The sequence below is a fragment of the Toxorhynchites rutilus genome, chromosome 2 (assembly GCF_029784135.1).
Source record: "Toxorhynchites rutilus septentrionalis strain SRP chromosome 2, ASM2978413v1, whole genome shotgun sequence".
Lineage (NCBI taxonomy): Eukaryota > Metazoa > Arthropoda > Insecta > Diptera > Culicidae > Toxorhynchites > Toxorhynchites rutilus.
This window is the reverse complement of record NC_073745.1, coordinates 7,222,629-7,294,717: the sequence shown is the minus strand read 5'-3', so window position 1 is coordinate 7,294,717 and position 72,089 is coordinate 7,222,629. Positions and strand designations below refer to the sequence as shown.

The 72,089-nt window shown below is 39.4% G+C and overlaps 3 protein-coding genes, 1 long non-coding RNA gene and 1 pseudogene across 5 annotated transcripts; 4 read left to right on the top strand and 1 right to left on the bottom strand.

Annotated features, from left to right (window-relative positions):
- Nucleotides 1–9,497: 9,497 nt before the first annotated feature.
- Nucleotides 9,498–9,626, top strand: LOC129772132 (U4 spliceosomal RNA; annotated as a pseudogene).
- Nucleotides 9,627–16,753: 7,127 nt separating this feature from the next.
- Nucleotides 16,754–17,849, bottom strand: LOC129770500 (uncharacterized). Its single transcript, XM_055773385.1, has 2 exons — nucleotides 17,383–17,849; nucleotides 16,754–17,316 (listed from the first exon to the last, which is right to left on the bottom strand). The coding sequence occupies exons 1-2, from the start codon at nucleotides 17,778–17,780 to the stop codon at nucleotides 16,905–16,907; spliced, it is 810 nt and encodes a 269-aa protein (XP_055629360.1). The 5' UTR covers nucleotides 17,781–17,849; the 3' UTR covers nucleotides 16,754–16,904.
- An 11,380-nt stretch (nucleotides 17,850–29,229) lies between these two features.
- LOC129770498 (3'-5' RNA helicase YTHDC2-like) lies at nucleotides 29,230–47,113 on the top strand. 2 transcript variants are annotated; one of them, XM_055773381.1, is made up of 7 exons: nucleotides 29,230–29,393; nucleotides 29,500–29,702; nucleotides 29,980–31,131; nucleotides 31,189–32,351; nucleotides 45,177–46,295; nucleotides 46,358–46,500; nucleotides 46,572–47,113. In XM_055773381.1, exons 2-7 carry the CDS (start codon nucleotides 29,507–29,509, stop codon nucleotides 46,675–46,677), a joined length of 3,879 nt encoding a protein of 1,292 aa, XP_055629356.1. In that variant the 5' UTR covers nucleotides 29,230–29,393; nucleotides 29,500–29,506; the 3' UTR covers nucleotides 46,678–47,113. The 2 variants fall into 2 exon arrangements, with proteins under 2 accessions (XP_055629356.1, XP_055629358.1); XM_055773383.1 differs by having other exon boundaries at nucleotides 29,230–29,397.
- Nucleotides 47,114–47,366: 253 nt separating this feature from the next.
- Nucleotides 47,367–68,037, top strand: LOC129770506 (nucleoside diphosphate kinase 6). The gene is made up of 3 exons (XM_055773390.1): nucleotides 47,367–47,788; nucleotides 47,843–48,003; nucleotides 67,729–68,037. The coding sequence occupies exons 1-3, from the start codon at nucleotides 47,583–47,585 to the stop codon at nucleotides 67,803–67,805; spliced, it is 444 nt and encodes a 147-aa protein (XP_055629365.1). The 5' UTR covers nucleotides 47,367–47,582; the 3' UTR covers nucleotides 67,806–68,037.
- On the top strand, nucleotides 52,656–60,140 carry LOC129770507 (uncharacterized). Its single transcript, XR_008742128.1, has 2 exons — nucleotides 52,656–53,767; nucleotides 59,972–60,140. It is a non-coding gene; the product is annotated as an uncharacterized LOC129770507 (long non-coding RNA).
- Nucleotides 68,038–72,089: the final 4,052 nt, after the last annotated feature.

Here is a 72,089-nt window from a genome sequence, read left to right as displayed (position 1 = left end):
ACCCATTGGTGATCGGAAATTTTGAGCAGCTGATCGAGCTAAATTTTCACTCCGGATTCATGAGTTCATATCATGAATTCATCTCCATGCAGGTTGATCCTTCTTCGTATATTCCCAACCGTGTTTGTTTCCTTGACTACATCAATTCCTCTGTGCATTTTGATCTGTCCATGAAGCAAGATATCCATGAATATTCAGATTACCAACGATCGAGGATCGCCAACGATCTTCGATGAAAAGTATGGGGGTATCAATTGTGATAATATGTACTTTACTGATGGGTCCACTATAAACGAGTCCACAGGATTTGGAGTGTTCAACGAATTTTTTAGCACCTCACACAGTCTTCAGAATCCTTGCTCAGTGTATATTGCTGAATTGGCAGCAATTCATTGGGCGCTGGACAGCGTCGCCTCACGACCTGTTGAACACTATTACATTGTAACGGATAGTCTTAGCTCTGTCGAAGCTATCCGTTCAGTGAGGCCGGAAAAGCACTCGCCGTACTTCCTTGAGAGAATACGAGAAATTTTGAGTGCTTTATCCAGACGCTGTTATGTCATTACCTTTATCTGGGTCCCTTCACATTGCTCCATTCCGGGTAATGAGAGGGCTGACTCATTAGCAAAGGTAGGTGCAATTGAAGGCGATATTTATCAGCGTCAAATCGCCTTCAATGAATTTTATTCTTTAGTCCGCAAAAATACCATCGCTAACTGGCAACGCAAGTGGAATGAAGATGAATTGGGCCGGTGGTTTCACTCGATTATCCCTAAGGTTAGCCTCAAACCGTGGTTCAAAAGTCTAGACTTGAGTCGGGACTTTATTCGCACCTTCTCCCGACTCATGTCCAATCACTGTTCGTTAGACGCGTTACTCTTTCGTTTCAATCTGGCCGGTAGCAATCTCTGCATTTGTGGCCGAGATTACCACGACATCGAACACGTTGTTTGGGCGTGTGAGGTGTATCTTGTTGCCAGATCGAATTTAGAAAACTCCCTTCGGGCTAGAGGAAGGCAGCCCAATGTGCCGGTGAGAGATGTGTTGGCTCGTTTAGACCTTGATTACATGTCCCATATATATGTTTTCCTTAAAGCTATAGATCTTCGTGTGTGATTGTCCCTACATCCTTATACCCTCCTTTCCTTCCTTTGCGGGTAATTCGTCCCCTTGCTATAAATAGTAGAATAAGTTGAAATGTAAATACACTATAGATATACGAATAGATTTAAGAAATGAGTGTTCATCAACATTGTTACAATTTCCTTATATCCCATCCTTCTCCTAAAAATATGTCACCCTCCTAAACTCGAGTACACCGCGAGTAATCGGTTTTCCACCTTACTAACCATAGATCTAAGAAAATTGTTTATGTATATAGTTTTAAAATTATATTTAAGAATTCGGCTCCTTTAAACTTAAGTAACTGAGCCTGTAAAAATAAACGAATTAATAATAATAATAATAACTTTATTTCATAAAAACGTGACCTGTTTTCTGATTTGGTACCCTTAATGGAAGACGTAGTCCTACGTTAAAAATATAAGATTGGTGGCGATATACATACATCCTAGACACATTACTTGTATGATGTGTATAACTGGCATATGCATATAAAATTGGAGGCCATATACATGTATATGGGGTATATGATGTAACATAAACGACAATTATACGATTTAAGTTTTTCTAAGATGTATGTATATCGCCTCCACGTTTACATGTATGAGCTGGCAGGCGCTTCATATACATGCAATTCATATTAGTCATACTTGTATGTTTGTGAATATAATCCTCAAAATACAATCATTACACTTAACCTTCGTTTCAAACAACTTATAAGCAACCAAATCACGCAATAAACATCAAGAATTGCTGGGAATCTGTTATCAACATTTGTTCAAATTTAAAAAGGTGCTTAACTTCAATTTTGTTGACATCTTTTATGCATTCAATTAAATTGTACGATACATCATTTATAAACATAAACATTCCCACCTTTCATCCTTCATTAAACACCTCGTAGTAGAAATCTGTCAGTATGCATACACTCTCCTACGAAACATAGTGGAAAAAAATATATTCGTCGATGTAAACAAGCGGTGAAAAAGGAGACACTTTTCGACGAGTGATTTGTATGAAGTTCCACTGCCGTGAGTGTACCCAATATTGCTGCGGTTCACTGACATTTTGGTTCTATCAATTACTGTTGTTCACAACTCGGTCCGTTTATATAGTCGAATAGTGGCTAACTTCAAACTCCCTGTTAAATGTAATCACCTCCATGTGAAACCGAAATATGAAAATCGCTCATGCAGTTAAAAATAAAGCACTATTATTTTTACTATCTCCGTGTTTTCGACGATTTCAATCCTCGCAAATGATATGTAGCAGCCGGGTGACGTCTTTAGAGAACCCCCATTGAACTGACAGGAGCCAACATATCGGGTATCCCACTGACATTTTCCCTTTGTTTTCATATGAATTGGGTATCCCACTGACAGTTCTGCTTGAGATTTTGCTAACGATCCTAGTATCAATCATAGCACCCGGCTGATATGTAGGTAAACAAATGACGCCATTTTTTTTTTTTGGTTTTGGGTAGCATATATTCAATTGATGTCTAACCCCTGCTTGATTTGAGAGTGTATGGATTTCTAGCTGTCTTGACGCAAGATCTTTAATGAAGAATGAGAAGATGGGAAGGTTTATATAAACATGTTTATAATTACATAAGTTTATTCAAATATTAATATTGACCTTATTTAACTATTCAGTGCAATTTTATCAAAATTTGAAAGAGAAATAAAAAAAGGAATGTTTTTTTTCAATATTTTTATGAGACGTCTATTAAAAATCCATGATTACCTTTGCTCTAATATTTACCACCCATTATTTGTTAAATTTTCCTGCTTTTCGTTATTTGACCTATCATTTTGACAATTCATTTTGAGAGGTTTAAAATTGCGACAAGATAGAAATTTGGTGTGAAAAAGCGAATTGTGGAAAATTAAGTCGCAAATTCTCTAAACTTTATAATTAAAGTTTGTATGTAGTATTTAATTTTTGAGTTTGTTTGAATGACAGATTGAATTGGATTCATAGCAGAATAAGATTTCATTTGATATTACGATTTTTGAAATCGACTCAATGGTTGTAAAATTATGACGTTTTGGAAGAAATCTTACTTATTTAATCAGCAAAAGGCCCCAGTGGCATGTGCTGTACAGAAAAGTCGTCTCCATTCACATGAATTTTATTTTTCTTCCAATTGTTAACTTTCAAACTTATTTCAAGGATCAACATATCATATCTTTCCATTAATTCGCAAACATGCCTAGTAGTAACTTAAAAAAAACAAACTCATATCCGACAAAAAGAGTCTTCGATCGCATATTTTTTATATATTTTTCACAGTTTTATAGTAGTTTTATAACGCTTTTTTATTTGGAGTGCCTTTTAATTGGCAGTTCGCCAGTTCGAGGAAGCGCCAATCAAGAAGCAATCATCCGTCATAATTGTATCAGTTTTACTCAGTTTTACTCAGTTTTTCAATGCCATTTTTATTGAAGGGTCTTTGAATGTTATACTCAAAAAATGAAGGCTCAGTATAAAAGTATTTAGTTTTGCAGTTTGTTTGACAAATGTATTCGTTTGATAATATTTATTAATATATATACATATATAAATTGGATTATATCACATCCACTATTCAAGGAAGTTAATGATATTTTCTACCATCAATCCAAATGCAGTAATCTTAATTATTATTATGGCCGCATTAAAAGACATGAAAAACAACAAGAAAAACGCGAACTTTGAAACTTGTGAACTATTGCAGTATTATTGCAGCCATTCCATGCCAAACTGATATAGTGGTTTTCAGATTTTCGTGAAAATTGGTAGCTTGTTTTCGTTATGGTAAAATATTGAACCTGTATTATTTTTTTGTTGGGTCCCAGCAAACATTAAGTCGTATGAATAGCTCTAATTGGAGGCGATATACATACAACCACGACTCATTTGTATGATATTTTTTTTTTTTTTTTCAAAATATATTTTTTATTAAGGCACATGTGGCGTTAGCCTGACGGGGCCGGGAGTCCAATATTTTGACAATTTTTGTCTTACAACTATGTTAGTAATATGTAACCGATTACTCGCGGTTGGCTCGAGGTTAGTATTACAAGTGTTCTCATAATTGGTATGTTGCAGTCTTCGATGCTCTATACGTGTGCCCGACACGGGCTACTTCCTATTGGGATGCAGCTGACCATTAATCAGCAACGCTTCCTAGTCTGTACCCCATATCTAGCGTGGTGCGTCTTTCTCGACTCGAGGAATCCAGGATAGAATGGTCACTAGCCGGCGCAATCATCAGTTCGTGTAGAGTTGTCATGAGCGGTACAACCTTTGGCTCTTGTTGAATGATCAGTGGACTGCACAACCTTCGGCCCGTGCATCTGTAAAGAGTGTGTGTATGTATTGCCGCGACTATGTAAAAGTTTATCGATCGGATAGGAGGGATATGAAACGGGGACACAACGAAGGAAACATCATTAAACGTTGACATCGGCGTTTCTGAGGAACAGGTATAGATGAAGCAGAAGATCAGGATCCCGGCTACCTAAGATATCCCGGACGGGGATATCCGATTTTCTGCCTTGTGCTCTCAGTGCTCTAGAGAGCTGAGAGCGAGCAGCATGGAACCGGATACACGACCAGACAGCATGCTCGATGTCGTGGTAGCCATCGCCACAATCACAAAGATTGTTTGCTGCGAGCCCAATGCGATAGAGATGCGCGTTTAGGTTGTACTGATTGGACATAAGCCGAGATATCACGCGAATGAAATCACGACCGACATTCAATCCCTTAAACCAAGCATTCGTCGAAACCTTAGGGATAATCGTGTGTAACCAACGACCGAACTCATCTTCACTCCACATGCGCTGCCAACTAACGAGTGTGTCCTGACGAGGAATGTGAAAAAATTCGTTATAAGCAATTTGCCTTTCAAAAAGTGTGCCTTCTGAAGCGCCCACCTTAGCTAGCGAGTCCGCTTTCTCATTCCCCGGAATCGAGCAATGAGAGGGAACCCATGCTAAGGTAATCTTGAATAATTTTTCGACCAAAACACTCAATAGATGTCTTATTCTTGTTAGGAAATAAGATGAGCGTTTATCAACCTTCATTGAGCGGATTGCCTCTATTGAGCTGAGACTGTCTGAAAAAATAAAATAATGGTCGATGGGCAGTGTTTCAATGATCCCTAGAGCATAGTATATCGCACCCATTTCTGCGACATACACGGAACAAGGATCTTTGAGTTTGAAAGAGGCACTGGAATTTTCATTGAAGATGCCGAAGCCAGTGGACCCGTTTATGTATGAACCGTCAGTAAAGAACATTTTATCAGATCCAACTTTCCCATATTTTTCCGAAAATATCGACGGAATAACATTGGAGCGTAGGTGATCTGGTATTCCATGGATTTTTTGTCGCATGGACAGATCAAAAATGACAGAGGAATTGCAAAAGTATGGGAAGCAAACTTGGTTGGAGATGCCCGGTGAAGGCTGGCACTTCATGACATAAAACTTGACTGAGGAGTCAGTTGGAGTAGATTTTCGAAGTTATCAATCACCAATGGATTCATGATCTTGCAACGGATGAGAAATCTGTAGGATAATTATGTGAACCGAAGAGTAAGCGGGGGTACTCCTGCCAAAACTTCGAGACTCATCGTATGTGTCGAATGCAAACACCCCATGGCTATACGCAAGCAACGATATTGTATCCTCTCCAGCTTGAGAATATGAATCCTGGCAGCTGATCGGAAGCAAAAACTGCCATATTCTAACACTGATAATATCGTTGTTTTGTACAACTGAATGAGGTCTCCTGGATGGGCGCCCCACCATGTCCCGGTTATTGTTTGGAGAAAATTGATTCTTTGCTGGCATTTCTGTTTCAAATACGCAATGTGTCTCCCCCAGGTACATTTAGAATCAAAATATACACCCAGGTATTTGAAAAACATAGAGTGTTGGATCGTTTTGCCGGATAGGTAAAGCTGGAATTGGGCGGGTTCGTGCTTCCTAGAAAAAACGACCATTTCAGTTTTCTCCGTAGAGAATTCGATACCCAGCTTGAGGGCCCACGTGAACAGATTGTTCAGGGTATCTTGCAACGACTTTTGCAGAGCGACGGGATTAGTACCCATGATGGAAATAACTCCATCGTCTGCAAGTTGTCTCAGCGTGCAGTCTCTAGTGAGACAATCATCCATATCATTGACGTAAAAACTGTACAAGAGGGGGCTTAGGCAGGAGCCTTGCGGTAGGCCCATAAAACTGTAACGAGAAGATTTCAAGCTGCCATGATTGAAAAACATGTGCTTTTCTGACAGTAAATTGTACAGGAAATTATTCAGAATTGGCGAAAGTCCACGATTATGAAGCTTCTCTGAGAGAATTTCCATGGAAACTGAATCAAATGCCCCTTTGATATCGAGAAAAACGGAAGCCATTTGATCTTTACGAGCAAATGCGATTTGGATTTCAGAAGATAGCAGCGCGAGACAATCGTTCGTCCCTTTACCTCGGCGGAAGCCAAACTGCGTATTTGACAGCAAATTGTTCGCTTCAACCCACTTGTCCAAACGAAGTAGAATCATTTTCTCTAACAATTTACGAATACAGGATAACATTGCAATCGGCCTATACGAGTTGTGATCGCAAGCCGGCTTGTTGGGTTTTCGTATGGCTATCACTCTCACTTGTCTCCAGTCATGCGGGACAATATTCAGCTCCAGAAACTTGTTGAACAAGTTCAGCAAACGCTGTTTTGCCAAGTCGGGAAGATTCTTCAACAAGTTGAATTTAATCTTGTCCGACCCCGGAGCTGAATTGTTACATGAGAGGAGGGCAATTGAGAATTCCACCATCGAAAAATTCTCATAATCGCATTGGAGCGGAATATCGCGTACGACGCTTTGTGCAGGAACAGAATCGGGACAAACCTTCCTTGCAAATTTGAAAATCCAACGGTCAGAGTATTCCTCACTTTCATTGGTATGGTTCCAGCCACGCATTCTCCTAGCCGTATTCCAAAGAGTACTCATAGCGGTCTCCCTTGACAAACCATTGACGAATTTCCGCCAATATCCACGCTTTTTTGCTTTAATCAGACCTTTTAGTTTGGCTTCTAGATCTTGGTACTTTCGAAACCATTCCACTGATCCAGTTTTCCTGAATTTTTTGAAAGCGGATGATTTTTCAAGGTAGACCTTTGAACACTCCTTGTCCCACCAAAGTGATGGAGGACGACGTCGGAAAGTGGTAGCCGGTACACGTTTCTTTTGAGCTTGAAGTGCGCTATCGTAAATCAAACTTGATATAAAATTATACTCTTCAAGGGGAGGAAGTTCATGCATCGAAATGATTGCTTCAGATATTAATTCTGCAAATTTTCTCCAGTCAATATTCTTCGTGAGGTCATACGCAATATCGACTGACTCACTAGATTTTGATTCATTGGCGATCGATAAAATTATTGGTAGGTGATCACTACCGTGGGGATCTTGGATTACCTTCCATGTGCAATCCAGGGATAATGAAGAAGAGCAGAGAGATATGTCTAGCATGCTTGCCCGTGCAGGAGGGTTGGCTATCCTAGTTGCTTCCCCAGTATTTAAAACTGTCATGTTGAAGTTGTCGCACAGATCATAAATCAACGTGGCACGGTTGTCATCGTAGAGTGACCCCCATGCTGTTCCATGGGAGTTGAAGTCACCTAAGATTAACCGCGGCTCCGGCAATGCCTCGATAATATCAAAGAACTGATGGCGGCCTACAGTAGTCCTGGGAGGAATATATATCGAAGCAATGCAGAGTTCTTTGCCATTGATTTGTATCTGGCAAGCGACAACTTCAATGCCTGTAATCGATGGGATAGTGACTCTATAGAAGGAGTGACGTTTTTTGATCCCCAATAGTACGCCACCAAACGAGTCGTTACGATCTAGGCGAATAATGTTGAAATCGTGAAAATTCAGCTCGTCGGCTGAACAAAGCCATGTTTCACAGAGAGAAAATACATCACAGTTAGAACTGTGAACTAAAAATTTAAATTGGTCTAGTTTAGGGATGATGCTTCTGCAATTCCACTGTATGACAGTGGTCAAATCCTTGACCTCTTGCGCTGAATTAGGCATCGAGGGAAATGAACGCTGCTAAAAAACCACATTTTTCTTTCAAAAATGTTCTCACAACCGGAAGCAAACATAATACTATGCTTTTAAGAGGATCATTTATATTTAAAGCATTTAAAATGTTATCCACAAGGTCTGAAAGCGCAAGCAGGCCAGGTAGTGGCTGTTGCTTCGACCGCGAAAATGGAACAGACGTGTTCATTGTTGTTCCGGGAAGTGCTGAGGACCCCTGGTTGGTAGCATGACCACGTAAACCGGGAGGTACTTGCTTCGGCCTATTCTCAGCACGTTCAGTTCGAGGCTTCATTCCAACTTGGGAAGTTTCGGTATTCTTTCTGGGGAGTGATGGAAAAGAAATAATTTTTCTTTTCCTGATGGCACCCTGCGATGTACCGGAACATCCGGCATTGGGAGCGTCAGCAACAGGCTCGTCGTTCTGCAGAATGGAGTAGGGATTGTCCTGTGTCGTTGGCACGGAACTCTTAAGCATTTCTGCAAAAGTCCGCTTGGAACGTTCCTTTAAGGAACGCTTGAGTTTTTCCCCTCGTTGTTTGTACACCGGGCATTGAATAAGATCATGAGGAGTCCCGCCGCAATGAAGACACTTGTGCTCTTTCGCGCAAGGATTCTCATCATGGCTCTCTCCACAATCTGCGCAACGTTTTTTATTGCAACAATAGGCGGCCGTGTGACCGAGTTGCATACATTTGTTGCATTTCATTACCCGGGGTACAAACAATCGAACAGGTAAACGAAGTGCCCCTATTGCAACGTAATTTGGAAGGGCGGAACCCTCAAAAGTCACACGAAAAGAGTTTGTCCGATTGAGAATTCTTTTGTCATTTTTATGTGACACAGATTTCAGTCGATCGCATGCAAGAATCTTCACAGTTTTTAGTGTGGAGTTCTTGAAGCGACCGACACCATCGATTATCTCTTTTCGGGTCAAACCCTTTTCGGTTATTACGCCGTCTATTTCGACGTTGCAACAGGGTACGTATACACGATACTCAATCGCAAAGAGGTCGCAGCGCGTTATTTTGTTCGCTTGGGTCCTGCTTGAGACGACAACTCGTAGTTTGTCTGGCCCCATCCGTGTAATTTCGGTAACGTCAGAAAAATGTTGAGTTAGTTCCTTCGAGATACGAATGACATTGAGAGGTTTGGATTTTCGTCTAAAGTACACAATGTGTCGCCGCACGGATCATGCCTTTAGAGCGTGATTCATGGCGAGAACGATAGAGCGGATGCTTAGATCGCGCTCTATCCTAAATACACAGAATAGCTTGCGCAGTGGCTTTATCGTAACTAATGAGGTTTTTCCGAAGTGCGATTATTGCTAGCTGAAAACCTAAATATCATAAAACTCCTCCGGCCAGCGATAACCCGCCGGGAAGGAGAACAAAACAAAAATAAGCAAAACGACGTAATGTGTTTACGATCAGAGCCTATCTCCGATCGTAAATACCGAAGGACGGGAGAAATCCCAAAAAGAGAGCACTATGGGTGCTATAAACGGAGCCTATCTCCGAGCTAGGACAATAAGTAATAAAACGGAGAGGAAAAGATAACACGCCTGCGAGCGTGTTAATAATCATCCCTCGTTCGCCCGTCTGGCTTAGAATAAATAATTGTAATTTTCTCTCTCTTATGCTACGCCCTTCTGGGGTAGATAAGAAGGCAATGTCTGTATATAAGAGAAAACTTGAACAGAATAAACGCACTCTCAACTGGACACTCTCAACCATACCACGGACGTAGGAGCGTCGTGGCGAAGTACCGAACCCCTCTTTTTTGTCATAAACGTATCACAACCCTGGACATCATCGCCGGCAGATCCCAGCGCAACAAGCGCTGGTAAGTATTGAACACCCCTCCTCCAAAGATCCGAAATTCCAACCACCCTTCCTCTCCCTTTTCCTTCCCTTGGCTCCGCCCGGCCAAACTCCCAAGTGACGCGGTACTACCGGATCGCACCAGTAGGCGCATACTCGTTATGCGCTCTACGTGATCTGGCCTACCACATAGCGTCCAGTAAAGGGCTTTCCCTTCGTGTCATCAGCACGATCTCGAACTGCAGCCACATTTGGTGGCTCCAGAGAGGATCTTTCCTCCAGCGTAATCAGCACGATACCCTGCAGCCACACAATGAATGGGCCTTTGGAGCCTTCAGGGTATTCTTTAGGACGAAAATCCTGTTTCTCGTCGATTTCCTCATCTTCGGAACTATCAACTTCGTAAACAGAATTTTCTACCTCAATTTCTGCTTCATCCTCCTGCTCTTCAGGAGGAGGTTCGGTATCAGAAATATTCAATTGCGTCAACGGGGGGTCCTTTCCGCCCTCAGCCATATTAGAAAAATCGGCCAACTGTTCGATATGAACAGAATATAATAATTATCAAAATGAATAAGTAAAAAAAAATATATTATAAGGTTATGCTGCGGATAATATTTATATTAATTTATTTTATTTATATAAAATTCTAAAATGAAAAAAAGGTCCAATAAAATTTCAACGGTAATGTAACCAAGAAAAAATAGACACCCCTAATGCCAACGTTTGCCGATTTGGTAAACACACAGATGAACAATGGTGTAAATCGAGCACAGATGGTAGAAGGAATGATAGGAGGACAAAAGAAAAATAAACTTATACTTGCCGCTGCTGTGTGGCGTGTGTGATAAATCTGTCTGAATTGTATCCTCTGCGTCTCGGTCGCGCACCACTTTGAGCTTCGCTCTACTCGCAAGCGCAACCGATGAAAAAAAAACACAGTCTGATTCGCTGTGGAAAAAAACACCTTTGTTGGATCGTTTCGAAAACCTATCCGATCTACTTGCGAGTTATCGAACGAATGAATTGTATGATATATGATGCATATAACTAGCATATACACGCAAAAGTGGAGGCGATATACGTATATGCCATATTTTGTACGTATATAAAGCTGTATATAACGATGTGTGATGGTTTTTGGACTGATATGCGAATTGATCCGACAATGTTACCACTCAATCCATCGATGACATGGAAAATCGTGTTTTTGAATTTTATGCGAGTTTAGATATACATGATTGATATTTTGATTGATATTTTATGCGATTGTGATTTGATAAGAATTTATATGTAACTTATCATGTACAAAGTTATACGATTTAATGTTTGCTGTGGTGATTCGATTTTTTTCACTTTTTCCCAAAAATGACTTTTATCAAAAACTCATAACTTTTGAACCACTAAGCCTATTCAGATTATCGATACATCAAATTGCTAGTTAATGAGATAGTCTTTTTTGGAAAAAATATCAAACTTGCAAGAAATTTGAATATTTTTTTTTTGTAATTCTTGATTGTATCCGTGTTTATAGTTTACATGGTTTCGGGACCAACGGCGCTATATTTTTCTATATTTTTTCTTGAAAACTGAGGATTTTTAACTCAAAATTAGAAATGTTCTTTTTTTCTTTTTTGAGTTATAATTTTTTTAAATTAACCGATAGTTCGGAATATTAATTTCTTCCCCTTTTTCCTATTCTCAAAACTTCATAACATTCGAACTGCTAGAGCGATTCAGATGATAGATATATCAAATTAAAGCCGAGAATTTTTTGGAAAAATATTGCACTTGCGAAAAAAATAATTTTGTTTTCGTGATTAATAATTGTATCTGTTTTTTATAAATAAAAAAAAATTTTTGCAAGTGTGAAATTATTGACTTGAATTAACTATGTTGATTATCTGAATCGGTTCAGTAGATCAAAAGTTATGAATTTTTGAAAAACGTAATTTTTGAAAAAAAAAGGAGAAACATGATTTTTTGAACCATCGGTTAAATTTGAAAAATCATAATTTAAAAACGAAGAAGAACACATTTTTGGATATGTTATCTAAAAAATCCTCAGCTTTCGAGAAAAAATAAAAAAAAATGTAGCGCCCTTGAATGAAAACTATAAAGAACAATTACGAAGAATAATTGGCATGGAATATATACAGTATATAGTTTGGTGTTAATTTCCCCGGCAGCTAAAAAGCTGATTACTAAAAACTAATTGACGTTGACGTTTCATTACCTTGTACATTCTAGATACAATACCAACAGAGGGTATTTAAAAAAATGGCTTTTTACGGGGTGTGTTCGAAACTGAAAAAAGAGAAATTAATTCAGAAATCATATTTTTATGTTGTTTTTAAGCACACATACATTATTTAGTCGTATAATTATTGTATCATTCAATTTATTCCGTTGAGAATGCTTTAAAATATTTCAACTGATGCTCTTACCACATTTTAATTTTCTTATTCAATGTTCAGTTTCTATGGCGAAGCTTCATTCGTAAATTACACATTTGTCATCATTGGTGGAATACGACCATAAATGTTGTTATGAATAGCACAGCAAGTTATGATTTCAATACATATGGGTTTATTTTGATAATGCATTATACTTAAGCCGATAAAAATGCATTATAATATTTGTCCACAGCGTTTCAGCGTGTATATGTATATTTTATTCAATTTTCAGTTCATAATTTCTATCCCATTCGCCGTGTTTATCATGATGATGCTAACATTATATACGAACCTCCCACCTTATATATGATGTCTCCCACCCTCTTAGAGACATCTTAACAATATGTTAAATTTTTAGAGCATACACCATCTGTCAATTTTTTCATTGTTTACATTTTCTTGCCACAAATCGTTGCCACTTTTTTCTCTCAAGTTCCACTTCTCTTCTCTGATACAACACTATTTTATCTCAGACGATGTTGTTTCGATGCGGCAACGTCAATAAACGATTCGGCTCTCTGAGATGAGTTACTTTGTGAGTGTTCTCGAATGTTGTTTAGACCAGGGATGCCAGGTGTTTGACCAATGGTACGATATGAAAAATTGTTCCGAATTAAATCAAACTAAAATTTAAAAAACAACTCATTTTTGAAACTATGTTCAACAGACCAAATCGTGTTTTATTCGTAATGTTAAACAGTATATTTTTCCAACATAGCAGAAGTTCCAATTTTTTCGTTCTTTCTGTTGTTGAAAAATACCAAAATATACGATAGTACTACAGAATTTCTATGAACTTCTATGAACATTCAAATTGTAGTGATACTCTATGGCAAGTTTTTTAGCTAGTTTTTTTTTGTATTTTTCCAATTCGTTTGTAGGAGTTTTACGGAGCCTCTATTTCAATCTTTCATTGTTAGATCGAAATCGTCCTTTACTTCATTGAACACACGAAGACACGGGTTGAAGGATGACCATGACTATTTAGAAGAATTCGATTACAATTACTCGCGGTGTACTCGAGGTTAGAGAGGAAACAATTTTGGTGGGACTGGTCAGGTTCGAGATATGGAAATGGAATATCATTGTCTCAACCGAGATTTTCCACACGCACTATTTTTTTTTCTTTTTTTTCTTGAGTACATTTTCCATTACGACCGGTTATTTGACCTATTGTGGAGGGCCCCTGTTTGTTTTTAACCTTATCAAGGTATCATATCGCTATTGTTTGGACTTCTTTCCATTTGCTGATTGTGGACATGATCCTAATAAGGTATTATTGCATTATGGGGGGGAGCTATCTAAACATCTGAGGGCATTAAACCTTCATCAAAGAGATTGTGCCTTCTATGAAAAAGTGCTTCGCAATTACATAATAAATGTTCCGAGCTTTCACTTTCTATAGTGTTAAAATGGAACCTTCCTGGGCGCCCAAGGACTCCGCCTTCTCATCACCAGGAATTGAGCGATGAGAGGGGACCCATACAAAGGTTATCTTATAAGGTCTTTCGATCAGTGAGGCAGCAATAAACGGAACAAAGTTCCTCCAGCTTACGCATAGAGCAACATAGCGGTTCAAACAATGGCAGACAAATATTTGACGATATATCGTATTAAAAAATTCTTATAAACCGTGATTGTATACTAATTTTGTTTTTTTTTTCAAAATTTTCAAGTACAAGTGTGTTCGTGACTCAATATTTCACCAGTATTTTGACAGAAAGTTCCAAAAATCAGTTCTGTAGATGTATTATTCCTGCCAGAAGCTCTGAACTCATGTTAGTCGTTGAGTGCATACAGTCGAGGGCTTTACGCAGACAACGAAATTGAATTGGTTCCTATTTTTGAAGGTGACTTTCATCGACTGAGAGTAATCAGAAAAAGCCGTACTCTAGAATAGACAGAATAGTTCCTCACCACGTACCGCTAATCAAACGGGGAAAGTTGGTTTTAGAATATTTGAATCTCTTAGGCGGCGGTGACACTGGATGCAAAAAAGTGGTCGTACGAATTGTATGCAATAGTGAAAGTAAACAACCACATTGGGTTGTATTGGTGTGGTTACATTGCTTCCCCCTTGCTTTGTTCGAATTCGCCAGCTTCTATCGAACAAAATTTCTTTTTGTCTTCGTACAATCAAATTTTCGTGCATACTCCAAACCAATGTCTCCTTGCCCTTACGGAATCCACACGGTCATCTGCATGTTGTTTTAGCGTGAATTATTCTGCCAAAAAACTGTCAATATCTTTCACATTAAAATTATAAAGAAGAGGGCTCAGACATGAGCCTGGAGACAGACTCATATAACTATTTCTGGCAGTTGTCAGTTGCCCAAGGGTCAAGTTCATTCGCTTTTCTGACAACAAATTGTACAATTGTAGAAAAAGTTTTTAAAAATTCTAAGAAGTCTACACCTTTGCAGATTCTCTGACATAATCTTTATGGAAACCGAATCAAAAGATTCCTTTATATCCAGGAATACTAAAGCCAGTTGCTCTTTATGCGCAAAGGCCAGTTAAATATCTGTGTAAAACGAGCGCTGGATAATCGTTGTTCGTTAGCTCTTGCGAAACCCAAATTGTGAATTTGATAGCAAATTATTTGTCTTGACTCATTGATTTTCTCCAACAATTTTCTAATGCACGAAAGCATAGCAATCAGACGGTCAGACTTTTGAATTTTTATTACTTTGATCTATCAGGCGGGACAATTGTTTTCTGGTAAGGAATTGAAAAAGTTAGTTTTGAAAGAAAATTTTTGGTAAATGTTTAGTATTTTAACAACAAGACACAATTGTTTTGTACAGCTTAATGACGTCACCTGTTTGAAAAAAATTAATGCTCTACTGGCATCTCGATTTAAGCAATACAACAAGTCTTCCATTTTAATCAAAATACACACCCAGGTGGATGAATATCACAGTGTACCATTATTTTACCAAATAGGTGAGGCGCTACCTAGAAAGAAAACGACCCCTTGATTTTTCAATAGATAATTCAACACATCGCTTGAGAGCCCAAACAGGTTGTTCAGAGTATCTTGAAAGCATCGCTGCAGAATATCGGGGTAAGTACCCGTGACGGGAATAACTTTATCATATGCAAATTGCCTCAACCTACAATCTTTTAACAGTCATTCATATTCTTCACCTCTGGATAATCCATTAACAAATTCCCCGCAAAATATCCACGCTTAGAACATGTGTTTATTTCTTTCGATAATCAACTGTCACATTTGATTTATAGTAAAAAAAAAGCTTGAAAATTTCCTATAAATCAAGACGAGTCTATGGTACTAGGTGAGGCCGTTTCGTCACTAACTTGGTTAGGGGAGCGGTATATGAAAACAGCACGGAAGAAAGTAGAAGGGGAATTATTTGCTTGTAGCGTGAAAGAGACAGACTGATCACGAGCGAGCTTCGGCAATAGCGTATTGTGTTTTGTTTACAAACAAAACACAGTAGACTTCCAAGATGGCTGAAGAGTGGTTTTAGCAAGTTGGCCCACCTTAGTATATACTTCTAGGCGCCTTGCTATAAATACCAGGGGTACGACTAAAACGTCAAATCCCTCATATTGCCAGTGTACCCAATATTGCTGCGGTTTACTGACATTTTGGTTCAATCAATTACTGTTGTTTACAACTCGGTCCGGTTATATAGTTGAATAGTGGCTAACTTTAAACTCCATGTTAAATGTGAACACCTCCATGTGAAACCGAAATATGAAAATCGCTCATGCAGTTAGAATAAAGCAGCGCATTTTTCGATTTCAATCCTCGTAAATGATATGTTGATAAACAAATGACGCCATATTGATTTTGATTTTGGGTAGCCTATATTCAATTGATGTCTAACCCCTGATAAATACCTTCTTCGCAGCAAGGCGCCTAGAAGTATATACTAAGGTGGGCCAACTTGCTAAAACCACTCTTCAGCCATCTTGTAAGTCTACTGTGTTTTGTTTGTAAACAAAACACAATACGCTTGTGCCCAAGCTCGCTCGTGATCAATCTGTCTCTTTCACGCTACAAGGAAATAATTCCCCTTCTACTTTCTTCCGTGCTGTTTTCATATACCGCTCCCCTAACCAACTTAGTGACGAAACGGCCTCACCTAGTACCATAGACCCGTCTTGCTTCGCAGTAGATGGTTTCACATCTGGCATCCCTGACACAGGCCGTCTGCTCGCAAAAATGTGTTACATGAGTGCCCTCGAGTACTTTCAGTAAACATTTATTTTCTCTCTTCAATCGTTTCAATGGTTGCAAATGTTTACAACAATCAAATCGCGCGTTCTTTCTCAAACTAAATGAAATATTGTATTGAAAGCTTAAATTCTCCAGCAATGAGATGCTACGAATAAATATGTATTTCTTTCGATACTGTTCATTATATCCTATGCGGCTTTAACCGTTATTTTTGGATTCCATTCCTCGAGCATCGATATAACAAGTTCCCACATGAGATTTTTCTTGGGATCATCCACCAGAACCAATTTTAAACTTGGTAACCGGTAAAGACAGTTGAATCCTTTATCGGTTACAGCGGTGCCCTTCAAATTCAAAATTTCTAACGAGGGAAATTCCGATCCAGAGACCCGATCCAAACACCAGTCATCAAATCTGGACACATTTTCAAACGATAGATACTTAAGATGTTGTAAGCGACGAATATTCTCCAAGCCATCGTAGTACAGATCCATGTTGTCGCATTTGATTTCCTCCAAAATGAAGTTCGGGTCCGCATTCTTTGGTAAGTCATAATTATCCTCATCATCCATTTTAACCCATTCCTTTCTACCGCGAAACCTGTTCGAATGGAAAAGAACAAAACAGATAAACGAATGCGTTGGTAGAACCATGGCCCATTTTTACCTCACGGATCCCTGTCTGTGCACGATAAAATGTGCCGCCGCTAAATCATTCCCCAGCATAGCGTGTCTTTCGGGGATATACTTTTGCATGTAGGCATTCGTGGTTTCCTTACGTCTAGTCCACCAACGCTTGAGCCCACCTGGGGAGAGATCAATTGGCTGTTGCATCGATTCAACCAATTCTGAATTCCTATTGCTTGTTGCGAATAGCTTGAAGACGCTGTAAAATTCGTCCGGTCTTTCGGAATATGGAGTTCGCCAGTTTAGCTTTGCTTTGTCGGCTTCAATTTTCTCCTTCAAACGGTCCAATTTTGGATTCTGGGTCTCATCTTGATTGAGCCGTAACACAGATGTAAACAAGGACCGTTGTGGGACATGAATTTGCCGTAATTTTATCATTATTGTGAGATTGGATAACTAATGAGAAGAAAAATATTATTTGTTTTGAGAACTTCCTGGTTGACAGGTGCGACATACCGAATGAGTGCGAAACAAAACAAAAGTAAATCAGAGAACTCACGCAATGTCATATAATGTGTCACGATTTGTGTAAATAGTGGGAATGTTGAACAATTGCAAATCAATCCGCGTTGACGGCATTGAGCTTCGTATTACCAAGGCGGTATAATAAGGTGGAACGTTATGTCAGAACTGCTGTTCAGCCATTACTTGAGTTCGAATTGACAGCGGCCAAACGAACGACTAGAGTTTTCCGAGAAAGAGGATAACAAATGGCATGCAATGAGGAGTGCATGCCGCTATGTGTTTGCTGCGCATAAATGTTGGTTTTGTTTACGCTGTTGGCATCATTGTAGTGTTTCGGTGACTGCTGCAAGTTATTGTCTGCATTGCTGTTCTACGGGACGTGAGGGTTGTTGCCGTTGCTGCTGGGATTGGAAACTCAGCGATTGTGGGAGCTTTGCTAGTGGGTATATAAAAGAGGTGGCTCTTAATAACCGGTGGGCTTGTGCCGTACTGCTTTAGCTGGAGACTCGCCTGATCGTTCGGGTTGTGAGACACATCAGCTAGTTCGATTGAAACCAGCCCAGCGTAGGTATATGTTGGTGGGGACCGCTATGTAGCATAAAGATTTGATCTACTTTGTTTATAAACAAAAAAGCCGCTGTCATTTTTTATCCCCTCTCGCATCATCCATGCCTTATCATCATACTGTCGAAAACGAACAACCTGTCAATTCCAGCTCCTTGGTATTACGAAATGGGGGAATACCCAGCAAACATTAAGGCAAGGCGCAAATTGAGACGCATATAGCGCGAGTAACTTGGCGCGATATAGCGCCTGTTTTTGTGGCTAATGAAAACAGATAGAACGACGCAAATTAGCCAGATGACGCGAGATGGTGGAGCGCTCGTGAGACACGACTCGCGCGACGCTGTGGCTGAACCACAGTTTCTCGTGCTGGTTATGCCGGTTGTGGTAGTTGTGTTGGTGAACAATCATATAGCGCCGTGGGTTTGACACTGTATGGCTGTACTGGTCGGGTGATTGTGTTAGTAAATAAATATATCGCGCAACTCTGTGTTAATCAGTCATTGTATGCGAGTGACATGTTATTTACACCAAACTGCGACTCAATATGCGCTCCACCACGCTACGTTTGTGGCACGTATGAGTCGTGTTGGTAGTTTCGCGTTCTCTTACGAGCGCTATACGCTTCTCAATTTGCGCCTAGCCTAAATCGTATAATTTTGCACGTGCCAAGTCTTACAAGAAATCCGAATAAATCATAATCGCATATAATATCAATCAAAGTATGTATCGTGTATATTTGAAATCGCATAAAATGTAAAAACTTGATTTTATATACCATTATCAAATTAAGTCGCAATTCGGTATAATAAACATCAGTTTTATGATGTACATTGTCGTAAAATATATTTAATCCGCATCATATGCGTATATTACGCTGATGCAGTTTGTGTGTCGTATAAGCGTATAATTTAAATCGATTCAGTACTGTAGTAAATCGTGTTGCATGCTGAAGAAAATCATGAAACAGTAAATCATATTAGATCCTAATAAAGAACACATTACATCATATTGAAATGTCAATGATGCACTCGAAAGTTTTAACCGCTGTTGAATTAAATTTCAGATAGCCGCGCGAGATAGCTGGTGGATGATAATCCAGACGACCGGAGTTCGAACCCACATCGGAGCAGTTTTCACCAAACATCAATCTGTGGCATTTTAAACATTCATATTCCACTCCCAACACAAGTCAATCAAACAATTATTATTTCTACGAACATAAATACTCATATATAAAAATGGCGATTCGTGAGGTTGTAATAAACATTTCACGAAAATATTTTGCGCCATTTGTTTTTTTCTATATCTGTAATAAATCGTATATAAGTATGGCAAAAGTTGTATTTGGTGCTTTGACAATTCATGAATATATTCATATTAGATCGCAATTCAATTCCAACATAATCGCTATTATAGCCGGTCAAAGTTGCATATTCATCCAAACAAATTCGGTAAGCATTTGCCATGTATGTATATGGCCTCCACTTTTGCATGCATATGCCAGTTAGGCGCATTATATGCCAACCAAATTTTAGGGCATATGATGTTATATATACGCTTGTTATGCGATTTAATGTTTGCTGCGTCAGGAAAAGCAACAGGCGCATCACACCACGTTTCGCGCCAATGAACGAGTTGATAGCTAAAACTAATAATCAGCATTTTTAGGCTATAAAAGAGTTAGCGCCATGTGGCTCACACCCTTTTTCGCGTGTAGATCGGTGCAGTGAGGTTTAAGTATTTGACTTTAAGAAAAGTGAATAATAAAGTGTTTTTTAAAAACTCGTTTGTTCAAAGAACAAACATAACTGGCGCAGTCGGTAGGATAAGTATCGAAGTGAACTAAAAGAGACCCAGCGACAGGAACCGAGAAAAGCCACGTCATCCAACAGGGGATTAATCACCAGGAACGACGCTTCATCGAGGAACGACAGCTAAGGCCCGCTTCGATCTTGTGAACACATGTGGAAAATAATAACGTAAGTCATTTTTATCCTTTTACTGTGGAAAAATTGCAAAAGCAAGAAAATGCCTAGCAACCGATCAAGTGAAATTGAGCAGCTCCAAGCTACTGTGGCTGAGCTCCAAGAAATGCTGCTTAGCAGTGGAAGACAGTTTGACAATTATAGACTGCCTGACCCGATTCGAAACATGTCTGAATTCACAGGCATCAAAAAGGAATTACCTGCCTGGCTTGAAGAGCTAGAAGAAATATACCAAATGTACTTAGTGAAGGGAGACAACAACGCTCCCGACACGATACCCAGCCACTATATGAGGGCTATTAAAAATAAAATAAAAAGTGATGCGCGCACCGTTCTATGCGCAAACGGAAATCCTAATACCATACCTGGCATAAAACGGGTTCTGTCGGAAATTTATGGCGATCAGAAAGATCTAGCCACAAACTTGTCTCACCTATTTCACATGAAACGAGGTGATAGAAATAACCATAAATTTTATACGGATGTAAAAGAATTATCCACAAAAATCAAGATGAACCTATCGCTTAATCCACTGCAAACAAATGATCTGATTGAAATACTAATAGTTACCAAATATTTAGACAACATAGGCGAGCCACTCGCATCCATAATAAGACAATCCAAACCTACCACATTAGAAGATGCATACCAATCGGTATGCATCAACCAAAACGCTGAGGTGCGAAATCGCCCATCATACAGTAAATTCCCACGACAAAAAGACAACTACAAAGACAAACCGAACAGCAACGGCGAAGCGAAATCCAATCCCCCTCGCTTCAAACCCGCGGCAAAACCATTTCATAAGAACAAAGCCGAAGTTCACAATAACGAAGTGAACGACGACACCGACAACGACAAAGACAATGACGATGACGATGACACTGCAAGCGAAACAGGAGACGAAATAAATTTTCAAACCGTTCGTGTAGCAAACATGCCAACATGAACTTTATTCCATACCTGCGCCTGTCCACCACGAAGGGATATTTAAATTTCCTAGTGGATACTGGCGCTAATAAATCATACATCAACCCTGAGCACGTTAATATATCGACAAAAATTAAACGACCAGCCGTTATAAATAACAAGAACGGAAAGTTTCTTATAGATCGCGTGGTAAACACAAATTTGCTCCCGGAAGTATCCGATGAAAAACTTCCGTACTATGTCTTCAGATTTCATGATTTCTTTGACGGCCTTATAGGCTATGAAAATTTAGCTGCCATGGGTGCGGTAATCGACACCTCCAGAGCATTTGTTACATTTAGTAATCGTAGATACACGGTGTCAAAATATTTCCCCACTTCTATCAATTTCCACGGCACCGATGAAAACCTATTCGAAATCTGCACCACAACGAACGGCTCATTTTTAATTGATAAGGAAATCAGTTTGAATCCTAACGTAATTTTAAAACCAGGCGTTTATGAAGCAAATAATTATAAAGCTTTCGTGCATCTAACCAAGAAAGGTGAACAAGGCCACACGGCACTTCAGCCATTCCCTAGTGACGCTTTCGAACTAGAAATCAATCATCAGAAGGTAAATCCTCGTTTGAATTTCCCATCAGAACACCTGAATAACGAAGAGAAAAATGCTTTGATCAAAACACTCAGATCATTCAAAGACGTATTCTTTGCGGATGATGAAAAGCTAACCTTTACACACGAGGTAAAGCATTCTATTAATACAACGGATGAAAAACCCATCCATCAAAAAACATATAAATACCCTTACCACCTCCGTAAGGAAGTTTCAACCCAAATTACAAAAATGTTGGAAAACGGTATAATTAGAGAATCCTCTTCACAATGGACCTCCCCCATCTGGGTCGTACCGAAAAAACTCGACAACTCTGGGAAACGAAAATATCGCATTGTTGTCGATTATAGAAAATTGAATGAAAAAACCCCGGCGGATCGATATCCGATTCCTGAGGTGAGCGAAATCTTAGACCGACTAGGAAAAGCTCAGTATTTTACAGTGCTCGACTTAGCTAGTGGTTTCCACCAGATTGAAGTCGACCCTAAAGACATCCCGAAAACCGCTTTCAATATTGATAATGGCAAGTACGAGTTTCTTCGTATGCCATTTGGACTGAAAAACGCGCCTGCGACTTTTCAGCGTCTTATGGATACAGTGTTGAGAAAACATTTAGGGATCCGATGTTTCGTCTATATGGACGACATCATCATTTACAGTACTAATCTTCAAAGTCATTTAGAGGACATCAAAAAAGTTCTCCAAACCCTTAGGGATGCGAACTTGAAAATTCAATGTGACAAATCCGACTTCCTTCGAAAGGAAGTAGCTTTCCTAGGACATGTCGTCACAATAGACGGGGTAAAACCCAATCCTAATAAGATAGAGGCTATAAAGTCTTGGCCTCTACCAAAAACCTCCAAAGAATTAAAATCGTTCCTCGGAACTATAAGTTATTATAGACGATTCATTCCTAAATTCGCCCATATTGCAAAACCCATGACTTCAAAACTCAGAGGTAAAAATAAAATCATCGATATTGATCATGATTACGAGAGAGCATTTGAAGAGCTAAAAACAATCATGACAACAGAAACACTTTTGGCTTACCCTAACTTCGATAATCCGTTTATTCTTACAACGGACGCATCAAATGTTGCCATTGGGGCAGTTCTAGCTCAATTACATGACGGAAAGGAACGGCCTATTGCATACCTATCCAGGACATTGAGCAGAGCTGAAGAAAAGTATTCAGCCACGGCGAAAGAGCTTTTGGCCATTTATTTTGCTGCCAAAACCTTTAGACCGTACCTTTATGGTAGAGAGTTCACGATTTATACGGATCACGAACCTCTTACAAAGGAATTAAAGTTAACAGATTCCACGGGAAGAGTTACAAGACAAAGGCTCTACTTGGAACAATTTGATTTTAAAATAATTTATAAGAAGGGCAAGCAAAACGTTGTTGCTGATGGCCTTTCAAGGATTCCACGCACAGAATTGAACCTAAACGAAGAACTATCTAATCAATTTTTCGATAATGACCCGATCTATGGACCAGAGATCATTAATAAATATGCGAACCAACTACTTATTTACAGAGCAGATGATGCTGCAAAGAGTCCATACCTTGCGTGTATGGTTTTTCCAAACCATTTTCGTCATGTATTTCACAAACCTGACTATACGGAAGACGACATAAAAGACATTCTAACAAGACACTTAGATCCGACGAAACTAAATGGTATTTTTGCCGACCTGAATATTGCCCGAATGTGCCAACACATTATCGATACAAATTTTAAAAATATTAAAGTTCATTTAACTAATATCAAACTTCCAGATTTAATTTCAGGTACCGATCAGAACGAATTTATAAGAAAATGTCACAGCTTCAATCATCGTGGATACAAACTAACATACGAGGAAGTACAGAAGTCAGTCTTCTTTCCCCGCATGTTGGCTAAAGTGAAAGAGTTCGTCAAAAACTGCGAATCTTGTAAATTTGCTAAGTATGAACGAAGACCATTCGTTATACCTCATTCTAGACGAATCTACAATGGACCATTCGAAAATGTTTTCATAGATGTCTTTATAAAGGAGACTGAAAAATTTCTTACTGTTGTAGATTCATTCTCAAAATTTGCACAGATTTACAAGATCATGCATGAGACAACAGATGAAATTCAAGAAACACTAATAAAATACTTCAAAACGTTTGGCATTCCCAAATTAATTACTTGTGATCAAGCCACAAGCTTTCGAAATTCAAAATTCAAAGAATTTTTGGAAAATTATGGCATCTCCTTGCATTTTGCCAGCTGCAGTGACAGTAATGGTATCGTGGAACGATTCCACAGTACTTTGCTAGAAATGTACATGGCCAATCAGAAAAAAGTAGAGAATCTAAATTTATACGAAGGTCTTGCCATGATCACAGCGATTTATAACGAAACCAAACATTCGTCAATAAATTTAAAACCGAGAGAAGTTATTTTCGGCACTTGTAGTTCTCTCAATCCAATAGAAATCAACCTATCAAAACAAAAAACATTACAAAACGCAAAGGACTCATTAACGAATCAGGCACACAAACAAAATTCGAAAATACCTTTAGTAACTCAAGAAGAATTCAAACAACTAAACAAACAAAGATTATTGGTGAAAGGCAAAGCTAAGCCCACACCTAGAGGACATAGATACAGACTAATAGACATTACAAATGAGACAGAAAAAACAGTAACCGACCAGGCCGGAATTAAAACACATAAAAAACACATTAAGAAAAACTTTACAGATAACTAAGACACAGACTTTTCTATTACAGACTATGGCTCTGGCTTTGGACAACGACGAATGGCAAAATTTTAGTACACGATTTAGACAAGAGCCCGGTAGCAATCATACATTTAGGAAAAGCTTATGTAAGCAACAATTATTTTAGGATACTGCACCGAGTAGATCTCATTAAATTACAAAACTCTGTTGAAACACTTTTATATCATGCAAAAACAAATATAGATTCAGCTGATTTCCTAAGCGTATTAATTCAAACTAAAGTAACGAAACTAGAACAGACATTTTTGAAATTAAAACCCTCTACTAGAGTTAGAAGATGGGAAAAACTAGGTTCACTTTGGAAGTACATTTCAGGTAGCCCCGATGCAGAAGATTTAAGGATTATAAACTCAACTTCAAATAGTCTGATAAATGCGAATGAAAAGCAAATCAAAATTAATCACATATTCGAAGACAGAATTAATAAATTAACAGAAAAAGTGAATAACGTAACAATAATACTGAATAATACAGCATTGAAAAACGATAAGGATTTCAGATCAGTAGGTTTGCTCTTTTGCTTAGATGAACTCACACAACAATTAGAAGATTTAGAGGAGGCAATAGTTTTGGCTCAACACAACATCCCAAGCAGCAGAATTATCAATGCAGAGGAAATCACGAGAATTCATCATCTTCTGGAAGGAAACAATTTTATAGCAGGAGCCTTGGACTTCGCTAGTGCATACGTGGTTTCATCCAAGGAATCCATTGCCTACATACTGAAGGTACCACGAATCAAGGATGCTGAATATGATCTCAACTTCATCGAACCAGTTATCTTCAATAACTCCCGTATATCCATCTCAACCAACTATTATCTACAAGGTCCGTCATCTTTTGCGCTAAAATCCCTCTGCGAAATGAGTAGAAACGTCTATGTATGCTCAAGTACGCAGCTTGAACCAATAACCAAATGCATTCAACAATTGATGAGAGGTGAATCAGCTACATGCCCAATGGAAAGAACCTACACCAATGGTATTATCAAACGAGTCGATGACTCAAACGTGATTATCAATGACGCGGAAATATCAATAACATCGAACTGCTCATCGAATCATAGAAAACTTAAGGGATCTTTCCTCGTACAGTTTTCAAACTGCACACTTTTTATCAACGACGAAATGTACTCCAACATTAATAAAGAAGTTCAACTGGCATCATTCGTTCCAACAACGGGATTGACGGTAAATTTTACTACGATTACAAACAAATTCCCTATAGAATACTTACAGAAGTTACATCTGGAACAACGTGGTCATATCAAACACATCAATCTAAGGACAGATAACATCCAATGGAAACTCGAACTCTTTGGGTGGACATCGTTTGGATTCGGTTCAACAATAACAATTATTTTCATCGTAGCTCTATCATTTTGGATCTGGAATAGACTCCCATCGAGATCATCAATGTCGCATCTAGAGGAACTTCAAAGTCATCAGAACCCGGAAGAACCATCGGAACCTAACAGACAAACTCGCCCGAAGATCACTATGGTACCGCAAGCATAAATCCAGAAAACAGAAAGCCGAGGACGACTTTCATCCCAGGGGGAAGCCGTCAGGAAAAGCAACAGGCGCATCACACCACGTTTCGCGCCAATGAACGAGTTGATAGCTAAAACTAATAATCAGCATTTTTAGGCTATAAAAGAGTTAGCGCCATGTGGCTCACACCCTTTTTCGCGTGTAGATCGGTGCAGTGAGGTTTAAGTATTTGACTTTAAGAAAAGTGAATAATAAAGTGTTTTTTAAAAACTCGTTTGTTCAAAGAACAAACATAACTCTGGGTAGGCATGACGATATGGGTTTGCAGAAGAAATGAACACACTTTCAAAATAAAAATTATGAATGAAATTTATTTTTACCAAATCAAATTAGTACTTTATGTGAATGAAAACCACTTTTTCTTGCAAGTAGTGAAAAAATATCATACAAAAATTGTGTCTGTGTATTTTTGTGTATTTTTTTATTATAATGGTAAGTTTTGGTGAGAATTTCTGAAAATTCGTAGAAAATAGTTTAAATTAGGATCAGAACAACGTACTTCTAGTAGGTAAATAACGCCCAGGAAAAAATCTCATACAAAATTTAGTAATTTAAAATTGCCTTAGGGCCGACTAATCTGACAGAGAAGAGTTGGCCTCATACAAACTAATGTCGTATCCAGATGTCGACACCATTCCGCCGTCAACGCGAATGATATTTTCAAATCGGAGATTTTGATGACAAATATTTTTACTTGCAATCAGACATAGACTTTACGGAAACTTGCTAGGAAACTGAACAAATACTGATGGGACTGCGAAACTTGTGAGAGTGAGGGATGGAAATCATTTTTCGCTTCAAACGTCCCAGCTGGCAGCAGTTGCAATTTCACTGACAGAACTAGAACAGAACAGAACCTAGTTATACTAGGTAAACCTGTGCAAAAATAGGAAAATTATGGTTGCCATTGAACAACAACCAGTTTCCGTATTTTATCTCCGAAACATTATAATTACAAATTTCACTCTTTCCGTCCCGTTGATTAAAAGTCAACAAATTATAATTTTCGTTTATTCGGATTGGTTCTAACTAGACTTTCCGAGATCTCGCACAGCACCCAAATGAGACAGTGTGCTTTGCGTTATCCAGTCTCGCATCTCACAAAGTCATTGGGAGCTGTCTGCAACAAATGAGCGAGGTAGAAAACAGCCGAGCGAGCAGACTTCCTGTGCGCGCTGAAATTCGAGTTTCGATTTTCTCTTCCTCACAGCCCTTCCATGTGCAAGTGATGAGACCGGGCTTTATACCGCGAGCTACAATACAGAATTCTCCTGATACCCAATCGGATTCACATATTCCAGTTTTTCGACCAACAAAGGCAGATACCACAACAACCACATCAAGAAACGTTTGCAAAAGCGGAAAGTTTTTTCGATGCCCGTTCTCTGAGTGGGAAGAGGTTGGCTGCCCATCATGCAATCTATATGGATCTACATACTTTTCTCCCGACAACACGCGTACCAAAGCGATTTGCGGATTCATTCATGAAGAGAATGTTCTCTGCTTCAGAAAAGACTCGAAGACAAGGCGTATGAAGCTGTGAAAAGACGATCACTGCATCCTTTAAATGTGCCGAATGTGATACTAACGTGCTCTTCGGGCAACCCGAAGCTATTGTATATTCGCTTATCTCGAAGATACACTGACAGCTATCGATGAAAGAGATTTTCGCTCAATCGTCGATGCGTGTTAGTTAATCAAGCTAGATTGGGCACAAAACTTTCGAAATGACGACCGATGCTTGAAGAAAGGTGAAGGACATTTGAATTTGAACACGTTTTGTTCATAGTTTTGTTCAGGATGTTTGACTTACGCATCCATTCTAACGATGGATGCGTAAGTCAAACATCAAATCAAGTCTTAACGAAGAAAGCAGAATTATACGTAGACTGGAAGAAGCCACCTTGAGCAATAGTTAAGTAGAACTGAAAGCTGCAGAAAACCCCAATATCTTTTAAAAATAACATGAAAAAGCATACAACAAAAATGAATAGCAATGATAACAACACTATACTAATCATACATATCAACACACACAAAATAGACTAAAAAGACGATAAATTTCCGCTCCAATTATACTCCAACGTCATCTGACGAATGGCATACGTTAAAATCCGTTTGCAGTAAAAATAGTTATTAACGTTAATTTTATTTCATAAAAACGTTACCTGTTTTCTGATTTGACACCTTAATGTATGACGTAGTCCTACGTCAAAAAATTGGACAGCGGTAATCAGAAAATGCACAAAAGCGATTGAGCACAATTTGATGAGAGGCATTTTGCCATGTACAAATGAGTTATTTATAATTTTTGGAAAAGGTGAAGCTAACATTTTGCAATATTTCCTCTATTGTCAAAGAATGAACGCTGTGTTTGATTCGCACTGGTATATCAATATTGTCATTCACCGGTGCATAAGTAGAACATCATTGACAGCACGAGTAGGTAAGCACACAAAGGGATAGGACAAATGGATAGGAAATGGGAATGCTTCCAATTTTACTTAATTTTAATTGTTTGCGTATTAGAGAATCATAATGTCTAGCATGTCAAACTAAACTTAGAGAATTTTCGATTCCATTGGTGTATAAACCATAAAAATTCATTCGATGCGAAAGTGGTTTTTAACAATAACTTCATTTCATAAAATAGTGTTCTGTTTTCTGATTTGGCACCATAACTGAAAGCAGTATTATTACGGCGAAAAGAAATCACTATAGGATTCAAATTCCAATTTTTTCATTCATAATGAATGAAAAATTTAAAAAATTAAACAAAATTAGCAAATGCATTTTCATAATTTCACGCTTTTAACTGATATTCTGCTTTTAAGAACCTTGAAATATCCAGCAATGCAACAAACGTCATCACATCTCAGTGAGTGCATGAGTGCTGTTCGAGGAGTGTTCGTGTTTTTTTCTATGCTGCTCACAACAAAATTTTGACAGCGAACAGTGGAAAAAAAATTGGTGGGCTCTCCTTTAGAAAAGGTGAAAAATCGTCATCTGCGTCTCGATTTTAAGCTTTCTCGGAAATTACTGCCCTGGAAAAGGGATTTATTTCGCCATCTGCTGAAACCACTACACTGGCAGCCGAGGTAGGTAAAAACTGTTACAAACCCCAACGATTTGGTAGTCAAATTGATCTTTTTTTGCCGTGTTTCTTCTGTTCGGGGGAACACTTGAAATTCTATCACACCACAGCTTCAACATGGCCGGCCGAGCAAAACCCCACATAAACATCGAGGAAGATGTTCGCATTGCGATTCACTACATGATCGACAAATTCGTGCAGGACGAAAAGCTGAGCGAATTCGACTTTCCGCCTTCGTTTTCTCGGAACCAGCGAGCGTACATCCACGAATACGTTAAGAACAAATCGCTAAAGTCAAGATCCCATGGAAAAGGTGAGTGAACTGTGTGGTGGTCATCTGTTGTACTCGTTTCCTTTTTGGTGCGGTGTTGACAAAGTCAATAACAAGTCTGCATTTATCTTGTGTTCTAACTTTTGCGAATTTGTTTGTTTTGTGTTTATGTTCTTATCGATGCAAAAAAGTGGTTCATGGTGAAACAAAAATAACAGCTGTTACAAAACAAAATAAAACACTTCCCAGATGTTCGATGGTTATAATCATTAACCTACGATAAAGTTCGGGTTTAACATAATCAATTTTCAATCCTCAGGAGATGCACGCTATCTGACGATCTACAAATCGAACATACTTTCGCTGATCCACGATGACGCTAGTCTCGATATGAGTGAGAACTCCCAGAAGTTGATCGAGATGCTTGTCCAGAAGCAGGGTCTGTTCCAAAAAGAGATAGCAGATTCCTACGCTCGACGGAAACTTTTTCCCAGCCTCGCCGCGTACAGTCTGAACCTGGGATCGCCGAATAATATCGTCAAATGTGTCCCTCCGCCAACGGCCTCCAGTCTACAGGTGATTCAGGAGCGCACCCGGCTACCGATAGCACCCTACCGAGAAGCCATATTGAGCTGTCTCAATCAGAATCAGGTGATGATCCTGTCGGGCACCACCGGTTCCGGAAAGACCACACAAGTTCCACAGTACATTCTGGATGCATGTTGCCAGCGAGGGGAACCTTGCCGAATCATTTGCACTCAGCCACGGCGACTGTCTGCCATTACGGTGGCTGATCGGGTCAGCTTCGAGCGGAACGAACCGCTTGGCCAAACGGTTGGCTATCAGATTCGGTTGGAGAGTCGACTGAGTCCTATCACAAACCTGGTGTTCTGTACGAATGGTGTGCTGCTGCGATGTCTGATGGGGAAAAATGCTAACAGTATTTTGAACGACGTGACACACATTATCGTGGATGAAGTCCACGAGCGTGACCAGCACTCGGATTTCCTGTTAATTTCCCTCCGGGAGAAGATTGTTCAACATTCGAATATTAAAGTAATTCTGATGTCTGCAACCATCGAATCAAATATATTCTCGCGCTACTTTAATAACTGTCCATTGATTGAGATTCCTGGCAGGCTGTTTCCCATCGAGAGCTACTATCTAGAGGACATACTATTCCGAATCGATAGCTACAATGCAAAAATCAACGATGTGAAACGACAGTTCAAAACTACCCCAGAACATGCAAGATCGTTGGTTCAAAACCACCGGAGTGAAACGGTAAATACCGCCAACATGGACGACGAAACAATTCTGTTGATGAATGATATTCTCGAGGTGTGCTGGATCGAAAACAGTTCGGATGATTTCAATCACTTCTTCTATCTGGTCGAGGACGAAAATAATCCGATAAACTTCCAACACACAGAGACCAAGATGACGGCCCTCATGATTGCCGCAGCAAAGGGTAAATATTTTGGAAAGCAAGCTTGGAGCGATAATGATAATTCCTTTTTTGTTGCAGGATATGCCTCGGTGGTGAAACGTTTGCTAGATATGGGTGCGGATCCGTTGATTAAGGGTAAGCATAATTTAACCGCCCTCGATTGGTCGGTTAGCTTGAATGGTCCGACTCCATGCACTCAGCTTCTGGAAATGGCAACTTATCCGGCAGTTCAGCAGCAACAAAACCCACATCAACTGCTGCTCCAAGCTCAACCTTTGCCAAGGCAATTGGCACGAGTGCTACTCGATGTATACCATAGTACAGTAAGCGATGAGAAGATCGATCACCGCCTGATCTTCGACATCATCCTGTTTATCGCCACAAAATTGCCTCAGGGAGCGATATTGGTGTTTTTCCCGGGCTATGACGATATTTTGGAGCAGTACGAAATGTTAAATAATCGTTTGAGTGGATTAACTAATTTCCGCATCTACATGCTGCACAGCAACATGCAGACCAACGATCAGAATGCGGTCTTCAAATCGGTCCCACCGGATACCAGGAAGATTATCCTATCGACAAACATTGCCGAGACGTCGATCACGATTGACGATGTGGTTTATGTGATTGACAGTGGCAAGGTAAAGCAGAAACATTACGATTCGGTCACATCAACCACATCTTTGACGGCTACCTGGGTGTCACAGGCTTGTGCAACGCAACGAGCCGGTCGAGCAGGACGAACGCAGCCAGGCGTTTGCTTCCGACTTTACACCCGGCAGCGATACGAGTCGATGGACAAATTCACACTCCCGGAAATTTTACGAGTGCCGTTGACGGAAATATGCCTGCAGACGTCAATAATAGCTAGCCACACCTCTATCATGGAATTCTTGAGCAAAGCCATCCAGCCGCCATCGACGATGAGCATTAAGCAGAGCATAAAGTTGCTGCAGAAGCTGGGTGCCCTGGATGACGATGAAAATCTCACCGAGCTGGGACTGATTCTCGCCGATCTGCCCGTTGACGCGAGGTTTGGCAAAATATTGCTCTATGGAACCTTCCTCAAGTGTATCGATCCGGTGCTGACGATTGTCAGTGCGCTCAGCGTGAATGATCCGTTCGTTCTACCAACCACGGCTGTCGATAAGGATCGGGCGGCCCGGGCGAAACGGGATATGTCCGAAGACTCTTACAGCGATTGTTTGAGTTTGCTGCGGGCGTTCCAGAAGTGGAATGAGGTACGTATTGGCGATTCGTTAAGGCATCTGTTTACGCATGATTAATCAAACTATTTTTGCCTAGAACAAACACTAGTGTTAATCTCCCATTCCAATGGGTTTTCCTTCAGAGCTCTGCTCAACCTTTTTAATTGTAGTTGATACAGTAAACCAGTAATAGTTTCAGACGGTAAATGCTTCCAACTGTGTCTTGATTTTTCTTTTTCGGCGACTTTTCATGTTCTTCATCATCTAAATTATTGCTTCGGAATCGTCTTAACCATGAAATGTCAAGATTAGAAATTTTAATTGACAATCTATCTTCCAGGAAAATGCGCTTCCACAGTTGTGAAAAATCATTTTTGTCTTCTTGAATATTTTACTGATAATTGACTGATAATTGACGTCTGATCAAACGCGACATGGTTTTTAATATTCAGGAGCAAAAAAAAAAAAACAAAAATATGTCGGATATGCATTTTTTTCCATAAAAATTATTTATTCAGATGTAAACGCATCTGAATAAATAATGATCGAAATCACAAAAAATAGTGGTAAAAGTCACCAATGCCAATGCCAATTCACGATTTATCCTGCTAGCGATCAGATGGCAACGGCAGCGAAGCATCTGGAAAGATGGCCTTTCTCAAGACCGACTGTTTAGTTTAGCCTTCGAAATTGGCATTTCTTTAAGGTTAGAGGCGAATGAACTGAGAAATTCGAGAGTCTGAGGAAGTCTCTATAATTTAAAACATCGTCATCATTACAGCAATAAATTCGAACACGCCCAAAATTCACAGAAGCTCTCATTCAGCAAACATTATAAAAATCAATTCGCTTCTGATTACTTCGGATATAATTTTAGAATTCATCGAAATTTTTAAAATAATCTTTTAGTCGAAAAATTCGTAGCCTTGAAAAGGGTTATGATTTTGGCGGTTTTGTAGAAGCAGTTGAAGATGAGCTTATGGGCTTATGATTCGTTCTTGTTCTATTGTTCGAGTACAATACACGAGATTTGTGCCCTCATTGAGTACGAGCCGCACTTAGTAAGCATCACAAATAAGCATGCCGGAAAGGTAAACTAAAGTCCAAGAAGATCTCATCTGCGCTGGAGACATCGAACACAAAGGACCGGAAGAAGATGTTAGGTGTTGTGATAGTGAAAGGTGGCGAGAAGAAGATGACATCGAAGGTTCCTAAGAAGTCAACCGGAAAGAGTCATGTTAAGGAAGTAGAAGCATACGAAAGGGGTGGAAAGTCTGTGGATAAAACTGATATTGCGGCACAGAAGCAGAAGAAATGCTGATGGCAGAAGAAATGAAATGCAAGCGAGAGTTGGTAAATAAAAAGTTCGAAGTTCTCGAGGAGCTGGCGGACCTGGAAGATGATGGTGAATATCTGGACGATACACCAAATTCTCACGGTAAAGTGAAAGGTTGGCTGAAGGATAACGACAGCACGTTCGTTAATGGAAAACACGATTCAGAGCACGAAGGAGAGGATGAGTTAGGAGAAAACGCCAGCGACAGTGAAGAGAGCGATTCTGGCGACAGTGACAGCGAGAGCGACGGAGGATCTGAAGATGAGTCAGAAATGGGAAGTGGTGGAAGAAAACCATGGTATAAAATCCTTCAAATCCGGAAGACTATCAACATTAAAGGATGCGACTAGCAGAACGTCGGGAGCGGGATCTCAGAGTCCTTTACAAAGACGTAAACGACTCACTAAAGACGAGTTAGCAGCGCGTCAGGTCGATCCACATGAATTACCCAAGTTTGGCGGCAATCCCGAAGAATGGCCAATGTTCATCGCGACCTACGAGGATACCACAGAGATGTGTGGATACACCGAAGCCGAGAATATGATCCGCTTAAGGAATTCCTTGAAGGGAGAAGCCTTCTATGCAGTTCGCAGTTTTCTCATGCGCCCGGCGATGGTGGGAAAAGCAAAGCAAGGAAAAGCAATGAATGCTTTAAAGTTGCGGTTCGGAAGACCGGAGACAATCATTGAGTACCTTAAAGACAAGATCGTGTCGTTGCCGGCTATCAAAGGAGAAGCCAGGGATAAGATCGTTGATTTTGCTCTTGAGGTGCAGATTTTGAATGCCACCATAGAAGCTTGTGGAAAAATGGAGTATAGTTCTGACGTAACTCTACTGAAGGAATTGGTGAACAAATTACCACCTCACATTAGGCTCGATTGGGCGAAGTACCGGAAGAACAAATCAAAGGTAAAGCTTTCTACATTCAGCCGATGGATGTGTGGTCTGGCAGAAGACGTAAACGTTGTCTTCGAACCACAGTTCCGGGTAGGAAAACATCAGGAATCTCGAGAGATTCGCAAAGAAATGTACGTGAATATCCATTTAGAAGAGACTGGTAAGGGCGAGCCACAAAAAATCCCTCACAAACCTGTGGCGACGGCTGACTCATCAACGAGCGCAGCAGCGGATAAAAACATAAGTTGTTTGGTGTGTAAAGATGGTTGTACGAACGTCGGGAAATGCAAAAGATTCCTGGAGTTATCGTTTGAGGCGAAGTGGGGGAGCATCCGGGGATTACATCTATGTTTTAGGTTTCTACAGTGTCATAAAGGAGGCTGTGATGCTGTGTGTGGAAGAAACGGATGCTCCTTTAGACATCACGCGCTGTTGCACAAGGATCTCAACATTACGGTTGCTGTGGAAGAGTCCGGAAATGACACTGCACGTCGAATGCAAAACGAGGAGCGCAACATTCATACTCATCTATCCGGCAGTGGTTCAGGTACTTTCCGCTATATACCCGTGACGCTTCATGGAAATAACAAGCAGGTGGAATGCTTTGCTTTCCTTGACGATGAATCGGAGCTGACTCTCGTTGACGAAGAACTAGTTAAAGAGTTGCAAATTTCTAGAGACCGGCGCCCACTTTGTCTCAAATGGACAGGAGGCACACATCGATTCGAGTCGAATCCGCATAGTGTAAATATTGAGATCTCTGGTCGGGAAGGCAAAGGTATCGGCTTCAAGACGTCAAGACGGTCAAAGAGCTTCAGTTACCTTGTCAGTCGCTGGACATGAACTGCCTTGAGGTCGAGTTTAGCAATTTACGGAATCTTCCTGTCGATTCTTACTCAGACGTCCATCCCCGAATCCTGATTGGCCTCAAACACGCCAACATAATTCTGGTGCACGAAAGTCATGAAGGTAATCTGAGTGAACCCATCGCGGTGGAAACGAACCTTGGCTGGGTGGTTTATGGTGTTCGATCAACGGAGGATGTCATGAATAGTAGTCACACCTACCACACCAGCATGTGCCGGATGATGCAAAACTTTATTAAATATTGAAGAAATCTTTTTCGGTGGACAGTGTAATCATCAAGCAGGAACGCACATTGTTATCCAGAGAAGACGAACAACCTGTGGCGCCTCTCGAATCTTGTACATACTGCAACGGCGAACGATTTGAAACCGGATTACTATGGCGATCCGATGGTGCCCGTCTACCGAACAACGGGTCAATAGTAGATCGGCATTTCAAATGCTTGGAAAAGCGCATGGAATCAACAGACAGACAGATCAGGTGGATGCCAGACGCATTAGGCAAAGGTACAGATAAGCGGGGGGGTTGGTGGTGGTAGTGTTACGCCCTTCAGGCTAAGCCCACTTTAACATCCAAATGCCTACCCAAACCTCGTTCAGACTCTGACCTGGTTTGAGTTCAATGGATGGAAATGGTGTAAAAGGAAACCATGGCAACCATTGTTTTAATGAAATAACAAATAGTAGGCATAGTTAAAAAAAAATAAAAATTTAGAGAGTTGGAAAAGAAACAAGCAAGTGTGCAGTTCGGGAAAAATTAAAGACTTAAATGCAATTAGGAAGTTCCAATGATTGCCAGGTTGGATTAGCTTACTTACATACTTTAAAAATACTCTAACATTCGATATTTCAAACTTACACCCCAGTACAGACACAGAAATGATGTGATGCAAAAATACAGAAGCACTCTCCACTAGGAGGCATGCAAATCGACGCGGTGCATCCAGCGACCAAAATTGCCCAACTGTGTGCGATATCTATCATACATTCTTCCTTTGCATCGAGCAGCTGTGTCTTTTTTTAATTTTCTTTCGTCAAATGACACGCCTTGAATGTACAGTAGAATCTCGGTTATCCGCAGAATAGTCTGGCAAGGAATGAAGTAATTCGCGGATAACGCAATAATGGACTAAAAATGAGATGCAAACACGAAAAAATATTCCGGTATGAAAACTATATTTTATCAATACAAATATCCTAAACTATAAGGTCACGGTCAGATAATGTGAAAACCATGACCAGAACAAAAGAGAATGAGCCTTCCACTCACTGACAAATCTATATACAGGCAACCCTTTTTTTGTGCGAGGGATAGGGACCGTGCAAAACTTCACCAGTAGCTTTAAAAACCGTGTTCGGGACACCTTTTAAAAAAAATTTTTTTTGTGCGGTAGATAGGGACCGCATAAAAAAATGTTTCCCCACAAGAAAATAACTCAAATCCATGTATATAAACCATCGAAAAAAACTAAATGGACGATAACATCGTCAAATATGCTTTTTTTCATACACCGCACAAAAAAAACAGCACCAGAACATAAAATCGCACAAAAAAACGGTTTTACTGTATATCATACCCAAGAGAAATTTAAGTTGTTCTTGTGGTAAATGTTGAACCCAATCAGTCCAGTAAAATGCGTCTTCCTCATTTGCTGAGTACACCGGTATATTCTGAACTATGATCTATTTTACATTCAGTTGACGGTACCTGAAGCACCGGGTAGTCATGACCAGTGTTGCTACATTTAAATCTGTACCAGAGGGGTTAAAAATCTTTCTCATCTGTACTTTTTGTTCGAAAAATGTGTACCATCGAAAATATTCGTTGTGGAAAAAATATATTTTATTAGAATGAAAAAAAACTCATTTATTTACTTCAAATACTACATTTACATTTGTAAGTCATTCGAGTGTTTGATGATGCTTATACAAAACCACTATGTTTAACCAAATTTTTTTGTCTCAAAATAGTGTTCATCTTACCGTTGCTGAGCCGATTTCGAAAAAAAAATTCGATTTCGAAATGCCTCCAACACAATATCCTTATGAAACTGAACAATTATTGCATTAAAAATTATAAATCAGCATCACCAAGCAATACTGCGGCGTAAAAGTCATTATGTACCTTAATGTTGCTTTCTTTTTTTTTCTTTTATTAAATTCGTTTATTTTTACAGGCTCAGTTACATAAGTTTAAAGGAGCCGAATTCTTAATTATATTTTTATTACTATACATAAACATTTTCTAAATCTAAGGTAAGTAAGGTAGAAAACCGATTACTCGCGGTCTACTCGAGTTTAGTAGGGTGACATATTTGTTCAGGAAAAGGATGGGATATAAGGAAATTGTTACAATAATGATAATCTCGCACACTCAATTCTTAAATCTATTCGTATATCTATTGTGTATTTACATTTCAACTTATTCTACTGTTTGTAACAAGGGGACCAATTGCACGCAAAGGATATAAGGATATAAGGATAATCACACACGAACATCGATAGCTTTAAGGAAAATATAGATTTGGGACATGTAATCAAGGTCTAACCGAGCCAACACATCTCTCACCGGCACATTGGGCTGTCTTACTCTAGCACTGAGGGAGTTTTCTAAATTCGATCTGGCGACAAGATACAACTCGCACGACCAAACAACGTGCTCGATGTCGTGGTAACCGTGGCCACAAACACAAAGATTGCTGTCGGCAAGATTAATACGAAAAAGTAGCGCGTCTAACGAACAGTGGTTGGACATGAGTCGGGAGAAGGTGCGAATAAAGTCTCGACTCAAGTCCAGACTTTTGAACCATGGTTTGAAGCTAACCTTAGGGATAATTGAGTGGAACCACCGGCCCAATTCATCTTTGTTCCATTTGCGTTGCCAATTAGCGATGGTATTTTTACGGACTAAAGAATAAAATTCATTGAAGGCGATTTGACGCTGATAAATTTCGCCTTCAATTGCACCTACCTTTGCTAATGAGTCAGCCCTCTCATTACCCGGAATTGAGCAATGTGAAGGGACCCAGACAAAGGTAATGACATAACAGCGTCTGGATAAAGCACTCAAAATTTCTCGTATTCTCTCAAGGAAGTACGGCGATTGCTTTTCCGGCCTCACTGAACGGATAGCTTCGACAGAGCTCAGACTATCCGTTACAATGTAATAGTGTTCAACAGGTCGTGAGGCGACGCTGTCCAGCGCCCAGTGTATTGCTGCCAATTCAGCAATATACACTGAGCAAGGATACTGAAGACTGTGTGAGGTGCTAAAAAATACGTTGAATACTCCAAATCCTGTGGACTCATTCATAGAGGACCCATCAGTAAAGTACATATTATCGCAATTGATACGCCCATACTTTGTATTAAAGATCGTAGGAACGATCCCCGATAGAAGATAATCTGGAATTCCATGGATTTTCTCCTTCATGAACAGATCAAAATGTACAGAGGAATTGATGTAGTCAGGAAAACAAACACGGTTGGGAATATACGAAGAAGGAACAACCTGCATGGAGATGAATTCATGATATGAACTCATGAATCCAGAGTGAAAATTTAGCTCGATCAGTTGCTCAAAATTTCCGATCACCAATGGGTTCATAACCTTACACCGGATGAGGAACCGAAGAGATAATAAATTGAAGCGATCTTTTAGTGGGAGTACGCCTGCCAAAACCTCGAGACTCATGGTATGCGTTGAGGGCATACATCCCAACGCAATACGGAGACAAAGATACTGAATTCGCTCGAGTTTAATGAGGTGTGTTTTGGCAGCTGATTGAAAACAGAAACTGCCATACTCAATCACTGAGAGAATAGTTGTTCGATACAACATTATAAGATCTTCGGGGTGGGCTCCGCACCATGTGCCGGTAATTGCACGGAGAAAGTTTATTCTTTGTTGGCATTTTTTACTCAGATACCTAATATGGGCCCCCCAAGTACATTTGGAGTCGAACCAGACCCCAAGATACTTGAATGACATAGCATGAGTGATCGGTTTACCCAAAAGTTGAAGCTTTGGTTTTGCTGGTCTATGCTTCCTAGAAAAAACCACCATCTCTGTTTTCTCCGTGGAGAATTCGATCCCTAGCCCAATGGCCCAGGTTGAAAAATTGTTCAAAGTATCTTGTAAGGGTTCTTGCAGGTCGGATTTGTTTGATCCTACGACAGACACCACTCCATCATCTGCAAGTTGTCTTAGGCTGCAATTTTGTGTAAGACAATTGTCAATGTCGCTTACATAGAAGTTGTACAAAAGAGGGCTTAAACATGAGCCCTGGGGGAGTCCCATGTAGGAGACCCGGCTTACTGTCGAATCTCCATGAGAAAAGTTCAAATGTTTCTCACAAAGCAAGTTATATAACATATTATTCAATAGAGGCGGCAGTCCCCGAGAGTGTAATTTGTCTGACAAAACCTCTATTGAAACAGAATCAAAGGCCCCCTTTATGTCCAAGAATACTGAAGCCATTTGTTTTTTTTTCGGCGTAAGCCATTTGAATTTCTGAAGAAAGCAACGCAAGACAATCATTCGTCCCCTTGCCCCTGCGGAACCCATATTGTGTATCTGAGAGTAGGCCATTCGTTTCAACCCATCGATCAAGGCGAAACAAGATAATTTTCTCCAACAATTTCCGTATACAAGACAGCATTGCTATTGGGCGGTTCAACAAGCGATGTTTCGCCACATCAGGGAGATTTTTCAGCAAGTTGAACTTAATTCTATCCGATCCTGGAGCAGAATTGTTACATGAAAGGAGAGCAAGAGAGAATTCTACCATCGAAAACTCGGAATCAAGATCGCACCTATCTTGTGGTATATCTCGAACAATTTTCTGCACGGGAGCGGAATCGGGACAAACCTTCCGTGCAAAATTAAAAATCCATCGATGTGAATATTCTTCGCTTTCATTCGTTGAAGAGCGATTTCTCATGTTTCGAGCCACTTTCCATAATTTTTTCATTGACGTTTCTCGTGACAAACCTCCCACGAAATTTCGCCAATAAGCACGTTTTTTCCCTTTGATCAAATTTTTGAACTGATTCTCAAGGGCTAAATACGTTTGAAAATTTTCAGGGGTTCCACGTTTCCGAAAAGCTTTAAATGCATTCGATTTTTCTACATAAAGCTTGGAACATTGGCTATCCCACCATAGATTGGGAGGCCTTCGGCAAATGGTGGAACCTGGGATGGGTTTCGTTTGAGCGCGAACTGCGCTGTCATAGATCAAACGAGAAAGGAAGTTATACTCCTCCAATGGAGGTAAACCATCTCTGGGATTGATGGCTAGAGCAATCGCGTCCGCATATTTTTTCCAGTCAATGTGTCTTGTGAGGTCATATGCCATGTTTATAGATTCAGAAGAATTCGACCCAGTGGTGATGGAAATTTTGATTGGCAAGTGATCACTACCGTTGGGATCCTGTATTACATTCCACTTGCAATCTAACGATAGTGAGTTCGAGCAAAGCGAGAGGTCAAGAGCACTTGGCTTAGCAGGTGGTTTAGGTACACGTGTTGTTTCCCCAGTATTCAAAATGGTCATATTGAAGCTGTTACAAAGGTCATATATCAACGATGAACGGTTGTCATCGTTCTGTTCCCCCCAGGCGGTTCCGTGAGAATTGAAGTCTCCCAAGATCAACCGTGGCTCAGGAAAGAGTGAGCACATGTCAGCAAGTTGCTTGCGGCTAACCGCAGCTCTCGGAGGCCAATACAAGCTGACAATACAGAGGTCTTTGCCTCTGATGTTTGCATGACAAGCAACAGCTTCGATCCCACCAATAGGTGGAAGATCAATTCGGAAAAATGAGTGGCACTTATTGATCCCCAATAGCACCCCTCCGTATCTGTCATATCGGTCCAAGCGTATAATATTAAAATCGTGGAAAGAGAGATCATCTCGCGAAGAAAGCCAAGTTTCGGACAGAGCAAAAACATCACAATTGAACTTATGAATTAAAAATGAATGTATCCAATTTAGGGATAAGACTACGACAATTCCACTGTAAAACAGTGATATCTCCGACCTCTCTATTTAAATTAGACATCAAGAGAGATAATCATTGCAAGGAGGGGCCATGTTAGCATTAATTGCTGCAAAATTGTCTTTAATACTGGAAGCATTGCGGTGACAATGGTTCTGATGGAGTCGGAAACATTAAAACACGTGAAAATTTGATCCACAAGGTCGGACGACTTTATGAATCCCGATTGGGAAGTTGAACTTGACGGAAAAACAGGGACATTTGGGGTTTTTGATGTTCCCTCGAATGCTGGGTCGATCGATGGTGAACCATTCCCACGGAAGACAGGAGGAACCTGATTTTGCTTGTCCGCTGCACTCGTTTTTTAGGCAAACTAACTGGGGGTATCACCGGAGGGACTTGTCCTTGAACGTTGGGAGTGGTCACATTTTTGCGCCGGGGATTCCCTTGAGAAATAGGCGGCGTGCCCCCGTTAGCTGTATCCGCTTCCATTTCGTCAACTGGCAACGTGGCGTAAACATTATGTGTGTTGATTGGTTGTTGTTGTTGAGCCAGTGGAGAAGCGCCCTTCAAAATTTCCGCGAAAGTGCGTTTAGAGCGTTCCCTCAAAGAGCGCTTCTGTTTCTCCCAGCGACTCTTCTATGCTTCACAAGCTGAGAGCACGTGTGGGGTTCCCCCGCAATATGGACACTTTTTTACCGTCGCACTGCAGGCTTCGCCCACATGTTGCTCTCCGCAAGTGGCACAGCGTTCTTTATTGGCACAATAAGCAGCCGTATGACCAACTGACTTGCACTTTTGACAAATCATTGGCTTCGGAATAAAAAGTCGCACGGCTAACCTCAATTTCTCTACCATCACGTAGTCCGGGAGAGCTGAACCAGCGAAGGTGACTCGAAACGAGTCGGACGGCGTAAATTTGGTTTCACCCCCTTCATGGGAGACTGTTCCGAGCTGGCGGCAACCCAAGATCTTAACAGTCATCGAGGGCCGTTTCTTAAAACGGCCAGTACCTTCACTCGTAATGTATTCGCACGTCAGACCCGTTTCGGTTATCACACCCTCAATTTCAACTACGTGAGAGGGAATGTAAACCCGATACTCAATTGTAAAATGCTGGTCGACAACAATCTTGTTTGCGTCCTTTCGATCAGTCACGACAACTCGCAATTTGTTTGGTCTAACCTTCGAAATTTCCGACACGGAGTTATACCTTGCCAGATCTTTCGCGATCTGCATGACTTTCAAAGCTTTTCCATTTGGTTTGGGCCGAAAGAAAACAACCCATGGGCAGGTTCCAGATGCATCTTCTGGATAGACCTTGACACGGGGGGAGGACGTAACAGAGGGGGAAGACGAGGTAACAGAGGGGGAAGACGAGGACAAGGATTGAGTGGGAAGGGAGATGTTCCAATGTGGAAGAAATCTGATCATTCCTAGTTTAACTCTCAACATAAGCAACCCTCGTTGCCATCGTGACGGTGTACGTGGTTAGCGTTGTCATGGACTCTGATGCACATAAACATTACTAATGGAACATGTTGGAAATAATAGTTGAGGGAAATGAGAGAAAATAAAGTGAGTTCATATCCAAGTGTAAAGTACGCGTTTTATTCCGTATAAGTGAAAAGGCCATTTATTTCCGATTCCCTCTGGTGTTGCTGTGGACGTGCCCTTGCACAATTCCTCTAGAAGAGCAGGAAGTGATCCTTATTACTTCAGCTCTCTCAGCATTGACCAGAATTTTTGAGAAGACTTTACAGTCCATAGCTCGTTCCCCCGGTCGGAACAGGAGACAACATGGGGAGTAGGCGAATGTAAGGATTGAGTGGTAGCGGGGATAACAGAAAGGGAACCCGAAGTCGAAGGTAGGGTGGGAGCGTCAAGAGGTGAAGAGGAGAGATTTGCGATTTTTTTATGAGGGGGCTTATTAGCATGAGCTGATTCGTCCCCAGAAGAAACATCTTGCGATTTAGGAACACGTTTAAGTGTTTTCCCTTTTTTACCTGATGGGGGGGATTCATTGACCCCCCACCTTCTGCCATTATAAATGGCACTTAAATTCTATTTTTTTTAAATATTTCACAATAATAAAATAAAAAATTATACTATTTCAAGAAAAAAATAAAATAAAATATAATATTTATATATATTTTCTCTAAATGTATTTTTATGCGTATGCGCACCCCGCGCAGATAATATTCGACTCGTTCTGCACCGTCCAGTTGATCACGTGTTGGCGTCTATTGTTACACTATTGTTGCTTTCTTCAAATGTAAGAAATTTCACACGCGAAAAAAAATCTGTACCAATCTGTACTTTTTGACGGAAATCTGTACTCTGTACCGTACAGAATCTGTACCAAAAATAACGAAAAAATCTGTACACTTCCAGATAAATCTGTACGAGTGGCAACACTGGTCATGACAGACCATGTAGCTGAAATAACTTCCATTTTCATTAGTTTTAGAGTTGGATTAGTTGGATACCTATATGGATAAGACTCTTACAAAGTCTCAAAACGACAACTTCTAAGCCACTCATATCCTACTAAAAAGTGATCGTAGGCTATTGACGAATTTACGCAAAGCTGAATCAGCTCATGCGACACCTACATTAGAGCTCAGAACCACAAAAGTGAGGGTGTTTGTTTATTTTACGCATTGAACAGCGCGATTCGGCCGTGATTATTTTCATTAATCTCTATTTACAATCATTTTAGCCATTGAATGTCATCAATAAATGGTAAGAAAACTATATTTTTGTCTATTTACAATGGTCTCAACATGCGATGTGACCAAAGTCATAGATAATCTTCGAAATGTTTATGTTTGATAGTGAATTTTGGTTATGAGTACTAACTTCCGGACATTTTCCAGAAGCTCAAACTGTGAATAATGGCGATGCAATCAATATCATACCAAGTTGGTTGATAGAATTGATTATGCAGGGGCCTCCTTTCGGCCAATACGAGAAGGATCTGCAATATTTGAAGCGCAACAGATGCCACCCATCATTTGCCTAGTGAAGAAATGTAAATTATAACACTTGTACCGAATTATTCGTCATATGTTATGACTAAATCAATGTAAAATGATGATTTTCTAACCTTTTCAGCTTAGAAAGAATACTTAAATCCGGGAAATTTCCATACCATACTCCATACCAAAAAAAAAACAAAACATCATCATTTTACTCGCTGCGCCATCTCGTTGCAATTCTAACGTAAACTCGTCAATTGTGATCCATGAAAATTCATTTGGAAAAAATAGAGTTCACACAATAAAAAAATACATGCGGTGGAAAAATTCAATATATTGAGGCAGAGTTATAAATACAGTAATCGTTCACTAATTGGTCCTGGTTTAACTGGTCTGGTTTTTAATTGGGTGTACGTTAACTTGTCTTGTACCAGTTAAAAAGCAGAATTTCGTAAACAATCGACGCCATATTCAAATGGAAGATTTGCTGTGAGGCGTATTCGAATGTAATTTCATTCAATTGTTATGAAAATTGACATTATTTTCACATGACAAAAACATTGATTAAATTACAGAAAAATAATTTCCTCAAATTTTATTTCATACCTGTTGTCGCACTCAATGCGAATCTTCTATTGGAATCCTTTTGTTTATTACAATTATCTAAAATTATACTTGAATCGATCAAGAGTATTCAAACCGCATGTGAAGTTACATTACATTTTGTATCAGTATGAGAAGACAGGTATGCTGAATCTATTCTTCCTCTCCACAATTTCAGATCAAACCTTCGATGAAGGAACGCCAGTTTTGCAACCGTCACTTCCTGAATTCGGGCACAATGGACACCATTGCCAGCTTGCGGAGTAAAATCCTCGGCCATCTGCGGTCCATTGGTCTGGTGAGGAGCTACGGAGCGGGTAGCATTCAGGACTTGAACCAGTACTCGGACAACTGGGCGGTGGTGAAGGCGTGCCTCGTGTCCGGTCTGTATCCGAACGTTTGTCGGGTGGACAAGGAATACGCGACGATAAAGACACGAATTGACAAGAAAATTAGTCCCCATCCGAGCTCGGTGATAAGAGAAAAATCGCTGAAGAAAAATAAGGAGAGTATTTTGACCCTTCCCTCGGAGTGGATCGTTTTTGAGGAGAAGACGCGGGCTGGACCACACTGCCTGATCAAGTGCAATACGGTCGTTTCACCGGTAACAATTGCGATATTCTCTGGGCCACTGTTTCTGGAAGAGGAAGAATCGTTAATTCCTTGGAAGGAACTGGACAAAACGAATTCGGCAAATAAAGAGCATGACATGTCCGACAAAAGTAAACTCGTTCTCGATGATTGGATTAATTTTGCTGTGGAGAGTGATTTTGGCACAACGATGATCCACTTCCGGCATAAGCTGAGTGCGCTCTTCTTGAAGTTTGTCAGCAATCCAAGAGCATATCAGCCAAGCGCGAATGACCAGTACCTGTTGAATACCGTAGCCAAGTTGCTAGAAGAGGAAGATCGCCACCACGGATTTGCCGGTCACACCAACATTGGTCAGAGACCACGACCTGTGATACAGAACCACCTGAACCTGAGCCTGAATAGTGGAGCGACAAATTCGTGTAACTACTCATCCAACGACTTCAAGTTAACGTCAAGTCATAATAACAACAACAACAACAACAACAACAACAACAATAGCAACACTAACAACAAGCAGAATAACCGAAACCACAATAATCATGGTGGCAATGGCAAACAGCACAACAACAAAAAGAACGAAAACAAACAAAAGTTCTTCATTGTGCACGCTGCATCCGAGGAACAGGTTCAGCAAGCTGCAGATAATCCGGATGGTTGGAGTTTCACGGAATCGCTGCAGCCCAAGCTTACCAAGTTGTTAAAGGTATACTTTTGCAAAAGGCATTCAATCGGCCCTCATTCTAATACGCTTTTCTAAACCTCTAGAAACCATCCAACCTCAGCATTATCCTGTTTTTCCACATATCAGAGAGTAAATGCTTCTTCGGGGCAGCCCGTCTAACACTGGTAGCTAATAGTACCCATTTGAATCTGTTCTCCCGAAGTACCGTCACCTTTGACACGTTAAGGTAACTCTTGAATATTGTCCTATAGTTTTTGAGCAATAGTGCTAATTTTCTTTTCTTTTTTTCTTTTACAGTAATTTCGAGAAAAGTTTCATGCGGGGCAGAGTTCTCGATCAGTATCTTGACGGCGAAGAGTTGTCCCCCTCATCCGGGAACGAGTTGTTAAGTTTTTTCAAGTAAATCTTGAATCTGAGGAAAAGTTGCAATGATATTCGTATTTGACACAAACCTTCTTTTACACACACATATACACTTTCACACAAACACAGGACACATACACAATTTTACAACAGAAAATATGAACATTCTCATACAAAGTGAAGGGAAAAAGGAAAAACAAAAAAAATATAGCGGCACTCTAGTTTGAGTTATTGTATCTCGTCATAGATGACCGAAAAAATGAAAACTGGTTTACATTCGATTCAATAGAATAAATAGAAACCACGTAGCCATTCAAGACACGATACTGCAATTCTAAACTAAACAAAAAAAAACTAACTTTGATATAAATATATATAAAAAACAAAAGCAGCGAATGTACTATTTAATTTAAATTAAATTATATAAAAAAAGAAATCTTTTAAGGTTATCAATGTGAAGGAATAATAAGTTAAACATGGTGAGTTCCATTCTGTCTCGTGTGAAAGAAATTCCTCTGGTGCAGCTTCTCATTTGAATATTTTAAGCCGGCATCCAACCGTTTTACATCAATGACGTGTCAAAAAGTGCCGTCTTCTATTCGATAACCAACAGTATGGCACCGATTGCCTCAGTGGAATCCCGACCTTGTATGTTTACATTTCAATGTTTTGACGTTTTGAAGTACGTGCGCTCTGAGAACCGATGGAGAGCCTATTCTCAGCCGATTTGCACTCTCTGTTATGATTCCGTGGTCCGGTCACAAAAAGTCCTGCTCATTTTCGTATTTGTTTACTGCATCGGTGGTGTAGTTCGCCAAGCTCACTGTTCCATCATTCATGGACTCTCACATCGGTTAGTGCCTCAAACGGCAGCCGGTGGTTAAAATCAAAACAAAAACAAGCTGAACTGCGCTTAGATTTCGTACGTTTTCAGTGAAACCAATCATGCACGGTTTTACGCTGGCAATTTTTAAGCCACATTTACTGAAAAATCCCGTAGCATATAGCGCTGCAGAGAAATTCATTGACTCCTGTGGTATCCGGATAGTGACGAGAAAGCAGTTACATCTAACCGAATCGCAAGCTAAGCAGTTCTATCAGGCTCACGAGGGGAAATTTTTCTACAAACGGTTGATTTCGTTGATGACGAGGTTGGTTGTAAGTTGAAAAAAAACGAACTATTTATTGAGTATTTTGTTTTGCAGTGGACCATTGGAAGTGCTTATACTGTCCGGTGAGAATGTTCTTACTCGATGGCGTGAGCTGATGGGGCCAACCAAAGTGTTCAAAGCCGTTTATTCACATCCGGACTGTGTGAGGAGTTTATTTGGGTTGTCGGATACGCGAAACGCAACCCATGGTTCAGGTATGCGATGATTTAAGATGGATCCGGAAACAAGACTCATCTGTTCTGGTTCTGGTTCTGGTTTCGACATCATTTTGTTGTTGAAACTGGAAACCTTAGAAAACTTTCTAGAAAACACTTCAACAAAGCATAAATTACATCTGAAATCTGTGCCATCGAAAATATTCGTTATAGAGAAAAATCTATTTCATTAGCATGGAAAAAACTCTATAAACTATACTTTTACATTTACATTTGCAAGCCATTCGTGTGTTTGATGATGCTCATACATAGTTTTTAGGAATCTAGATTGCTTGATAGCGATACTACGGTACCAATCTGTACTTTTTGACGAAAATCTGTACTCTGTATCGTACAGAATCTGTACCAAAAATAACGAAAAAATCTGTACCTTTCCAGATAAAAATGTACGTGTGACAACACTGCTTCACACGTTAATTTAAAAAATAGAGAAGTATTTTGACGCTAAGGAAATCTTACATGCAACCTTTCTCGATATTGAAAAGTGTTTGACAATGGGTTCCACAATTCTATAAATAAAACTATGAAAAAATGTGGTTTCGACACGTGCATCTCCAACAGGATACATGCTATGCTAACCAACCAATGCTTGACCAAAAACTCAATTGGAACGACCAATTGGAGAATGCAATATCTGAAGCCTATACTGTTTTCTGGGCTTGTATGTTCGGGAAAAGTGGGAACTGAAATCGAGAATGATTCACTGGATTTACTCGGCAATAGCGAGACCCAGACTAATATACGCTTCGATAGTGTGGTGGCTTAAAACAACACAAATATCAGCTCAGAAAAAGTTCGATACACTACAGCGTCTGGCATGCTTATCAATAACTGGAGGAATGGCCCGATCACCTACCGAAGCCCCAGATGCTTCTTTACACCTTCTACCATTGCACTAATATTTGTAAATTGATGAGGAAATAGGTGCTCTCCTGTTTCACTCGCTCATATTGGCTCTAGCATATTTTTTACAAATGATATATATATATATATATATATATATATATATATATATATATATATATGTATTGGGGAGTAGAACATTTTCTGTTATTTTTCAGCTCATTTAATGTAATAAATCGGGATGCCATAACATGTGCTAAAAATTAACTTTGGGTGTAGGTACATGGAAATTTAGTTTTTCTAGTAATTCAGCTGATTGTACTCTTTACGAAATTAAGATATCAACAAAAGAAAGCATTGCCAATTTTCGATGCAGCGTGCTTCATATGAAGGAAGTGGAAATGAGGTTCAGTTCAGTTTACGAAGTGCAAATAGAAGAAATTGTATTTGGACTGACTCAATGCGTTCTTCATGTATGACTATATACGGGTTCCAAACGATGCGATGCTGGTGGTCCCCATGGCTTAGTGGTAAGCGTTGCGCTTGCCAAGATGGGGGCTTCGGGTTCGATTCCTGTTCGGGTCAGAAATTCTATCGTCATAGATCGTTTTTCTGGCTTGCACTGGTAAAAGGGGAACTTTCTAGGAAGTGGTAGGATGAGCATATTGGGCATTGCCAGTCCCCCAAGAAAAGCCACAAAAACCCGGAAACAGCTCCTCTAAGCGAATTGACGCCGCTATAAGCGTCTTCGCCCAGTCCTGGTGGTACTCGGGACGTAAAGCAGCAGTATCACGATGGTCCTCCTGCGAGATAGTGGGGTTGGACGCAGGCCTTGCAAGCCGTACCACTAAAAAACACCAAGCATTTTTCTTGTGTATTGTTACAAGAAAAATTGTGAATCAGGCCATGTTGTAAAGACGTTAAGCCAAAATAAATAAATAAATAAAACGATGCTACAGTATCCCTGTCTAGGACGACGCCTAGACCTCTAACTATTTCACATTTTTCTGCATTTTGATTTCCAAGGCGTATTACAATATATGGTACATGATTTTTTCTGCTAATTGTTATGGAGTTGCATTTGTTACATTCAGTTTAAGTAGATTTTCATTATACCAAATTTCCAAATTTCTGAAATTTGAATAGTAGTAATGGAATGTCGATGCGGTCAAATGATATACTGAAGTCAGTGTGAAGAGTTTTTACGTGTTTGCCATTTTCCATTCCATTCAAAATAAAAGTCACAAATGCCAACAGATTATTAACTCAATTAACTTTTGTAGAAGTCGTGTCGCAAACACGTTATTTTATTCCCTACTTGTTGGAAGGCTATTTCGTTCATTTTTGCTCCGAATAGTTTAGAAATGCAAGAGATAATGGCAATTCCCCGATTATTATGTATGTCAGATTTGGCGCCTGTTTTAAAGATAGGTACCAAAAAAGATTGTTTCCAATTTTCTGGGAATATTCCAGTTTGTAGTGACATACTGACAGTGCAATGTAAGGGAAGGGGGAGTTCCTTAGCCAGGTTCTTCAGGGATACAGGTGCTATTCCGTCAGGTCCTGGTCCTTTCGTTCCGTTCAATTTCTTCAATGCATATAATATTTCTTGTTGCGAAAGATGGTTCACCGATATTTCACTTGGATATTCCGGTAAAAATTAAAAGTAGTCCCGATCGCGATTTTCTTCAGAAAATGTGGTATATATTTCCTGAAAGAAATCTGCAAAGAGATTGCAAATTTCGTTCGAAGAATTCCCCACTTCGAGATGCATCTGCGATGGGAAGTCATTGCGTTTGATAAATTCTTCGGGCATGGTTTGACTTCAGTTTCGATCTTTTTATTATACTCTTCGCGTGCACTATTCATGGCAAAGTTTAGTTCTTGGGAAATATGTATTCTGATACTCCAGCAAATTTTTATGACTTTTGTCTATTTCGGAAATTTTATGTGCTTTTTGTTTTCTATTCTTTTTTTTATTTCAGCGTTAAACCAAATAGGATATTTGCTGGTTGAATTTCTTCGGCACAAATTATGATATTATGTTATTCAGAATTCCGTGAAGGATATGCACTGATAAGTTGACATCCCCTTCGCTGTTCTATAAAGTTTCCCATTCTATGGCTTGTAGGCTACGTTTGATTGTTTCAAAGCTCGTCTTGTTGTATTCCTATTCTTCTTCATACTCCCAGTCGATGGGTAATTGTCTGTTATGTATGTAGATTGAGTATTTAATTGCCGTGTGAAATTTGTCATTTTTCCAAAGGGGAGTCATGGACTCATTTACACAAAAGTCGTCAGTGATGTTAGTGAAGGAGCTGGGATTATTGGGCCAGGAATCGAGGTGCATTAAAGTGGGAATAAGAGCTCGACGGTTATTCTCTAGACAAAAACTGTCTTCGACAAAGTTGATACATATTAGAGATGGGCAAAACTTTGGTTCACTTTGATGAACGGTTCACTCACTAACCGTTCATCTAAGTGAATCAGTTCTTTTGAACCGTTCTTTCGCTCTTTCGTTCAGCGTTATTAAGAACAACATAGAATGTTAGCAAGAACCCAACATCAATAGACAGTTATTAATTGATGTCGTTGGATTGGATAGTGTACGTATGGGACTTATATTTTTGAAATTTAGTGGGGAAAGATAAGCTGCTTCTTTAAAAGTCGCAAACTGTATGTGAAAATATGTTTATCGATCGACAAAAGTTTATGTAATAATTTGATGCGCACAACATATGTGCAATTTTTCATATTCTCTTTTTGGACAACACACATGTTCCATGTAAGATCATATTTTATAATTTTCATTCAGGCAAAAAAATCAGCAGCGATTTTCACTAACAATCAATCATACAAACAATCACGATAACACGTACACGCAATAGGCCAAACAATGAATTGAAAGCAACGAAAAAACTTTTTTCTCAACATGCCCTCACTATAATATTTTATGTTTAACTAATCCATGAATCGCCCCAGCTTCCCCCAGATTTTTTCTGATAATTGTGTAACATCAAACTCCATTAGGAAATCCCCCATTACGCCATTCACTTTCTGGAATCCACATGTCTCACCAGTTTGGCTGTTAGACTCTCACTGCGGAGCTGTGTGCAATCTCTTACTACACATCGGCATATGCAGTATATAATGCAGGGTGACATACCGTAGTTATGTCGTATCCCACACATCCCCCTTTTTCTCTAGAAAAAATAGAACAATGTGAAAGAAAAAAAAATCCTTATGCATATTACATTGCAAAGTGAAATCATTAGGTGAAATCAAAGTCTGTATTGAAAATTTATGCTGACGACACAAACCGATAGTTTCCACCCTGATGAAAAATTTTGGCGCTCAAGGAAACCATCCCTGGCTGAACCTATGGAATTAGAACATTCCGGACATGGACCTTCTTGGTCTGCGTAGCATGGCGCCTCACGTGATGACCCCCAGAATTACAAAGGATCAAGCTGCCGTTTCGTTCATGCATCATAGTAAAATACATCGCACTGAACCTACTTGCACCTTTATCTCGGAAAGGGGGTCCAACGATAACTAGGTCTCCTGGTTTAACCTTACTCGCCTTCCGTTCATCGTGTTCCGATTTACCATAACTTAAAAGTGGCAACCAACGCTTGGTTTAGCGACCATTTAACATTTCCGGAGATATTTTGGTTACACTGTGATCTGCCGCATTATAAGACTGAACGGCAGCTTGCAATTCTTTCTGATAGTTTTTTTTTGTTGGAAATACGGTAAACATTTCTACCAACCCATTCTGCTGGAGGGAGAATTGTGTCGAAAATATGGTTTAAACGTCACGCTCCGAGCAATATTTAAAGTAATCTTCGCCATTGAATTGCGGTTCGTTATTCGACTTCATCGCCCTTGAGAAACCCTCCCTGTCAAAAAACAGGAAGTGGGTTATATCTGTGGTATAACCGCAAGGGTGACGTATCGTTGATTTAGTGAGCATTTGTTTCTGGTTGCATCTGAATCAATTCGGAATGAATGAATAAATGAATATTTGGGGGACTTCGAAAACGAGAGCGTTACGTTGGAGGCACAATATCCAGCAAAAGGAACAATCACACAAAAGTTGTATAATATAAGTTAGCACAGTTAGCACAAATCGAGACCGCATAGCCGATAAGCGGAATATAAACATCCGAATCACCATCCAGCTGCATCATCATCAACAATCACAACTTATCGGACCACCCGGAGACCAAGAATAAACAATCAACCGTTCACAAGAATCGATATCAGCATCGCGCTGATGCCATGAATAAACATTCCCACATTCAAGATGTTGTAAACACAAATCATTGATATATATAAGCAGGGACAATGAATGTAAGGTTAGAGTTAAATTTGAATAGTGAATAGATGCACATCGTGTGCTCGAAAAGAAGAAATTGTTTTTTTTAAGTAAAGTTTAGTGTTTAAGATTAACTGGCGCCCGAATAGGGACCTTGCCAAGTGAAAGTAGTGCCAAGGAAGTGAGACAAGTGAAGTGATAGGGTGAACGATAGAGTTACCACCCACACTATCCGAAAAAAATATCCGAACGCACGAAGCCTCTCTGGACCGCAGGACCTCTGCAGCCGTGTGGAAGAGCCCCTCAGTAGCCACAACAGTTAGGAGCTCGCTTGTGGACCAAACAGGAATTTGCCGCCACACTGGGAAGGAAGGAAGACACTTCAAGGATCCCGACCAACCAGTCTCGCTGAACCCGCCAGCGGTTGGATAAATCAAAAGGTGATAATAGGACATCGAGACAAAAGTACTGGACACGCGCACCGAAGCTTTTCGAGACGTCACTGAAAGAGGATTGACATCCGAAAGTACGTTGTTCCGCAGTCTTGTGGTGTTCCCACAAGATGTTCAGGATTTACATGTAAGTACTAAAAACAAAAACAGAAATATCACAAAGTGAAATAAAGTGAATAATTTAACAAAGATTCAAATACAAGTAGTGCAAATAATTGTATAATTCCAAAATATAGTGTGACAATTAATTAATTAAATAAAATAACAAAACAATTAATTTCAGAAAAAAATAAAGGTAATTTCCAAAATATTCATTGAAAATAATCATATTATTTAAAAAAAAATATATATATATACTAATTCTTTTTCAGGTAAGGTTAAAATTTTTTGATAATTTTCCAACAATATTTTTAGGATAAAACTTTTTGTGAAACAAATATTTTTAAAAACAAACATTTATTTTTATATTAAACAATTTTTTTCAGGTTAAAATAAACATTTATTTTATCAACATTTTTTAACATTCAATAATTTTTTTAAACTGGATAACCTGCTAGAAGCATTTAATCAATTAAGAATAAATAATATGGAACAATTCGACGTTAACCAACTACTGAGCAGGATTGCCGCTCTGGAAGCCGCTTCCGCTCCACAAAATATTCCTGATTACAGTGATCCACCCCTATTTTTCACAAAACAAGACGGTTCTCCCGTAAACCCAGATACTTTTGAGAAAATTCCCGATTTAGTCAAAGACTTGCCAATATTCACAGGCGATCCAAGTGAATTAAATAACTGGATCAGTGATGTTGACAGTCTAATCCAATTATATAATACTACTGCAAACCATAGTGTTGAATTGCAAAATAAATTCCACATGGTATGCAAAACTATCAGACGGAAAATTAGAGGAGAAGCAAATGACGCTTTAGTCGCTTCTAACATTGGTATCAACTGGACGATGATCAAGAAAACACTTGTCACTTATTATGGTGAAAAGCGTGATCTTGAAACACTCGATTATCAATTAATGACCGTACAACAAAGAGGAAACTCTTTAGAAATTTATTACGACGAAGTAAACAGATTGCTATCACTAATAGCAAATCAAATCAAAACAGATCACAGATTTAGTCACCCAGAAGCTTCAAAAGCTTTAATAGAATCTTACAATAAAAAGGCAATAGATGCATTCATAAGAGGGCTTGATGGAGACATTTATAAATTCATCCGAAATTATGAACCAACTTCTTTAGCAAGTGCATACAGTTATTGTATCGCATTCCAAAACGTAGAATGCAGAAAAATGCTAACTAAACCAAAACATTTTGAACATACAGCAGCACCCAGAAATTTAATTCCAATTAATCCTCTAAAATTACCACCACGTATGTTAAAACCAAATCCCATTCAAAATTTCAGAAATCACAATTTCAAACCCCAGCCCTTTATTAATAACAACAATAATTTTAGGCCCCCATTTCAATGGAATACTCCAAAACCAAATTTCCAACAATTTCCGCAACATTCCTTTCAACCAAAACCACAATTACCTCCCAGAAATCCTTTCCGACAACCTCCACCAGAACCTATGGAAGTAGATCCATCCATTAGGACTAGACAAATAAATTACGGCAATAGACCTCAAAATACAACTCAGGTAAACCCAATGAAGAGACCAAGACTCTTCAACATTAAAACCGGCCAATATGAAGATCCCCAAAATTTCGTTGAAATTAATCCCAATGATCACGATTATCCATGCATAGATAACGAATATAATGAAGAGGAACAAACCGAAGAATCATCTCAATATGAACGATATATGAAAACAATTGACACACAAGAACGGGAAACACCTGAAGAAGAAGACATAGAAAAAGCAGAACTAAATTTTTTAGATTAAAATCTGCCCTACCATACTTTCTTTATTTTGGTAAGGCAAAAGAACCACTAAAAATTCTAATTGACACAGGATCAAACAAAAATTTCATTCACCCTCGATACGCAAGTATCAGCCACAAAATAAAAAAACCTTTTTATGTATCTTCAGTAGGCGGAGATATAAAAATTAATAAATATTCCAGCGGAAAATTATTCAAACCATATTCTAATGTTTTGATTAAATTCTTTCATTTAAATGAATTAAAATCTTTTGATGCAATCATAGGACACGACACATTAAAAGAATTGAAAGCAGTAATAGATACTTCAAATGAAAAATTAATTTTAGAAAACAAATTCATTATTCCTCTACTCCAATACAAACTACAGGAAATCAACAAAATAAATATTCGAGATGATCACCTAGACAAGCAACAAAAAGACAGACTCGGAAAAGTTTTAAAAGATTTTCAAGATTTATTTCAACCTCCGGATGAAAAATTACCATTTACTACAAAGGTCAAAGCCGATATCAGAACTACTGACGAAAATGCAGTCTATAGCAAAACTTATCCTTATCCTCAAGCTTTAAAATCTGAAGTTAATAAACAATTAGAAAAACTTTTACATGATGGAATTATTAGACCATCACGATCCCCTTACAACTCACCAGTTTGGATAGTACCAAAGAAACAGGATGCTTCTAAAGAAAAGAAATACAGAATGGTTATAGATTACCGAAAATTAAATTCAAAAACAATTAGTGACAGATATCCAATTCCGGATACATCCACAGTCCTATCTAACTTAGGAGAAAACAAATTTTTTACCACATTGGATTTGGCATCAGGATTTCATCAAATCCCAATGTCTGAAAAAGATATAGAAAAAACAGCTTTTTCAGTTAATAATGGAAAATATGAATTCATTCGTTTACCCTTTGGCTTAAAGAATGCACCAGCAATCTTCCAAAGAGTAATGGATGACGTTTTAAGAGAACACTTAGGAAAAATATGTCATGTCTATATAGATGACATCATAATATTCGGTAAAACACTTGATGAACATTTGAAAAATTTAAGAACAATTTTGGAAACATTAAGAGAAGCTAATTTCAAAATTCAACCTGACAAATCAGAATTTTTAAGGACCGAAGTCGAATTTCTTGGCTTTATTGTTTCAAAAGAAGGTCTAAAACCAAACGATAAGAAGGTTGAATGTATTCGTAAATACCCTGAACCAAAAACTCTGAAAGATTTACGCGCATTTCTAGGACTGTCTGGATATTATAGACGTTTTGTAAGAGATTATGCTAAAATCGCAAAACCCCTTACAAAACTTTTAAGAGGGGAGGATGGCCATCGCCAAATTCTGAAAAATCAGTCAAAAAACACAATCATCAATCTAGATGATGATGCACGAAATTCATTTAATACTCTTAAAGAAATTTTATCTTCTAAAGACGTTTTAACATTTCCAGATTTTGAAAAAACCTTCATTCTCACCACAGACGCATCAGATAAAGCAATAGGAGCAGTGTTATCACAGCAATTCCAGGACGGCGAACGACCAATAACATTTATTTCTCGAACTCTTTCCAGGACCGAAGAAAACTACGCAACAAACGAAAAAGAGATGCTTGGAGTCGTATGGGCTCTTCACAACTTAAGGAATTTTATCTACGGAGCAAAACTAAAAATTTACACAGATCATCTCCCACTCACATTCACATTATCACCCAAAAACAATAATGCAAAGCTAAAACGATGGAAAGCTTTCCTTGAGGAACATGATTATGAAATGTTCTATAAACCAGGGAAATCCAACGTAGTAGCTGACGCACTTTCACGCATCCAAATAAATTCATTAACCCCTACTCAACATTCGGCAGAAGAAGATGACAGTTCCTATATACCCTCAACTGAGGCTCCCATTAACGTTTTTCGGAACCAATTAATTTTTCAGATTGGGCCTAATTCATCCTATGAATTTAATGTTCTTTTTGAAAAATACAACAGACACACTTTTGTTGAACCAAATTTTGATATAAACTTTCTAAAGGACAAACTACAACAATTTCTCAACCCAGGAATATTGAACGGAATTATGACAGATGAACGAACCATGGGAATTATACAAGAAATTTATAAAACAAACTATAATTCAAAAATTTTGAAAGTGAGATTTTCGCAAACAAAAGTAGAAGATATTCAAGATGAAGAACAACAGTTAGAAACAATCAAGGATGTGCATAATTTCGCTCATCGGAATGCAAAGGAAAACTCACTTCAACTCATAAAGAAATACTTTTTCCCAGGAATACATAAACTTTTCCAGAAATATATAAGAACTTGTGAAATTTGCAAAATGGAAAAATATGAACGACAACCTCAGAAATTTATCCCCGTAAGAACTCCAATCCCTAATTATCCTGGCGAGATCATACATCTCGATATATTTTGTTACAATGCCAATTTCCTTTTTATATCCTCACTTGACAAATTTTCAAAATATCTCAAAATGAAACCAATTAAGTCAAAGGCCATTTCTGATGTAAAGAATGTTCTTTTGGAATTATTATATGATTGGGACTTGCCCGCATTAATTGTAATAGATAATGAAAGTTCTTTTATATCAAATGTCGTAGAACAAAACATTATAAATTTAGGTGTCAAAATCTTCAAAACTCCTGTTAATCATTCTGAAACCAATGGCCAAGTAGAAAGATGTCACTCTACAATACGAGAAATAGCTAGATGTGTTAAAGCATTAAATCCAGATATGCCAATTACTACTCTCATTCAAGAAGCAACTCATAAATACAATAACACAATACATTCATTTATTAACAAAACACCAAAAAATATTTATATAGGAGAAAGTAGAGATAATGCGTCCTATGAAGAAATAGCAAGAAGTCGAGACAAAAATAATGAAAAAATATTAAAATTATACAAAAACAAAGAAGAAAAAATTATTCCAAAAGCTTATCAAACATACGAACCCAATAGCTATGCATATGAAAAAACAAATACTCACAATAAACGTAAGAGTCGATACAACATTATAAAAATAAAAGAAGATCACAATACATACATTATAGATTCCAATAATCGAAAAATCCATAAATGTAATTTACGAAAGAATACAAGCGAATAAAAACATTTTTCGTTTCTTTACAGACTCGCCCTCTGCGCGTCTCAAGTACTGGCAGGAATTCAAATACACGACCTTACAAATAACCCACTCGCAATTGTACCACTAGGAAAAGCAAAAATAAAAATAGGACACATACGCATTGTACATCCTATTGATTTAATTCGAATTGGCAATACAATTTTCAATGTTAATAGTGACATACAGAATAATCCTTCAAATAATCCATTGTATGAATTAATCCAAATCAAAAATTATAAGTTATATGAAACATTTATGAAAATCAAACCATTTGTAAACAGAAGAAAAAGGTGGGATACAATCGGAACAGTTTGGAAATGGATCGCCGGCAGCCCAGATGCAGAAGATCTCCGAATCATCAATCACTCCATGAACGCCCTGATAACCATGAACAACAAGCAGTTATTCATCAACGAAGCTATCGACAAACGAATCCAAGAAATAACAGACATAACCAATCAAGTACTAAAGATCGAGAATGAAAGAACAAAAAACCATTCCCTCGAAATTAATCAATTGATAATTCTCTCCAACATAGACTCATTACAAAATCAGGTAGAAACATTAGAAGAAGCAATTCTAATGGCCAAACACGGAATCCCTAGTAGCAAACTACTATCGATAAAAGATTTTACAAAAATTGCAACCTTTCTACAAAACCACGATATTCACATAACTTCCTTCGAAGAATTATTAACACAAGCCAAAGCACAAGTAATGCTGAATAATACGCACATTATCTATATGCTAAAGATGACTATTTCTTATGCGATAATTCTCAAATAGAACATGCAAATGAATGCATATATAAACTTACTACAGGGAAACATTCAAATTGCACCTTTGAAAAGGTATATTCAAAGGGACTCGTAAAACGAATCAACGATGCAACAATTTTGATCAATGACGCTGGTGCAGAAGTCTCATCAAATTGTACCAATTCCAGTCAACCCCTATATGGATCGTTTTTAATACAATTCAGCCAATGCAATCTTCATATCAACGGCGAACAATATTCCAATTATGAAACAACTATTCCTGCAAAAACATATGATCCTACCACTGGACTTCGTGTTAACGAAATTCATATCATAGACGCACCACCTGTGGAATACCTTCAGAATTTAACCCTTGAACATCGCGAAAAATTGGAACTATTAAACCTGCAAAATCATTCCTTGAGTTGGAAACTCAATATCTTTGGATCATTTGGACTATCAACAATAATTCTAATCGCAAGCACATTTGCAATTCTTCGATTCCTTTCCAGACGTAAACAAAAGGCCAACATAACAGTCCACTTCGACAAAAACGCTGAGACCATCCTAATAAATGAGCCACCAAAAACAACGGAAATTAAACCTGACACCAACAACACAGAGGAATTATCAGACGAAAGAAAAAAACAACTTCAAGCATTCTTTGATGCACCAACACCATTACGCACCATCCAAAAGTAAACTTTGAGGACAAAGCAATCAAGAGGGGAGGAGTTAGCACAGTTAGCACAAATCGAGACCGCATAGCCGATAAGCGGAATATAAACATCCGAATCACCATCCAGCTGCATCATCATCAACAATCACAACTTATCGGACCACCCGGAGACCAAGAATAAACAATCAACCGTTCACAAGAATCGATATCAGCATCGCGCTGATGCCATGAATAAACATTCCCACATTCAAGATGTTGTAAACACAAATCATTGATATATATAAGCAGGGACAATGAATGTAAGGTTAGAGTTAAATTTGAATAGTGAATAGATGCACATCGTGTGCTCGAAAAGAAGAAATTGTTTTTTTTAAGTAAAGTTTAGTGTTTAAGATTAACTTATATAATACATTGTTTGTATTGTGATATGATTTGTATTCCATTTCCAATAGACATTGCATCAAATCAGTCTACATAGTTTTTGCGTTCCCTTATCCTTTCTCACAACACCCATTTCTCGTTTGAGAAATTTGTTGAGTAAACATCGTTTGCCAGTGCGCGTAGAGCGGGAATTCCTTTTTAAGATTCATTGCACCTCTAATAAATTGCCGAAAACTTGGTCTTACGTTGATCGCACTTGATTGAAAAATCACAAAACTAAATGTATTTGGTCGCAGTGTTTTATGGATAGAAAACTTCAAAATAAACTCTTTCGCTTGAATGTATTTTTCAATTCCAAGGGGAACTGGCAGATTATTTTTCAGCAACGATTACATCTTTCCGGAATCTTTTCGATGCTGGATAGCAACCAAATGTAAATTCCGCACGTGTATGTATGTGTGTGGCGGCTGCTCCGATGCCTCAAGCGGAACCGTTTTTCGATGCTGATACTCTCTTGGTCGCCTTTTCAGTGGCATCACTCTCCTCCTGATGGATTCCCTTCTGGCCTAAGATGCACGAAAAGGCTCTCGGTGACACCGTTCATCAGTGCTTTCATGATGAACGAAGTTAGCTTCACCACAACAGCGACAACATGCTCCAATCGCTGTTCGATTATAACTGAGTGGATTTCCGAGCGGCGCTCGCTTATATACCGATTGGTGATATCAATAGCCTGTTTTGAAAGCAATTTTAAGGCTATTGAAACAAGTTTTTCGATCAAGGAGTAACAAGTATATAACGCGTAGACATTTCATCTTTCAAATGAATTGTTTATCATACCATGTCGTTCAGTTGTTTAGAAGCTATTAACGCTCAAAATCTCGGTCTCCGGTGTAACGCTTTCGTCTTCGAAACTTTGATTTTACACCCCGGTATAGAAATGAAAGACGTAGTCCTACGTCAAAATTTAATGCAACACTACTCTCGTGTGCTCAAATTTTACTGACTACACAGGACGCTCTATTGCGTACCTGGATCTGAGATCTATGATAACCTAAATGGATATTCCCCTAGTTTTATGTATGGTCTGTTGAAATCAAGAGCAGCAGTTCTCTATACGACTTTTGGGGCAAATGTTCTTTGCATGGGAGGTAGTCGCATTGATCGTCCGTTTACATAGCAAATGGCGCAAGATTTTCCGCATTTTTCCCCATCAGCACTCATCCTAGGCCACCATACACGCTTACGAAGAATGCTTTTCATCTTAGCTTCAAGTGGATGTCCCACATGAGCTGCCTTCAGTGCTTTTTCATGAAATGCTGAAGGAATAACAGCACACCCTTTCTTCGTTATGAATCCTCCGAAAAAGACAAGATCGTTCGTCTCTGACTTGTATTAGGCCAAACTTTTCGTGTGTTTCCATGGCACGGATTACATCTGTCACAGTTTCGTCTTGCTCTGTGTACTCACGGATTTCCTTCTCAGTGAGGAATTCACTCTCAAACGGTTCTAAGTGACAAATTTCCCATGGACTGGCCTCTTCATTGAATGCGTCATCCTCTCCACAATATAGCCGCGACGAAGGGTCCACTATATTGTCTATCCCTTTTATGTACTCAATGTCATAGTTGAGGCTGAGGCGTAGAGCCCATCCATCAGCTCTTGTCAATGCTCGTTTCAGCTTTTTACGCGATTTATTAAAAAAGTAAGGGTAATTCTGCCCACACTGTGTCCAAAGCCTCCCGCTGGTTTTGGGCATACTTTTCCGCACTGGACATGTTGATTTTTTCGTTCGGATGTGACGTTCCGAGTAATAGAAAATAAATTTGTTTTTTCTCAGTGATAGTCTATTTCCTACTGTTCTATATGCTATCACGCCGAATCAACTTAAGCATGAGCTAACAAGAAATATAATAATTGACGTCACGATGTAAAAAGTAGCTATGGCAGCGCGTGCTATCACGCACCCTACGTTCGCAAACTCTTCCATCTGCTCCACCTAGCCCTGTTCATGGCTCTGTGTAATGGGCTGAAAATAATTTACACATTATGCTTGTATCATTAAGCCATTACACAAACTGTTACAAGGCAGCCGCAATACGTATATGTATATCTTATTCAACACCATTACAAACGGCCGTAGTTCATTTGTATCAGTTCCATATCCCTTCTTATGATATGCAACATGCCTTCATGAACATTACATTACACAAACACTAACAAATGAACCAAATGGATCGTCTAATGACTCCGTGCTTGCTGTTCTTTTCTTCCTACTGAAGATAGTACATCACTTCAGCGGTACTCTCAACTTGCCATGTGTTTACGTTGGGCTCTTCTCACGCACACAGTTCATTTTCCTAATACTTTGGTATGTGGTTCTCTCAACGCGCTTTGTGGGCTCTCCTCGCGCACAAATTTTTCTAACCTTTTGTTATGCGGTTCTCTCAACGCGCATTTACAAAATTTCAGCCAAATTTTGTTATCTTTGCGGTTCTCCCAACACGCTTTGTTTTTCTTCTCAAGCACACATCTAACCTTTTGTTATGCGGTACTCTCAACGCGCATTTACAGAAATTTAAGGTAATTTTTATGCGGTCCTCTCAACACGCTTTTTGTGTTCTTCTCAAGCACACATCTCTCGAACATTTTGTTATGCGGTACTCTTAACGCGCATTTACAGAAATTTAGGGCATGCGGTCCTCTCAACACGCTTTGTGAGCTTTCCTCATGCACACATTTTTTTTACCTTTTTTCTATGCTGTCCTCTCAACGCGCATAACCCTGATTCGAGACAAACTATTTCTTTCCTCTGCGGTTCTCTCAACGCGCAACCTTTTCTCTCCCTCACTTTTTTGTTTTCACAAGGCACATCAAATCGATTCGCAATGGGGGATTTCATGAATATCCAATATATGTGCTTAATTTAAATGCTGCAAGTTATCCGCAGCAAAACCTGCAACGGTCGCCAAATGTGTAACATCAAACTCCATTAGGAAATCCCCCATTACGCCATTCACTTTCTGGAATCCACATGTCTCACCAGTTTGGCTGTTAGACTCTCACTGCGGAGCTGTGTGCAATCTCCTACTACACATCGGCATATGCAGTATATAATGCAGGGTGACATACCGTAGTTATGTCGTATCCCACACAATAATCAGAAAGTATATGATTGTTACGCGGAATTGAAAAAATACATGAAATTGAAAATATATAGTTTTGTTTTTAAAACTACGAAAATCTAATTTAATGTTTAACCCAAAATTGAGTATACATTAACAAAATAAACCATGAGTTACATGCATTTTGCTCATAAATGACAAATCGTTTTATTTTCCTTACAAGCGTTCTCGTTATATTTATACATTCCGTCCAGCGCAAATCAGTTCAGCTGCACTAGTTTGTTCGCAAACAGTTCACTCCCAATCAGTTCTTTGCCATACAGGACGCTCTATTGCGTACCTGGATCTGAGATCTATGATAACCTAAATGGATATTCCCCTAGTTTTATGTATGGTCTGTTGAAATCAAGAGCAGCAGTTCTCTATACGACTTTTGGGGCAAATGTTCTTTGCATGGGAGGTAGTCGCATTGATCGTCCGTTTACATAGCAAATGGCGCAAGATTTCCCGCATTTTTCCCCATCAGCACTCATCCTAGGCCACCATACACGCTTACGAAGAATGCGCAAATCAGTTCAGCTGCACTAGTTTGTTCGCAAACAGTTCGGCCGCAAACACTTCGTTCTCAAACAGTTCGTTCCCAAACAGTTCACTCCCAATCAGTTCTTTGCCATACAGTTCACTCGCAAACAGTTCGTTCACAAACAGTTCACTCTCCAACAGTTCACTCTCAAACAGTTCACTCGCAAACCGTTCTTACGGAATCAGTTCGTTCCGTTTGTTCACAAACCGTTCGCTCGCAATCAGTTCGTGGGGAGAACTACCGTTCTTTGAAAAAGAACGACCGCTCGTTCACTCTTTTCAGCGAACTAGTTCTTTCGTACCGTTCGTGAACGGTTTGCCCATCTCTAATACATATGATAGAGCGCTCATTTTTAAGTTATCAAAAATAGGGTGACCAAAATTGTCGATTAAAAATAAAAAATATAACTTTCTCATCTTTATAGATAGAGGTAAACATAGTTCAACAATATTTTAGTCCCGAATATTTTAGACATATTTGTAGAACACAGTTTTTTTTCTATCTCTTGAAATAACAGATATAGCGCCTTTTTTCTAAGTTGCGTTAGGGTCACCATGAAAAAAACTGTTTTTTGTCCTAACTTTTATATTTCAAATTCTATATACAAACTGTCTTCGAAAGACTTTTAGAGCTTACTAATACAAACGTTTTGCGATGCAGGACTTGTCAATATCTCAACTTCACTCATAGTTATTGCTATTTCTTCGCAAAAAATGCGTTCTCTGCGATTGCTTGTCATTCTTTCTGGGGCAAACATAAACTAATTTTATTGGCGGCATTTATTGTTTCAAAACATAGTTCACTCTACATGATGTGTGATTTTCAAAACTATGTTATTTTTCGTGTTTGACCAACATTTACCAACATTTTGCGATGCAGAACTTGTCAATATCTTAATCCTGCTCAAAGTTATTGATGGGTTTTCACCCAAAAACTCATGATTTCAATTTTAATTTACTCAAATACAAAAAATAACATATCTTCGAAAATCACATATTCTATTGAGTGAAATTTGTTCTTTCAAATTCCACCAACAAACATTTTTTATGTTTGCCCCAGAGAATGGCACGCAATTGAAGAGAGCGTATTTTTTGGAAAAAATATCAATAACTTTGAGTGAAGTTGAAATATTGACTAGTTCTGCATCACAAAATGTTTGTATTAGTATGTTTTAAAAATTTTTCGAAGGTAGTTTGTATGTAGAATTTGAAATATGAAAGTTAGAGCAAAAAACAGTTTTTTCATGGTGACCCTAACGCAACTTAAAAATAGGCACTTTATTGGTTATTTCAAGAGACAGAAAAAAACTGTGTTTTACAAAGATGTCCCAAATAACTAGGACTACAACATTGTCGAACTTTGTTTACCTCTATCTATAAAGATGAGAAAGTTATATTTTTTATTTCATCTACAATTTTGGTCACCCTATTTTTGATAGCATTGAAATGAGCGCTCTATCATATGTAACATCTTTGTCGAAGTTTTTGTCTAGAGAATAACCGTCGAGCTCCAAATGCTAATTTCCACTTAAATGCATCTCCTGGACCATTGCGCAATGGGAAAGTGAACTTTGTTCCAAGCAGACATACATGTTATTTAAACATGTACAAATATTTGTTTGACTAGAAAATACGAATATGACAATTCTGCTCATTCATTTGGAAAACCCAACGTGACAGGAGGGATGATCATCAAGGCTTTCAAACTCCGCCTTCAAATATCGCGCTCAAGCCGGGAAACATCGCGAAAAGCAAACCAAACGTAGAAGTAGAACATATGACCGGAAACTACGAGCGAAGACAACCAGGGTTATCCGAACTAATCATGGGATCTCCGGACGTGATTTTGCGAAAAGCTATGAGCGTGTACAATGGTCACATTTGGATGGACGATGAGACATTTGTAAAAATGGACTTTAGATAAATTCCTGGTCAAAAATGTAACCTTGTTAAGCATAAGGGAGATTCTCCGGATAAGTTCAAATTTGTCGCGCAGATAAGTTCGCTCGAAAGTTGGTGATTTGGCAACGCATCTTCGGTTGTATAAAGAAAACAAAGATTTTCATCACTGGAGCAACAATGAATGGACAACTTTACAAGGAGAAGCTTCACACGATCGAACGAAGCTCTCGGGAAGTTATAGCCCGTCTTTGCCAGCTACCATTATAGTCAGGAATGGTTTAAGCATAATAATATTGATTTTATTGGAAAAAGTATGAGTTCACCAAATTGCCCAGATTTTCGTCCCATCGAAGATATGGGGTGATTGTCAAGCGTAATTGAAGAAGTGTGGCAAAACAATCAAAACACCGTCTGATATAGAAAAGTGGAGGAAAAAGATGACAGATACCGTTGTCAATGTCACTGTGTACAAAATGATAGGTATTCGGCAGAAAGTTCGAAAGTTCATCAGAAAAGCAGAGAAATATTTTTTCTTGTATTTTTCACCTAAAGTCTAATAAAAAAAACGTACAAAAATATATTTTACCGATTTTGTACTTTATTTCCTCGTAGAGAAGTGCACCCGTGGCCGAGTGGTTAGCGTCTCACATTATCATGCCGGGTGTTCGAGTTCGATTCCCGTTCTGGCCGGGGTATTTTTCGTCAGAGAAATTTCCTTCGACTTGCACTGTGATCACGCGTATTCTAGAACTTGCCCCTCGGAATACATTCAAGGCGTGTTATTTGGCTTAATAAATCTCAATTAAGTATTAATAAATGACGCTAATTCATTCATACGTTGAGATGGCAAAAGTTCCACAGGGAACGTTAACGCCATTCAAGTTCCTCGCAGAGAAATTGGAAATTTTCGTGCGGTCAAATTCTAAATGGAACAGACTCTGCCATTTTTATATTCTCATAAATCGCTATGATAATGTTGTTCGGATAGATCTAATTAGACTCTAACCATTTCAAATTATTCTGTGTCTTATTGACTTAAACAAAGGAATTTGAATTGTGTACTGCATTAACCTATTCCGGAAACCGCAAATACATTTCCCGTCTTAGGATGAATTATTTGGTTTAATGATTTTGTCACTGTTTTTGCGATCGTGCTTTTGAAATAGTAAAAGAAAGAATTCAATAATTATTTACCCACGGTTATTAATATTGTTTTTCAGTGAAATTTATTATATCGTGGCTTAAGCACTTAGACACCATTTAATAGCCAATCCGGTGTTGGAGAGCTCATTACCAACGAAAGTACAATAGCGGCATGTTGTCATAATCAGCAGCGTCATCGTGCCTAATTCCAGCTGAATTGTGGTGAATAATTGAGCTTCATTTGAACACTCTTAGAGCCCCAATCGAAGCGGAGTGTACCTCCCATTCACAATGTCAGCGAACTCTCTGATCCACCTTACCCAGCTTTGGGCCAATGCCCAAAAATGTTGTCGCTTGAAGAAGTCATCTTCTCACATCTCATTATGTCGAATCGTGTAATGAATGGTCATTATCTGGTCTGTTTTTTTTCTTTCTCTCTCTCGTTTATTTATTTCAGATTCGGAATCCTCTTTTCTGACCGAGGCAGCATTATTTTTCCCAAACCAAAAGTTCCCGCCTGATGGTGACCAGTAGAAGTGGCTAACATGGGCGGTTATGAACGGCGATGGCAGTCCAATTTGCTGGATTCAATTGTGACGCCCGGCATTTCTTTGATCTTCGAAGTTAGATACTGTTTGAGCGCTGATTAGATTTCACACATTTAGCGTTAAGTGGAATAACAAGATATAATTGCTTACTGTTCTGTAGCGATATTTGATATTGGAGAAAAAATCCAGTAAGGATGTGACTTGTGCACGAAATTCAACACCCTTGACTTTATTCGTCGAACACTACAGCATGCGTGTCCAGAGTGTGGAAAATTCCTGTGATTAATGAAAAGAAAAATATTCAACCTGTAATATGATAGCGAATTTCCCCTTTCTCGGCTGAGCAGGTTAGCGTATGTCGTGATTTTGCGGTATGCAAAGGGCAGTACCGTACAAAAAAGGGCGGATGTGAACGGTAGGTAAGGTTCAGTTCAACCAATCCGTATTTTGTTACTTGTTGCAGTTTTTGACATGCTTCGTTTCATAGTCACAACAGAGTGCCACCTACGCGGCTACTAAATACGACATTCCACTAAAGGAGTTGAAGAGCAGCACGCGCGCGTTCAAAGCTGTACGACCGCGAGTCGCGTATGCCGTAGATAATGTCGAACGAGTTTAGCTACCGCGGCGAAGTTGAGCCGCACCACGAGCTTAGATGATAAATGTTTGAACGCACGAGCATCGATTGACCCGTGCCCAATCTTTGCTCTCGCGTGCCTCCCATCAACGGCTTGCTTTGTCTCCGTCTCCGATCGCATCGCTAAGGGTACAATGGCTCCTCGTGGCCATCGGCAATCCCACGAGCCAAGCCGGTTGTGCTGTCAGCTATTCATGGAATTTTATTTGTCCGGTTTCACCCGACAGTCAGATGGGGTGGAATTGTAGCCGCGCATATCTCACAGAGTCCGTTCATCCAGTGGTCCGAACTCACTCCATTCAGCGGTAAACACAGCCTCTGTACGCAACGAACGCTCTCACGCTCGGACTCCGCAAAAAGGCAACCAACCCACGGTGACCAAGTTGGATAATACTGTGTCATGGAGTCAGTCAAAAAGCATGCCAAACACGCTTCCAATAAATATGTATTCATAATGGCACGTATACAAACCCCGGCTAGGATTGGTATCGCATCGCACGGGTTGTTTTTTTTTCTTTCTTCAAATCCAGTGCCGTGTCGGGGAGACCACATCGATAAGCCACCCATAAATGGGCGAGACACGGGCGAGGCGCACAACAAACGACTCAACTCTCACTCACGGCTAGCCAGTTAAGTACGACGATCGTTTCGATTCCAATAATCGGTTGAACCCCGACGGCGACATGACGGCCGAGAGAGAGAAGCGAGTTCAGCGCCTTTATGGCCACATAACAGCAGCGGTAATAAAAAAGCGACTTAACAAATTTTCACACGAGCCATGGCAAGCGATAACTTTTGATTGCCCGAACGTCAGCTAAATGACCGTACGCCGATCGGTGCAATGAGTAGTGGAAATCGAAGAGAAAAGTAACCAATTTCATTCGCTATTAGAAATTCGATCGCTGAGTTCACTAAACACAAAGCATTGTATAATTCTGATCCATTCGCGCAGGTGACATCTTTTATTTTTACGGCAACCAACACTAATTGTTCTCAGGGTTTCCACAAATTACCAGAATTTGCATATATTCCGTCTAAATATCACCTTCCAGCGATCCGTGTAATGTCGGCGGAGGCACAGCTCCGACCAATCCACGATCATCGAACTGAATCGAAATTGTCAGTTGGTTTTAAATATCATAACATAAAATAATAATTAAGATCAGACATGCTCCCTCAATGAAAACGTATATATTTATGCACCCATATATAATAGGGGGAACGTGTATTGTGTGACTCTCCATCCATCCGTCCAAAGCGGCCACTTTGCCTCTTGCCTCATTCTCGTGCGCAGCGCAACGCTCAACTCCGGTCGGTGTCTGATAGCCAGCATGCTTCGAGCGCAATCCGACACATCGTCTTCCAGTCACCTCCCATCACCCACCATCTACCACCCAGCGCAGAAGACCACCATCCACCCGATCGACAGTTTCATCGTCCCTTTTCCCGCCGCCCGGTCGACCACGTGCGCTTCGGCTATAACAAAACACAGCAAAAACGACCCCTATATCACGGCAGCCACGGCCCCACACTTCACTCCGCGCGCCAATCGTTCGCTTCGTGTTTAAGGCTTATTTTTCTCCACTTCTTCGCCACCACACTTTCGGCTCATGCTCTGGCCTGTGTAGAAAAAACACGAAAACAGTGTGGGAATTTCGAGTTAAAAATTATTTTCCCACGAGTCGAAGCATACATTATAGCGTCCACATGGTAATGGAGGGAAAGGGGGGAATCCACGGTGGCAGGTTGGGTTTGGCAAGGCGCGGGCGAAACGGCAGCAGCAGAATAACCATATAAACAGATGGTGACTTACACACAGGCATGATCAGCTGTCGGTGCGGCAGACGATGCCGAAATACAGTAAATGATGGTTTGGCTGTGGCGACAGTTTTTTCTTTTTTTTTTATTAAATCGTTTATTTTTACAGGCTCAGTTACATAAGTTTAAAGGAGCTAAACTCTGAACTATATTTTAACTAGAATATATTAACATGTTTCCTTAATTCTATTGTTAATAAAATAGGAAACCGATTACTCGCGGTCGACTCGATTTTAGAAGGGTGACACATGGGATGGGATGTAAGGAGATTGTAACAATGTTCACACTCATACTCACATTCTCATTCAAACTCACACTCAAGTCTTAAAAACTATCCTTACATCTGATATGTATTACAATTGAGGGACTTAGAATAAAAGGGGTGTAAGTGATTTGATCGATTTCTCTACATCGACTCTCTCTTCTGGTCATAACTTAGCTACAAATACATTCCCAGTTGTATTTGACAATGTGGAAGATAGGTCAGAACCTCATCTATCGGATTCTACAGCGAACATAAATTAAAACTTTTTTGCAGTTGAGTTATTAACTAAAGAAAAAGTTGATGAAGAGAAATCGATCAAGTCGCTTACACCCCTTGCGTTCTAAGGCCCTCAATTCACCTTATTCTAATGGAAGTGAACCGATAACTCGCAAAGGACGAAAAGGAGGGGAAAGGATGTAAGAACAATCACACTCGAAGATCGATAGTTTTAAGGAAAACATATATTCGGGACATATAATCAAGATCTAGCCGAGCCAACACATCTCTCACCGGCACATTGGGCTGCCTTCCTCTGGCCGGAAGAGAGTTTTCTAAATTTGATCTGGCAACAACATACCCTTGCACGACCAAACAACGTGTTCGATGTCGTGGTAACCTTGGCCACAAACACAGATATTGCTGTCGACAAGATTAATACGAAAGAGTAGCGCATCTAACGAACAGTGATGGACATGAGCAGAGAGAAGGTGCGAATAAAGTCCCGACTCAAGCCCAGACTTTTGAACCATGGTTTAAGGCTAACCTTAGGGATAATCGAGTGAACCATTGGCCCAATTCATCTTCGTTCCACTTACGTTGCCAGTTAGCGATTGTATTTTTTCGGACTAAAGAATAAAATTCATTGAAGGCGATTTGGCACTGATAAATGTCGCCTTCAATTGCACCTACCTTTGCTAATGAATCAGCCTTCTCATTCTCACTGAGCAATGTGAAGGGTCCCAGACAATGGTAATGACATAACAGCGTCTGGATAAAGCACTCAAAATTTCTTGTGTTCTCTCAAGGAAGTACGGCGAGTGCCTTTCCGGCCTCACTGAACGGATAGCATCGACAGAGCTAAGACTATCCGTTACAATGTAATAGTGTTCAACAGGTCGTGAGGCGACGCTGTCCAGCGCCCAGTGTATTGTTGCCAATTCAGCAATATATACTGATCAAGGATTCTGAAGACTGTGGGAGGTGCTAAAGAATTCTTTGAACACTCCAAATCCTGTGGACTCATTCATAGAGGACCCATCAGTAAAGTACATATTATCACAATTGACACGTCCATACTTATATAGCCGCGCTTCCGCTTTCGTCATTATTATCTTAGTACTTTAGCATATAATCAACGGCCCTTTTCAGGGACACCAAATTTATGGATTGGAGTTCAGAAAAGTTTTCGCAGGCCGAACTGAAAGAAGCATTTAGCGAAAATGGTGGTGTCGATGATAATTCGATACCGACGGGTGCCATTGACCATTGATTTGATAGTGAAGAACACGATAAGATATGGTGTAGTGGATATTATCGAAGTGGATAATATA

What these genes read in the sequence shown, in the direction of transcription:
- LOC129770500 (XM_055773385.1), bottom strand. Translation starts at nt 17,780, where the DNA reads ATGATAAAATTACGGCAAATTCATGTCCCACAACGGTCCTTGTTTACA. An exon ending in CACAGACAGGGATCCGTGAG is followed by an intron (nt 17,317 to 17,382) that starts GTAAAAATGGGC and finishes CCATTCGAACAG; the next exon opens with GTTTCGCGGTAGAAAGGAAT.
- LOC129770498 (XM_055773381.1), top strand. Translation starts at nt 29,507, where the DNA reads ATGGCCGGCCGAGCAAAACCCCACATAAACATCGAGGAAGATGTTCGC. An exon ending in GTCAAGATCCCATGGAAAAG is followed by an intron (nt 29,703 to 29,979) that starts GTGAGTGAACTG and finishes TTCAATCCTCAG; the next exon opens with GAGATGCACGCTATCTGACG. An exon ending in CATGATTGCCGCAGCAAAGG is followed by an intron (nt 31,132 to 31,188) that starts GTAAATATTTTG and finishes TTTTTGTTGCAG; the next exon opens with GATATGCCTCGGTGGTGAAA.
- LOC129770506 (XM_055773390.1), top strand. Translation starts at nt 47,583, where the DNA reads ATGCACGGTTTTACGCTGGCAATTTTTAAGCCACATTTACTGAAAAAT. An exon ending in TTGATTTCGTTGATGACGAG is followed by an intron (nt 47,789 to 47,842) that starts GTTGGTTGTAAG and finishes TTTGTTTTGCAG; the next exon opens with TGGACCATTGGAAGTGCTTA. An exon ending in AAACGCAACCCATGGTTCAG is followed by an intron (nt 48,004 to 67,728) that starts GTATGCGATGAT and finishes TATTTATTTCAG; the next exon opens with ATTCGGAATCCTCTTTTCTG.